Here is a 71393-nt window from a genome sequence, read left to right as displayed (position 1 = left end):
ACACTCCGAACCACTAGCAAATTCACCCAAAGACAAGTAATGAGTGCCTCAGTGCTGCCAAACTAGCAACCAGAGTAGTGCACTCATTCCATTGCTCAGATATATTAAAACAAAACAAAAAAATGAGGGTGAAGCAAACCTAAATATAATCAACAAATTAATAGAATAATACCACAGTGTCTCAGAGACAACAGATAACTTAACATCATATGGGGTGGGGTGGGGAGAGAAGATGGCTCAAACAAGTGACCAAAATACAGAAGAAAATCTTTTGGAGGAAGAAATCCAATTGGAACTACCTGATAAGGAATTCGAAAAAATCATACATAGGTCTCTTCAGCAGATTAAAAAATATCAAAGAAAACAAAGACAATGCCATGGAAATCACAGACAGAATCAAAGAAAACAAGCAAAACTCTAGAAGAAATCAGGAAACCAATGTAAGAACAATTTTTACAAAATAAATGGAAAATCAGAAATCATGCCAAAATAGAAATCCTGAAGATTAATACTAAAATGTGAGAAATAGATAACATATTGGAAGGGCAAAGGAGTAGAAATGAATCAATGACAGACAGAATTAGCAAAATTGAAAATGAATTTCTTAAAACTAATTTGTTATGGATCAAAGACTTAAATGTGAAACCTAGAACTATAGAGTTCCTCAAGGAAAAACTAGGGGCAAATTTAGGGTCCCTAATATATGGTAAGGAGCTCTGGTAGCATAGTGGCTAAGGCACTTGACTGCTAACCAGAAGGCTGGCGGTTCAAACCCACCAGCCACTCCTCAGAAGGAAGATGGGGCAGTCTACTTCCGTAGTGATACTGCCTCGGAAACTCAAGGAGGGGTCACTATGAGTCGGGTCCGGCTCAACGGCACACAACAACAACAACAACAATATATGGTATCTCGGAAGAAAAGTTGGGCGATCTACTTCCATAGTGATACTGCCTCAGAAACCCAAGGAGGGGTCGCTATGAGTCGGGTTTGACTCGACGGCACATAACAACAACAACAACAATATATGGTATCTCGGAAGAAAAGTTGGGCGATCTACTTCCATAGTGATACTGCCTCAGAAACCCAAGGAGGGGTCGCTATGAGTCAGGTCCGACTCGATGGCACATAACAACAATATATGGCATAAATAGACTATCAAGTATAACCCAAAATGCACAAATAGCAGAAGAGAAACTAGATGAATGGGACCTTCTAAAAATTAAACTTTTATGTGCTTCCAAAGATTTCTCCAAAAGAGTCAAAAGAGAACCTACAGATTGGGAAAAAAATAGTTGGTAATGACGTATCTGACAAGGGACTTATCTCCAGAATTTATAGAAAACTCCAACACCTCAATAACACAAAGACAAATAATCCAATTTAAAAATGAGCAGAAGGCATGAATAGACACTTCACAAGGAATATATTCAGGCAACCAACAAACATATGAAGAAATGCTCATGATCATTAGCCATTAGAGAGATGCAAATCAAAACAACGAGATACTATCTTGCGCCAGCATAGTAGCAAAGTTCACAAGACACAAAATAACAAATGCTGGCAAGGATGTGGAGAGATTGAGACTCTCATACACTGCTGGTGGGACTGTAAAATGGTACAACCACTGTGGAAAGCAGTATGGTGTTTCCTTAAAAAGTTGGAATTAAAAATACCATTTGACCCATCCATTCCATTACTAGGTATATATCCTGAAGGAGTGAGAGCCATTACATGTGCATGATTTGAGTGAAAATTTACAAAGCATATTGGTTTTCCATTCAGCAATTCACACACTGTTTTGGTTATCTAGTACTGCTCTGACAAGAATATACCACAAATGGGATGGCTTGAACAAACAGGAGTTTATTCTCTAACAGCTTGGAGGCTTTAAGTCTGAGTTGAAAGTGCCAGGCTCTAGGGGCTGGGTGAAAGCCCTTCAACCTTAGGCTTAGCTCTGCCTCCTGCTCCCAGCCCACTGAAGCTGGAGGCTTTTCTTCTTTCAGCTGCTGGCTGCTGAGGCTGACAAACCCAAGGTTGACAAGTAAAAGGGCACAGTCCTGATGTTACCAAACCACATGGCAGGCCATTAATTCCAGTCCATTGAAAGTCCCAAGGTCAGCAGAACATGGCCAGCTGCTGAACAATGACACGGGTACATGCAGAGTTCAAGTGTGCCCTAAGTTAGAGACCATTCCCAAAGCTGTTTCTTATATACGGGAAGCAGACCACATACCCAAAGCAGCTACTCAGCTGCTCAGAGTAGATTCCACCATGGAGTTGATTACCAGTCTCACCATGAGGAATAACTACATTCAGCTGCCCAGCCACTCAACCAGGCCTAGCCAAGTTGACACACAAACTTAACTACCACATACACATTTTGTTTTGTGATATTTACTGCAATCCCCACAATGTAACAGCAACTCTTCCCACTTCCTTCCTGTGCTTACCATTTCCTTTTGTCCTTCTTTCCGTTCCCTTCCTGCCTTAATTAAGGGCATGTACACAAAATGAATGGCCAATGGTTATTCTCAATGGAGAGAAACAAAAACAGTCACTTACAAATGGAAACCAGACAAGGATGCCCTTTATCAGCGCTCCTATTCAATATTGTATTGGAAGCCCTAGCCAGAGTAATAAGGCAGGAAAGGGACATAAAAGACATACAGATGGGCAAAGAAGAAGTAAAACTATTTCTATTTGCAGATGATATGATCCTACACATAGGAGACCCCAGAAACTCAACAAGAAGGCCACTAGAACTAATAGAAGGATTCAGGAAAGTGGCAGAAAAACTTTACTCACAGAAAGAAGCATCCTTTGAAGATTACCAGGGGTGGAAGGAAAAGGAAGGGTAACTCACTCACTAGCAGGTAGACACATAGTGACTTGGATGAAGGAAAGGCAGTATACAGTCCGGGAAAGGTCAGCACAAAATGGTGAAGGCACTGGGAGAAGCACAGGGGTAAGGGCAGCAAAGGGCCGTATTACTACATACACAACGCTGCGAGGACAGTCAGAACAATCATGTACAAGTGCACACATAGATAGCATGCAAGCTGAACAAGTGTGGGAAAGCAAACGGGCCTGTACTCACACGTAGATATAGAATTGACAGTATTTCTGCATATGCATTTATATGTGCCGTAATGTATTCATGACTATGGTAGAACATTCAGGGGCCAAAGTCATGGAAACTTCTCAGCCATAACAAAACACCTTGAGGGAACAGTCTCAGGGGACCTTGAGGGACCTTGTCTCAGGGGACAATTGACATAACAAAGTCCACAAAGAAAATGTTCTACATGCTACTTTGGTGAGTAGTGAGTGGGGTCTTAATAGTTGGTGAGCAGCCACATAAGGTATAACTATTGCTCTCTTCCAGTCCAGAGCAGAACAGGAAGACTGTCAAAGATGCATGGAGACAATTAGGCCAGAGGACTGATGGACTATGTGAACCCCAGCCTCCCTGACCTGAGACCAGGACTAGAGGGTGCTCACCTACCACTGCCAACTGCTCTGAAAAGGATCACAATAGGAGGCCCTGGATAGAGTGGGAGGAAAATGTGGAATAAAACTCACTATCATCAACAAGACTAGCTTACTGGTCTGATAAATACTGGTGGAACCCCCAAGACTAGGGCCCTTAGACACCCTTCAAGTCTTGAACTGAAATCACCCCCAAGGCTCAACTTTCAGTTAAACAATAATCAGGCCTATAAAGTGACCAGGAACACTAGGGAGGTGCACATTTGCAAAGCAACCAACCACAGAGATCAAAATGGCAGCATTTGCCCAGGGATGAAGCTCTGAGGGTAGGAAGGGATAGGAAAGAAGGACAAAGGGGAAGGGGAAACAGGGAGGAAGGGAAGAGAGTGCTGTTACACTGTGGGGATTGCAGTCAATGTCATGAATGAAATGTTGAATGGAAGACCAATTCGCTCTACCTGAAATCATAATAAAAAGTAAAAAAAAGCCAAAAGATTAGAATAGCCACCAGCCACTTCACAAAAGGCAAAAAAATAGGCAATCGGCACATGAAACTGTTCAATCACTAGTCATCCAGGAATCGCAAATTATAATCACCATGAGATCTCACTGCACATCCACAGAATGGCTAAGATTAAAGATTTATAACATTAGTGCAGGAGCTCTGGTGGCATAGTGCCTAAGGCACTTGACTGCTAACCAGAAGGCTGGCAGTTCAAACTCACCAGCCACTCCTCGGAAGGAAGGTTGGGCAATCTACTTCCGTAGTGATACGGCACTTGACTGCTAACCAGAAGGCTGGTAGTTCAAACTCACCAGCCACTCCTTGGAAGGAAGGTTGGGCAATCTACTTCCATAGTGATACAGCCTCGGAAACCCAAGGAGGGGTTGCTATGAGTCGGATCTGACTCGACGGCAGTGCCTTGCGTTGCAACATTAGTGCTGGTGAGGATGCCGTGGCAACCAGAACTTTCATACGTTGTTGGCAGGAATGTAAAATGTTACAACCACTTTGGGAAAAAATCTGGTGGATTGTTGATAAAGCTAAACGTTAATCTCCACTGGCTCATTAATCTCTAGTGCAAGATATTTATCCAGAAGAAATGGAAATATGTTCATAGAAAGACTTCCGCAAGAATATCCATAGCAGCTTTCTTCATAATAGCCCCATGTTGGAGACGGCCCACGTGTCTGCTAATAGATATACAAATAAAGAAATTTGGTTGATTCATACAATGGAATACTATTCAGCAATAAAAAGGAACTACTGATACCCCCCCCACACACACACACACACAAGAACGATCTACATGGGATCAAATTGACAACAGCAACTCAAAAGATTAGATGGGAACCTTAAGGAAGCAGGGAATTTGTGTTAATGGAGGAGGAACAACTCAAAAAAGGAGAGTAAGAAAGGTTATACAACTCGAGAGATGTAATGAATGCCACTAAATCGTGCATGTAGAAACTTTTGAATCTGTGACTGTTTTGCTATTCTTAACAACAGCAAGAAAAGAAATAGAATTATATAATAATAAGAAGAAGAACTTAAAAGTGAACAACAAAAAATAATAAGACTCAAGTCTCCTAAAACTTTAAGACTTTGGACAAATATTCAAAAGCTGACATTGGAAACACTGGAAGCATTCACATTAAAGTTAAAATAAGACAAAGATGTCCCTGGAAGCTCTACTATTTATTATTGTCCTGAAGGTACAATGCAATTAAACAAGAGAAAGAAGTTACAGGTGTATAGATTGGAAACAAATGAGGAAGATGATCCTACTTGTAGGGGTTATTTATTTGAAAAAGATCTATTACAAGCAATAGACATTCAATAAAGTAACTAGATACAAAAATTAAAATACTGAAACAAATAGCCTTCACATTTATACAAATAGCAACCAGTTAAAAGGCATAACAAAAGACTCCATTTACAACAGCAACAAAAAAATAGGTAAGTGTTTAGGAATTAATTCAATAAAAAATATGCAAAGTCTATATGAAGAAAACTTTAAAATGTTCTCTCTTCTTTCAACATATTATTATGGAAGTTTAAAAACATACAAAAAAGTTGAGATCATTTTACAGAGAACACCAATATGCTCACCACGTAGATTCTACAATGAACATTTTGCTGTATTTCACATCCACCACCCATTTGTCTGTTTGTCATATTGTGGAAGCTTGTATATTACTAGAAACTATGCCGCCAATATTTCAAATACCAGCAGGGTCACCCATGGTGAACAGGTTTCAGCAGAGCTTCCAGAATAAGACAGACTAGGAAGAGAGAGGCCTGGCTATCTGCTTTTGAAAATTAACCAGTGAAAATATAATGGATCAAAATAGGACATTTCCTGACTCGGTGGCTTGGATGCATCATTAGAAGAGATCAGTCACTGGAGAATGACACGTCTGATGAGGTAGTGGGCCAACAAGGGCAAGGGAGATCCTTGGTAAGGTGGATTGGCACAATTGCCATAAAATGATGGATTCAAATATATTGGTGACTGTGATTGTTGGAGCTGTGTGTCAACTTGGCTGGACCACAATTCTGTGTGGTTTAAGCTGTTGTGATGTGGTTATTCCCATGATGGGATCAAATGAATATGTTTTGAACAGCCAATCCATTGAAAGGGAGTTTCTCTAGGGGTGTGGCCTGCTTCAGTATATTTATGGACCTTCTCGGAAAAGAGACATTCCTCTGTGGATTGGGATTCTTTTGTGCTGCCTCTAACTGTCTGTGAGCGAACAATCCACCACTCAGCCTGGAGATCCTGGATTCGTCATTCGTTGGAGTCAACAGCCAGTACACTGCCTGCCAACCTTGAGCTCCTCAGCCCCTGCAGCTGCAAGAGTCAGGAAAAGCCTCCAGCTTGACATTTGATCCAAGAACTTTGGATTTGCCAGCTTCTAAAAGTATGTGAGCCATTTTCCTAAGATAAATTTCTCTCTCTCTATATATATATATATATAAACTCTCTCTAGGAGCTCTGGTAGCATAGTGGCTAAGACACTTGCCTGCTAACCAGACGGCTGGCGGTTCAAACCCACCAGCCACTCCTCGGAAGGAAGGTTGGGCAATCCTACTTCCGTAGTGATACTGCCTCGGAAACCCAAGGAGGGGTCGCTATGAGTCGGGGCCGACTCGACGGCACATAACAACAACAACAACAACAAACTCTCTCTATATAAACTTTACTGGTTTTGTTTCTCCAGAGAACCCAGTCTAACACAGTGACCAGGAGGATGGTGCAGGCAATGTTTCATTCTGTTATACATAAGGTCACCATGAGTCAGACTTGTTTCAATGGCAGCTGTCTATGTCTATCTGCCTCCTATCTATCTATCATCTGTCTATCTAGTTTCATATAGTACCCATATCTATCCATATATCTATCACATGGGAGCTCTGGTAGCATAGTGGCTAAGGCACTTGACTGCTAACCAGAAGGCTGGAGGTTCAAACCCACCAGCCACTCCTTGGAAGGAAGATTGGGCAATCTACTTCCGTAGTGATACTGCCTTGGAAACCCAAGGAGGGGTCGCTATGAGTCGGGTCCTACTCGACAGCACATAACAACAACAACATCTATCACATATCCATCCATATCATTCCAAAACCTCATCTTATTTTTTAAATACTCTTTTGAGAAGCACAAGAAAGGTCTTAAACAAAATAGAGGGCATAACCATGTTCTTGGATAGGAAGACATCATCATTATTATGTAATTTCTCACTGTGTTAACTTATGAACTTACCATGATCCCAACTAAAATAACAATGGATTTTTTTTTTTTTTTTGGATTAGGTGATTCTAAAGTTTTAAGTGATTCTGAAGTTCATATGAAAAGCAAAGAAGAAAGATCCAAACAAGTTCTAGAAACAAAAAGTAAATGGAAAGAGGAATAGAAAATAGTCTTAGAATATATTAAAATGTATTGTAAAACTATAGTAATTAAAATAGTGGTGGTACCAGCCATAAATGAAATCAAAAGAATAAGAAAGTCAAGAACTGGTTCATATATATGTAGAGGTTTGAAATGTGATAGTGATGATATTTCAAATCAGTGAGGGAAATAAATAACATTGAGGTAAGAGATAGACATTTAAAAACATAAAATGAAACTGGAACCCTATCTCAGACTTTAAAGCAATTTAAATTCCCAAAGAACCAAAATATAAATGTGAGAAAGACAACTATAAAAGTTGTTAAGCAAAAATATAAAAGAATTAAAAAATTTAATCTCATAATGGAAAAACCATTTATAGAAATGAAACATAACAGAGAGAATATAAGATAAAATATTAGTAAGTACAAGCTACATAACAATAAAATGTTTTTAACTTGGCATAGAACACCAAAAGCAAAGTCAAAAGGCACCCAGAAGCTTGAGAGAAATATTTGAAATGTCACAAAGGGCTCTTACCAATCAATAAAATGTCAACCAGCAAGCCAATAGAAAAACGAGCAAAGATTATGAAGTCAGCTCACAGTAAAGGGAGTGAAAATGGTTGTTAAACTAGCAAAATGATGCTCAATGCCACTCAGAAGAAGAATGCAAATTGAAATCTCAAAGACATGCCATTTTAACCAATAGATTGACCAAGTTCAAAACGTTTGATAACGGGATTGGAGAGAGTGGAGGAGGTAGGAAGCAGGCACTCTCTCACACACAAAACTTGTAGGAGTATAAAATTGTCCAACTTCTGTGGAGAGCAATCTGGCAATATTTACCAAAATTAAAAGTGCACAAGTTACCAATTCTAACTTCTAAATATTTATCCTACATACATATGTATATACAGATTTATAATCTAGAAAATTTACTACAACATTTTTTCAATAGCACAAGACTGGAAACAACCTAAATGGTCATCACTTGGGGACTGGCTAAGTAAGTCATGGTTCATCTATATAAAGGGATAATCTGCAGGCATTAAAGAACCAATGTGGAATCATCACCAAGATATAAAGCCGGTCCTCATTTATCAACACAGTTGGGTTCCAAAGACCAGGTCAGTCTGCAAAAGTTTGTGTTAGTTGAAAATGGAGGATGGCCACATGAGATCACAAAATGGAGGATGATTACGTCTTACGTCACTGCCAAGATATATCATTACATAACTACCAAGCCACTAAGCATCATGGCCCAGCCAAGTTGACACATAACCTTAACTGTCACAGCTAGCGTTACTCTCATCTAGCACCATGGTGGTCATTACTGCCAAATGTAGGTTGTCAATGTGCACAATGGTCATATTGCAGATTTTTTACTATTATTGTAAATGTGAAATGTCAGATAATGAGATCAGTCAATATGTAAGGAGTAGGTGTATTGTTAAATGGAAAAAGCAAGATGCAGGACAATGTGTATGACATGTTGCCATCTGTGTGTTTAAACACCCAGACACATGCGCACACACTCACTCACACATATGCACACAGGCTATAGCAGGAAGGGGAGTTAAATTAAGAACCTCCTAATGTGGTTTTCTCTGTGGGGAACAGGATGGATGGTAGGATGGTGGAGGTAAAATAGAATTCTTTATATATACTCTTTTGGACTGTCAAAATTCTGTCCATGTGCCCATTTTATTTATTCAAAAAAATATGTTTTAAGGTTTGGGCAGAGCAATTCAATAGAGTAACTCAAAATGAAAGAGTTTATTCATCTATCTGGTGCTGGCAGTTCCATCGTAAAAGATGTCCCACCTTCTCTGAAATACCCAGAGTGCCAAGGTGTCCATAGCGCCCTGCTTGGGGGATCTTTGGATGTAGCAGCAAATCATTAGCTGTAACTTAGATGCCCCTCAGTAGGCAAGTGGGTGGAGTGACTGTGGTTTACTCACGTGTGAGAATGCTCTTCAGTTAGCAGCGAATGAGTTAGATCTGTGAGAACTGGTAAGAAACAGGACCCAACCCGTAGCATGTAGCTAAGTGAAACACTGAAAAAACCAAACTCACTGCCATCAAGTCAGATCCTACTCATAGCAATCCCTCTTTGAGTTTCTGAGGCTGTATCACTACGGAAGTAGATTACCCAACCTTCCTTCCGAGGAGTGGCTGGTGGGTTTGAACCACCAGCCTTCTGGTTACCAGTCAAATGCCTTAGGCACTACACCACCAGAGCTCCTAAGTGAAACACCCATAGCTATTTGTATCTATTTCTTTAAAAGGTTACATATTGCACTATTTCTTGAACTACATTGGTCTCAGGGAGTGCTGGGGGTTCCTGTTGGACATACAGATTCCTGGGCTCCTCTCTAGATCTACTAGGTCAGAATCTCTGGAAATAAAGCCCCAAAGCCTGTTTTGCTCATAAGCTCCCTGTAACTCAGATGCCTGGAGTCAGGGGAGGTGTGGGCCTGGGAGGGTTAGCCAACCTCACCATTTCCAGGGTCCCTGATGGGACTCCCTTCTCTTTTCCCCTGCATCAAGCTTCTGGCATCCCCAGCCCAAAACTGGTTCTTCTGGGATTGAGGAGGTGAGGGCCTGACTTTGCGGATGTCCTCCTCCCTCTAGGGATCTAATCACACAGCCTGTCCCCAGCACTTGCCAGGAACTGGCAGTGTGGTCAGTCCTGCCGTGACCTGGGACACTCTCACCTTCTGAAATGGGACATCTCCAGCATGCACACTGAATCCCGGGGAGAAAGAGCAATAGGGAGCAAAGGCCTTATCCTTGCTGGCAGTGTCCCCCAGCCGGTTGTTGGAATGTGTGTGTTTGCATGGCAGGTGGCAGGCATATCCCATCCACACCCAGCAGGGGACAGGGGAAGGTCAGCTCTGGAACAGAGAATTGGGAGGAGGTTCTGGGAGGAGGTCAAGACAGCCAGGCTGGGTGGGGTTTGGGCCAGAATTTAGGACCTTGGAGACCCCAAGAGAGTAGAGGCACAGGCAGGGGGAGCTGGGGCAAGTCAAGAGTGTGGGAAGCCATCCCTGGGCCAGGTGCCTCTCTCTCCCTCTGGTGAGAACCACCTGAGGGCACCAGCTGACTGTAGATGCTGGCAGTGGGAATCTGGAAGAGGGGGGCAGACATCTGATTTTATAAGAAGCACCCCCATCCAGGTGATTCTCATGTAGGAGCACAAAAGGGACAGTGGCCTGCAACCAGCCTGGGGTGCCTGCTCTCAGCCTTCAGGGCAGGGCTTGGGTTGCTCCCTTTAGGAGCGTCTCATACTCAGGTCTCATGCTTCACTGTCCATGCACAGGCTGCCACCAACCAGCCATGCTCAGAGGTCAACACAACTTGTCTTTGGCTTTCAATAAAATTCACACAACATTAACCAGAGCCAGCATTTCCTGAGCACCTACCATGGGCCTGGTGCTGGGGACACGGACAGCGTTCAGTACTTAAAGCTTCCCGTGGTTTTTTGTTTTTTTGTAATAGATTTGTACAGAGATAATCCACACACCCTAGAATCCACCTATTTAAAGCATACAGTAGATTTGCATAGTTATGCAACCATCCACTCTAATTCCAAAACATTTTCATCATCCCCCAAAAAGCTCCATACCCATTAGCACTCATGCCCCGTCCTCCCCACCTCCCAGCCCCTGGCAACCATCAATCTACTCTCTGCTCTGTATGGACATTTCCTATAAATGGACTCATAGAATGTGCGGCCTTTTGTGTCTGGCTTCTTTCACTCAGCATGATGTTTTCAAGGCTCATCCATATGGTAATGTGTACCAGGACTTCATTCCTTTTATTCCATTATATGGATATACCACATTTTATTATCTGTTAATCAGCTGATGGACATTGAGTTGTTTCCACTTTTTGATCATGAATAATCCTGCTATGGTCACTCATGTGCAGGTTTTCATGAGGACTTAGAGTTGCTGATCATATGTTGCCCTTATGTTAGTTGCTGTGAAGGGGGCCCCAACTCAAGGCGAGCTTATGTACAACAGAACAAGACGCCCCCCTGCCCTGTGCCGTCCCCACGATCTTTGGTCTGTTTGAGTCTATTGTAACTATTGTATGAATCCATCTCTCTGTGGGTCTCTTTCATTTTCACTAACCCTCTACTTTACCAAGCATGATAATAACTCTATGTTAAACCTTTTGAAAAACTACCAGAGTATTTTCCAAAGGAGCTGCCCCATTTTACATCTTCCTGGTGGTGCAGTGGTAAAGTGCTTGGCTGTTAACCTGAAAGTTGGAGGTTCGAACCTACTAGCCACCCTACGGGAGAAAGATCTGGCAGTCTGCTGCCATGTAGTCTCGGAAACCCTATGGGGCAGTTTGTCTTATGGGGGCGCTACGAGTCAGAATCAACTTGATGGCAATGGGTTTTTCCTGCAGTGTTTGAGGTTCTGATCTCTTTGTCCTCAGTACTCATTGTCATTTTGATTGCAGCTATCCTAGCTGTATCTCATCTTGGTTTTAATTTGTTTTTCCCTGGGAGCATCCTATTTTACTAAAAAGGAAACTGGGGCTCAGGGAGATGAAAAGCCTTGCCCAAGGCTCTGTGATGAGACTAGACGGAGGCAGGATTCTAAGCCAGGTCCTTTCCTCTCCTCTAGACTGCCTTCCCAATGGAGCAAGAATTCCTCCAAGGAGACAGGGACCAGCCGCTCAGGTGAAAGACAAGACAGTCTGTTTCCATAAAGATTCACTGCCTGGAAGCCCTGTGGGGCAGTCCTACTCTGCCCTACAGGGTCACTGTGAGTTGGAATCAACTCACTGGCAGGCGTTTTGGTTTTAAGAGGGGAGGAAACACAGGTCTCTATGAGGATGAAATGAGATCCTGTATGGAAAGCCCTTTACTGGTGCTTGACACATAGTAGGCCCTCGGGACCCTTGAGAATTGTTATCACTCAAACTCGAACCTCTACCCTCTAGAATCTCCCAGAGGGACCTGGGTCTTCCAGGACCTGCCTTGTACTTGGACATTTATGGAGGAGACCACATCCTTTGAAAAAAGTCTGGCCACTGGCCCGAGAGGACCATAGGTCACAGACGAATCCAGCCCCAAGACACTTGGATTCTTCAACAGTTCCAGAGCCCTCCTGTGTCGTACCATTTTGTATCTGTGTCCTCATCCATCCACCCCTTCTCCAACCCACCCTTCTCTGAACCTGCTTCCTCGTTTGAAATTGAGTACAGTCCTGCCTTAGGGACTGCTGTGAGGGTCAGCACATGGCCCGGAGCCACAGTGAGTGCCCCACAGATGTCAGTCATCATCTCAACAGTTCCTGGTCCCTGCCCTAGAGAAACCTAGGCTGTAGGGAGGGACCTCGGACAGGTATATGCCCCACGACTGGTGTGACTGGTGCCTGCGATTTCTGCAGGACCAGCCAGCCACACTGACCTAAGAGCTCTGGACTGACATGCCTTCAGGCAGGACCTTGACAGATGGGACTCCTGCACTGGGATGAGCTGAGGAGAGGCCTGAGCCCAGAGCATGACAGAGGAGGTAGGGAGATGCTGAAGAGGTGGGGCTTCAGAGCTGGCAGAGTAGAACACATGGGCTTTGGGGCAAGGGAAATCCAAGTTCAATGCCTGTGTGACCTTGGGCAAGCTCTTTAACCTGTCAGCCTGTTTCTCCATTGTAATACAGGATGGTGAGCCTCCCAGGAGGAAATGAGGTCCCTGGAATAAAGTGGTTAAACCTCCAGCCTGGCAACTCCCCCCCGAGCTGCTCTTGCTTCTGTGCACCAGGAGAGACACGGAATACACAGAGCAGTGTTGTCAGCGGCAGCCCCCAGGCAGGAACACACTCTTGTCAACAGCAGAATGGACAGACTTGTTGATCAGTTGTGGGGTCCTCATACAGTGGAATATTATACAGCAACAAAAAGGAACAGATTACAGACAAATGCAACAACATGGTTGAATCTCACAAATACAATGCTGCATGAAAGGACACAGTGTAAATTCTTGCATATAAAGTTCAAGAAATAGACAAAACACAAATATATTAAGTCTACATATATATGTAGTCAAGCTATAAAAAGAGCATCATGAATGGGATTACCATAAAAGTCATGGTGATGATAGAGGAAGGGGGGTGGCATGATTGGGAAGACATTAGGACTGGGGGTGTTCTGTGCTGTGTTGGATTGGTGGTGGCTACACAGGTATTTGCTTTATAATTAATCACAAACCTGTGTAAACATGTTTGATGTCCTCTTGTATGGCATGATTATCTCAAAATCAAAAGAATAATTCAAGCCCCTGGTAATTGCATTGAAGCTGTACAAAAGCAGGTTTTCTTTTACCCTCTCGCTAGGTTCCCCACTCCTCAGCGCTTGTCTTCTGCACCCCAGAGACAGAGACCAAGAAGCCAGAAGATGCTGTGTGTAGGCTGGACAATCCTCCCTTCCTCTCCCTTCCCCTACCTTGCAACACCACACTTCCAGGCATCATGCCCCAGAAAGACACTGCCCAGAGGACCTTTTAAACTGCTTTATTCAGGTTGGCTGGTAGTCACAGATTGGATCATGTACACAGGGTAAACCAGACACCCCTAGGCAAAGTCCTCGGCCTCTCCCGTATCCCCCACTCCATTGCTGAGGGGTGGCCAGAGGCTTTAGCCAGTTCCAGTGGGGCGCTGGGCCCAATAGAAATATTAACAAATTGCCAGATGGCAGGTGTCCCCGATGGGGAATTGTGAGGAGGGTGGTATGGAGAACCTTGGCTCCCAACGGCCCCAGGCCCTTAGGTGGACTTAGCATAGGCTTCAAGAGGGGGCTGGGGCCTTGGGAACTGACAGAGGGGGGCTCCTAAGAGTCCTTGGAGAGGGGCCTGCTGGTGTCAAACTCTGTCTGGGGTGGTGGGTTCAGAGGGGAAGGGCTCTCCCTTCCAACCTGCTGTGTGCCGACAGTGAGGTTCCTGGTGCCCCATCTCCCCGGAGCCTGGAGCTGTTTCTTAGCTTTGAGGAGACCGAACACGAAGGAGTCACCAAGAGGCAGTGGGGCCCCTCCCCTTCCTCCCAGGGCCCCCGGAAGCGGTCCCACAGCCCCAGAGCAAGGCCCTCCTGGGGATGCTGTGTCCCAGTTTTTCCCAGAGAAGAGGGCCTACTTCTGCTCAAAAGAGTTAAGTCCACATTGGGGAGAAGGTTGCTCTGTCCACACCCTCAGGTCCAAGTGGGAGGTGGTAGGAAGGAGGGAGGTTACAGCTCGGAGGCCCCGGCTCAGGACAGGATAGGAGAGAAAAGCAAGCAAAGCGAGAGACACTGGACGTCACTGAAGCTGGTGACAGAATGGGGGCAGCCGGGCCTCGCACGGTCCCCTGCCCCAGCTTTCAGGGAGGTCACCCCCTTGTTCCCAGGGCCACCTTCTCAGAGCCGGGTCACTGCAAGGGTCTGAAAAGGAAGGGTTGGGAGGCTTACATGCTGAGCAAGGAGATGGGGAGTGGGGGGCAGAGGGCCAACGTGGTGGTCACAGGTGGTCTCGGGGAAGGGGAGGCGGCTGGACCCAGGCAGTCCCATCCCCGGCGGTCCAAAGGCTCCTCATGCACGCTGTACAGTGGGAGGGGCACAGGGCGGGCAGGTGGGCAGGGCGGGGCATCAGTCTAGAGGCTGCAGGCCTCCTCGTCCACAGAGCGCTTCCGCAGCTCCTTGCCAGGCTTCGGGGGCGGCGGGGCGGGTGCAGCAGGCGGGGCTTCTGGCAGGTGCAGGACGGAGTTCTCTCCTGGCTGCACCCGCAAGTAGGCCTTGACCTTGTGGTGCCGGGCCTTGCCGTCACTGAAGTCGATGACGCGGCACTCGTAGGTACCCTCGTCCGTGGGCTTCACCCGGGACAGGCGCAGCTTGTGGGAGATGTTGCTGCCCACCACCTTGACCACCTGGGGGCGACAGAGAGACTGTGACCTGTCCGTGGGGCAGCAGCAGGAAAATGGGGAGTCCCCGTTCGTAGGGCTGGGAGGAAGCTGGCCAGAGTATATAGCATTCTAGGATCTATTTTGCAACTTCCTGTGGATCTTACTTCTAAATTAAAAAAAAAAAAAAAAAATTTAAGGAAGTTGGATTTCTGGAAAATACTATGGTGGTGATGGCAGGATTTCACCTCCCCAACCCCCGGGCCCTTCTTGATTAAAGCTGAAATAAGCCCTGCCTCCCAAAGCCCCCATCCCAATTAGACGACATAGTGGAGATCAGTCCCCAGCTGCCAGCTGGGGACCCCTGGATTTGTTCCCTGACCTGGGCACTCATTGCCACAACAGGCTCCCAGGCCCCACTGGCCCCTCTTGGAGAGAACAGCTGGCCTGTACGTGCCAAGTCCCAATCCTGGAGGGGAAGCCCGCTTTGGCTGGGTCAGGGGTCCAGGAGGAGAAAGAAGACAAGAGGAGCATTCCTTCTGTGTTTCAGGGCCTGAGCTGGGCACCTGCATGTGGGATTTCTAACCACCTTACTACTAACCGGCTCTGGCCTTCCAGGCCTTTTGTGTTTTCTCCCAAATGCCAAGCTCTTTCTGATATCCCGGCCTTTGCGACACTGGTCTGTCTGCCGGGGTGCTGTTCCCCATCCCTGTTCACCTGGTTGCCTCCCCGTCATTGTCAAACACCACTTTCGATCGCCGACCCCGTCACAAATCCCTGTGTATTTCCTTCCTAGCAGTTGTCTCAGTTTGAATCCCTTAATTTAGCTTCTGTTGATTTGATTTTTTGTTTCTCTTCCTGGCTAAACTGTAACTTCCATAAGGATGCCTACTTTATAGATGGCAAAATTGAGGCTTCCAAGGAGTGACTTGATGGAAACACTGAGTCAGAGGGTGGCAGAGCTGGGGACCAAACCCAAGCCTGACTCCTTGCACTCGAACCCTCCACATGGTGTGACAGGCCCACAGAAGGTTGCACAGAGCTGGCAGACCCTTTGCCCCTGCAAACACAAGATGATTCCCCAGGCTTCAGAAGGGAAGAGGGCAGGTGGGCAGCAGCTGGAAGCCTGGCCCACCCTGCCTCACCTTGAGCCTTTCTGGGCTGGACACTATCCCCCACGAAGCAGGAAGACATGGACTTATCATACAGCAGGAGGGACCAAAGTGGGACACAGGCAGGACTTCCCAATAGCAGGCAGTGGGAAGCTCTTCCAGGTGCTTCTCTGGGTATGAAGGTGAGAACTGGGTGTCTTCTCCACCAGGTGCCAGGCCTGGGCCCAGCAGGAGGCCCTCCTGTCCTGCAACTCCATCACCTCAGACCAAGGGCACAGAGAGGTCCTGCCGTCCCACCAGGCTCTCGGGGCAGAGTTGGGAGATGCTGTTCCAAGTGCGCAGCAGGGAGTGAATTACCTTAACATCTGTTTCCCTCACGGATATTAATTATCCTTCATTTGTCAACCCTACAAGGCGCTAATGGAGTAATAATGTGAAGCGCTGGGAGCAGACTGGCTCCCAGGGAGGAAGCACCAGGCACAGTCCGCCCTTCCACCCATGCACCGCGCCCCCCCCCCCGGGCCTAGGGAGGTTGGTACAGGAAGAACCACCCTCCCATTGCCCAGATGGGGTCACAGGCCTGAGCTGCTCTCCCTAGGGACAGTCAGTTCCCCGCCAAGCCCCGTGGACCCCTCTGCCCCCAGGCCAGCCTCTCTACCAGCAAACCAGATGTCTCAGGGGGGAGGGGACAGGGAGAACCCAAGGGGGCATTGGGAGGCTGGGTTCTAACCCTGAAATGTCACCAGCTCCCTGGCCTTGGTGGTTTGGGGCTGGATTCATCCATTTATTCTACAAACATTTAGTGAGCGCCAACCGTAGGCTGGGCACTGGGGATACAGCTCTGAACAAGGGGATCCCATTACTGCCTGCAAAGGCTTACGGTCCAGGGAGAACCCAGACCCGAAACCAATGATCAAGCAACTCAGTGAGCTGCTTTCCAGTGGCAAGAAGGGCACTGATAAACATCAAACATCAGAATGGTGATGACAAACATCAGCTCCAGTGGTCTGTGTGCTAAGGCAAGTAACAAAAGCAGTACCAACAGTAGTAGTGATGCTGTTGGGTGATGTTTAGGGAGTCCAGATCACTGGGCAATACTGTGCAAAACATCACGAGTCTTATTTAAATTTCACACTACCCCACTCTTAAGGTACCCATTGTATGAGGCTCAAAGAAGTGAAGTGATTTGCCTAAGGCTGCCCAGCTGCTGACAGTCTCCCATGACCAGTAAACTAGAGGTCTGTATTCTCACCCCCTCCCACCTCCTTCTCCAGACCTCCAAACCCTGATGCCTTGGAATTACCCAACCTCCCCACCCCAGCTTCTTGGGGGTGGGGAGCAGACTGTTGGATTCCACTATTCACACATTGTGCAAAAAAACCTCTGCAGCCCAGCCCCCAGCTCGAGTGCACAGGCCGCCAAGAGAAGTGACCCCAGGCACGGCCCAGGCTGTAAATCATAATCACCAAGTGCAGGCATCGACAGGGCTTAGCAGTGCAATTAAGCACCTAATTATGCTGAAAGAGACAAGGCCAGTCCACGCCAGGATGAGGCTCGACCCCTCCCCACTCAGCTCCTGGCCCCGGGCAGGGGCACCTCGGCCAGCTGATGGTGGGCAGCCTGGGAACCTTTTCTCCCATTTGCGCCAGAAATAATGAGTGGTGCCAACTGGAACCCATGATGCCAGCCCCTTTCCTATATACGGCCTTGTGGCTGAGGCCTAAGAGTAAGGTGGGTGGCTCCTGGGAAGGGGTGGGGAATGGGGGTCACTCTGAGCTCCACTCTATCTGTGCCTCCATCATCTCCACCCAGCTGCTTCCTCGGCCCCTCACCACGTTCAAAACCCAATTCTAAGTCTCCCCAAATCTGAGCCTCGGAAGCCCTCACCCACTCCAGCAAGATGGCGCCAAGTCACCATCCATGCTGCCTCTTCCATGCTCAACTCCCATTGATTTTCTCCTGAAACATCACTGGACTTCCCCCTCCTGTCTAGAGTCCAGATCCCCAGCACTGGCCGAGACAAGGTCCCAGCTTCTCTCATCTGGATCATCACCCAGTCTCCTCTAAGGTATCCCCTTATCCACTCTACCCCCGCCCAGTTTCTTCTCTCACGACAGCCAGACAGATCTTTTAGAAATGCTGTCTACTTAAAGCTCTTCAGTGGCTGCCCACAGTGACTGACGAGGCCCCGTGTGGTCCAGTCCCCCACTAGACCCTTAGCCACACCAGCCTCTAGCAGTTCCTCCCAACAAACACAGTGATGTACCCTCCATGTGTAACAAGTCAACTCCCAGCCACCTTCAGTGGAAACTTCAATGACACCTCCTCCAGGAAGCCTGCCCAGTTTATAGCTCTCAGAGCCCCTGGCAACCTCCCCCTTGTCACAATTGTGATTTATCACTTGTGATTATTGGATTAATGTCCATCTCCCACACTGGACTAGGAGCACCATGAGAGCAGGGCCTTGGTGTGTGTGATCATGACCTTTAACATGACCCCCAACTACGATCCACCACTCTAAGGATGTTTTAAGGGATTTCAACGGTGATGTTGCCTCCATTGGAATCTCACCTCCCTTGTGGACTCCAGAACTTAATGGCCTACATATATTGTGGATCACTGCTGCAGAAATTTTAAGACAGAAAACTCCCCAGCAGAAGATAAAAATCACAGTACAGTGTGAATCACCACTCAGCTTGTGAATCTTGGGAAGGACACAGACCCCAGGTGTTGCCCTAGTGGGCCCAGCCCTTATTCCCAACCCACTGCCACCCCACCCTCGGCTGATCAGGAAACATTGTTTCCACAAAGATGTGTAAGGCAGCCAGGTGAGGTGGGCAGGAGTTTGACCTGCAAGAGTATCGACCTTTGAGCAATTCACGGAGATTGAGGGGTAGGGGCTGCAAAGTGCTTCCTGGAGACTTCTTCCACTGTCATTGGCTTTTAGGGCTTGGCTAGAAACAGGGCAGGGGCTGGAGTGAATGAATCAGAATACTAGGCTACATGTTTGTTAGGATCAAGGCTGCTCATGACTATTTCAGACTGAAACAGGTTACATAAACTGAACCTACAGCACAAAGAACTTCAGTTAGACCTAAGGAGGGACTTACGGTGGTGAAGGCCATGCAGCACTGAGTTTCCCAGGGAGACAGATGTACAGAATTCCACCTGGTCTTAAAATTAGGAACTTGAGGACTATCTCTACTTGCAAAACTGGTTAAGGGGAAGTTAACTTAAATCTTAGCACTAAGGACTTTAGTTGGATCCAAAGCAAAACCTCCAGAACTCAAAATGGCTAATAAGCAGAAGTCTGCCTGAGGTAGAGGAATGGGGCCCTAACGGTGCACCCCTCAGCATATGCCCCCATCCAGGGGAGATGTTTGTAAGCCAGGGGTCATTCCCCAGGGCCCCAATTAAGTGGGATAATTCATGTAAAGTACTCATCACGGTTCCTGATGTATGCTCAACACTCAATAAATGGTAGCTGTTATTATTTTTACCATCCTCATTATTGTCACTGTTTCACCACAGATGCCTGTCTCCCACATACCCAATACCCCAGGAGATTCTGAGCCCTTCACTCCCTCGCCTGTTTCTACAGAGAAGTCAGACCACCTTCCACTGCTCCAGCCCCTGTGTACTGGGAATCTGTGTCTTATGATTCACAGGTTTGTGTTAACAAGTTTCCACCCTAGTGACCACTGTCATGGTCACTGCTGAATCCGTGGTACTTTATAGCTTCCAAAGTGTTTTCATGTATGTGTTAGATAATAGCTAGTGGCAGGAAGGGAGACTCAGGGAAGTGGCAGAACTGGAACCAAGACTCAGGCTCCTGGGGACACTAAGTGCTTGCCCCACTGTGTCCACATGATGCTTGATGATTCCTTCCTAACCCAGCCCTTAGCATAGCCAAATCGCAGAGTCTAAACCTTTCCAAGGTCAACATGGCGACTCCAGTAGGCCTGAGTCCCCATCCCCACTCCCAATGAACACCTCAGAACGGCCAGCACTTCCTCCCCTAGAACTCCACAGGCTCTGACACTGCCCAGCCTGGGGACATGTGCTGTTTGGCTCACATGCTGTTGTTTGAAAAATCAAATTAGTTCCCAACAGTTGAAAACCAGGAGATATTCCACTGAAATGGGGATTTTAAAAGACATGGGAATATTGGGCTTGAATTCCTGCCTGGCTCAGTTGTCTCTGTAGATATAGGGTGTGGGCTCCCCAGGTTCCCACAGTCCCCATGGGAGCTCCTTCACTCATTCACATCACCTATATACATGCATGTACAGGCGGGGACCCAAATCATGTGAGTTCATGGACAAACATCTGCATATGGGTTTACCAACTCTAGTGATGTCACTAGAAGGGGGTACAGTTAAGCAATAGGAGAGGAGCCCAGGGAACAGGCAGAGCAAGGACACAGAAACTTGGAGGCCACAGAAAAAAGTTTGCACCTTCCAGAACTGCAGGAAACCAGGGCACACATCTGTTTACAGGTGCCAGCTAACTAACCCACTGCCATGGAGTAGATTCTGACTTACAGGGACCCTTTAGGACAGAGTAGAACTGCCCCACAGGGTTTCCAAGGCAATAAATGTTTAGTGAAGCAGACTGCCTCATTTTTCTCCTGCCAAGCGGTTGATGGGTTCAAATAGCTGATCTTTCAGTTAGCAGCTGAATGCTTTAACCACTATGCTACCAGAGCTCCTTGTGCCAGCTAACTTGTTGTTGTTGTTGTTATGTGCCACCAAGTCGGACCTAACTCATAGCGACCCCTCCTTGGGTTCCCAAGGCGGTATCACTATGGAAGTAGATTGCCCAACCTTCCTTCCGAGGAGTGGCTGGTGGGTTTGAACCGCCAGCCTTCTGGTTAGCAGTCAAGTGCCTTAGGCACTACGCTACCAGAGCTAACTTAACTAACTAGGTGCCCATATTTTGTCTCTCATATTTTGTTCTCTTTATCAGGAGGAACCAGTTCTGGAGAAGAATATCATGCTTGGTAAAGTAGAGGGCCATAGTTGGAATGACACTGTCTGCACAAGTAGCTGGCTCTGTGCCTGTCTGTATGTTCCCCAACCAGACCCTCTGTTATGGATTGATTTATGTCCCCCCAAAATATGTGTTGTAAACCTTAACCTCTAGGCCTATTCACTGTGTGGATCATAACAAATTATGGATAATATTGCGAGGAATGGGAATTTCAGAACACTTAATTGTGCTCATGTGGAACCTCTATACAGACCAAGAGGCAGTCATTCGAACAGAACAAGGGAATAATGCATAGTTGAAAATAAGGAAAGTTGTGCGGCAGGGCTATATCCTTTCCCCACACGTATTCAGTCTGTATGCTGAGCAAATAATCCGAGAAGCTGGACTATATTCTGAAGAAGAATGTGGCATCAGGATTGGAGGAAGAATCATTAACAATCTGTGATATGCTGATGACACAATCTTGCTTCCTGAAAGTGAAGAAGTCTTGAAGTAGTTACTCATGTAATCATGCCTTCACTGAAGCATGGATTACAGCTCAACATAACGAAAACAAAAATTCTCACAACTGGACTATTAAGCAACATCATGATAAATGGAGAAAAAGATTGAAGTTGTCAAGGATTTCACTTTACTTTGATCCACAATCAACGCCCACGGAAGCAGCAGTCAAGAAATCAAACAACGTATTGCACTGCATAAATCTGCCGCAAAAGACTTCTTTAAAGTGTTAAAGAGCAAAGATGCCACTTTGAAGACTAAAGTGCGCCTAACCCAAGCCATTGTCTTTTCAATTGTCTCATATGTGTGTGCAAGCTGGACAATGAATAGTGAAGACTGCAGAATCGATGCATTTCAGTTGTGGTGTTGGTGAAAAATACTGAATATACGACGGACTGCCAGAAGAACTGCCAGAAGGACTGCCAGAAGAACCAAAAGGCTAGCAGTTCAAACCCACCAGCTGCTCCGAGGGAGAAAAACAAGGCAGTCTGTTTCCATAAAAATCTGCAGCCTTGGAAACACTGTGGGGCAGTTCTACTCTGTCCTATAGGATTGCTATGAGTCAGAATTTACTCGATAGCAGTGGGTTTAGCCAGAAATGAACAAATCTGTGTTGGAAGAAGTACAGCCAGAATGCTCCTTAGAAGCAAGAATGGCCAGATTTCATCTTTCATATTTTGGTCATGTTATCAGAAGGAACCAGTCCTGGAGAAGAATATCATGCTTGGTAAAGTAGAGGGTCAGCAAAAAAGAGGAAGACCCTCAACGAGATGGGTTGGCACAGTGGCTGCAACAATGGGCTTAAGCATGGAACAGTTGTGAGCATGGCATGGGACTGGGCAGTGTTTTGTGCTGTTGTACACAGGGTCACCAACAACAACAACATGAGTAAGGTTAGAATCTCATTTGCGAATGGGTTGTCTGTGTTATGTTAATGAGGCAGGACTAGTGTCAGGTGTATCTTGAGTCAATCTCTTTTGAGACTTAAAAGAGAGACAGGAGATTAGAAGAGAAAGAGTGTAAAACAGAGGCCAAGCCACACAGAGCTCTTCAAGGATCCAGGAAGCAGAAACTGAAGAAACAAGGGCTTTCCTCCAGAGCCAGCACAGAGCCAAGCTCTGAATTCAGACTTCCAGCCTCCTAAACTGTGAGAAAAGATATTTCTGTTCGTTAAAGCCACGCACTATGGTATCTCTATTACAGCAGCACCAGATACCCGAGACACCCCAGAGTCCAGCTGGTCTAGAAAGTGCAGGGAGACGGGGTGGGGGTGGGTGTGCAATCATACTGGGCACATTTATTTTATTTAACTAACTAGCATCTTCACATGCCCCTCACATGGGGCCCAGCAGCCCTGAATCCTAATCCTCTAAGTCAGATTATTCTTTTGCCTGAGATGCTCCTTAAACCCCAAACGAAATCATAGGAGAGGGAGTTACAATGAACTATTAATATACACACAGATCTCTACCTGCCCAGCTTAACTGATAGGTTTTTGGACAAGAAATGGGGCATTAGATATGGATGTGGCCATGGCAGAGGATGACAGGGTAGCTGAGAAGGGAGGTGCATCAGCAACCAACTGAGCTGGAAATGGCTGCAGTATTCAGACCTCAGCTCAGAAAGGCCCAGGCCACACAGCACAAATGATGCTTTACAGGCCCTTGCTCTCTCATCTGCCCACCTCTTGTCTGAGTGGCTGCAGAAGGCACCTCCCTGCCTCCACGCTGCAGCCTCCACACCCTGACACAGTATCCCCCATGCCTCCTCCCGGTGCCCGCTCTCTACACTGCAACCTCTGGTTTGAGGGTGTAGCTCCTCTGTGGGTCTGCATCTAATTGGCCTTGGGGTCCTGAGCTCCCCTTCAAGTCCTTGAAAAAGTACTGTGGAAGAGCTGAGCAGAAAAAAGTGCATTTGGAGAGACTACATCCACACATACACATTCATACCCCTCCGGTGCCAACACGTCCCGATAGGTTTGCTGGTCCCCTCCCAGGCTGGCCTCATGCCTCCTACACAAACCTAGCCTGGCCCATGGCACATGTGTCCCCAGGCCAGTCCGCTCTACTAAGGTACACTCTGTTGCCTCCTTTCTCCATCCTGCCTTCCTCTTCCAAGCCCAGCATTGAGTGCCCTTCTTCACAAAATCCCTCATTCCCTGAACCTCCTGGGTCTCCTGCCTCACTAGGGCTCCAGCACAGGCCAGAGGCAAGGAGCTCAGGCTTTGAAGTCAAGCGGCTCAGCCCCACCAATCACTCTCAGTGTGGCTTCTAGCAAGAGTTCTACCCCATTGAGCCTCAGTTAGCATGTCTGTCAAATGGGCAAACGCTAGCCTGTTCTCTGCTCAGTTGGTCCAGGGATAAAATGCATCAATGCATACAAAGGCCTGCCTAGTCCTGAAATCTTCAGCTATGGTCCCCCCGTCCCAGGCCTGTCAGAGTGACCATGAGATGTCATAGCAGACAGTCATGATGGGCTGGGGAAAGCCGGCTCAGCCTCATTAGATAGACCCTGTTGGTTCCCCAAGTCAAAACTGCTGCTGAGACAGGCACGTAGCATCAGGGCACACGCAGCCTTGGCCCCGACAGGCTCTGCATCTTCCCTCCTCCTGTCATTTTTTGTGCCTGTCATTCAGTGAACTTGAAAAATCTCTGGCTTTTACAAAACAGAGCAGGGCCATTTTTTTTCCCCCTTCTCTCTTCTCCTCCATCTTCTTTCCCAAGCTCCCTGCTGAACTGGACCAGGAAAAAAAAAAAAAAAAGTTACAGCTGTGTCCTCCATGACGGCCCTTGTGAGAAGTCATTGTCAAAACTCACACTTATTTTGGTCGCATCCTTCCCTGTGTCTTCCTGCTGAGATGCTTGTACCTGTGGGAAGCGAGTGGTGCAGAGAGAGAAAGAGCAGAGACAAGGCGTTAGCGCGGTAAGGGATGGGGGGAAGGAACTGGAGGTGAGGATATTGACAACAGTAATTATCCATGTTACTAGATTACCTGTAGATTCTGGCACATGAAGCTCTGGGGGCTACGGGACCTGGATTGGGGTCTCTCGGCTATCTGTGTCCCCCCAGGGGATGGGGGAGTCAGCAAAGGAAGATGAAACCCAAACAACCAAGCCCACTGCCATCGCGTTGATCCCGACTCATAGCTACCCTACAGGACAGAGCAGAACTGCCCCATAGCGTTTCCAAGGCTGCAAATCTTTATGGAAGCAGACTTTCTCCTGCAGAGCAGCTGGTGGGTTTGAATTCCTGACCTTCTGGACAGCAGCCGAATGTGTGTGTGAAAAAGCACCCTTGCATATGCTGTGCAAAAAACTAAACCGTTGCCATAGTGTCGACTCTGACAGCAACCCTATAGGACAGAGTAGAACTACCCCACAGGATTTCCAAGGCTGAATCTTCACAGAAGCAGACTGCCACATCTTTCTCCCCCAGAGCAGCTGGTGGGTTTCAATCACCGATCTTTCAGTTAGCAGCTGAGTGCCTGACCACTGTGTCACCAGGGCTCCTTGTTTTGTGCCATTGAATCGATTCCAACTCATAGTGACCCCTGGTGACAGAGTAGAAGTACCCCGCAGGGTTTTCTAGGCTGTGGTGTCTACAGAAGCAGGTCACCATGTCTTTCTCCCGCAGAGCAGCTAGCAGGGTTTGGACAGCTAACCTTTCCGTTAGCAGCCGAGGGCTTAACTATTGTGCCACCAGTGCTCCTTGGTATAGGTTAGAAGCTATTTAATGAACATGCAGCGATGTGTGATATGTCAGTGTGTGTCTGTGGAGGTGTATAAATGTATGTGTTCATACGTGATATGTATATGTTTGCTTGTGTATTTGTATAAACACCTGTATAAGAACGCAGGTGGTCTTAGTTCAGTTTTACCCAGAAGACCTTGAGACAAAGATTCAAGTGTGAGTTATTTATTTGGGAGCAGACCCCAAGAAACACCAACAGAGGAGGAGGTGAGTGAGACAAAAAAAAGGAAAGGAGTTAATAATGGGGGTTGTTATTAAGCCATTTAGGAGCTCTGGTGGCCTAGTGCCTAAGGCTAACCAGAAGGCTGGCGGTTCAAACCCACCAGCCACTCCTGGGAAGGAAGATTGGGCAATCTATTTCCATAGTGATACCAGCTCAGAAACCCAAGGAGGGGTCGCTATGAGTCAGATCTGACTCGATGGCACATAACAACAACGGCACATAACAACAACAACATTAAGCCCATTACCATGGTGGGCAGGCTTGCTCCTTACTTGACTTCTACTGAAGCTCCTAGCACAGGCTTTAGTTCCTCCAGCTGAGGGTGCAGGGAGCTGGGCTGGTCATCCTCCACCTCCTGTCAGTCATTGGCTGAGGGCTGCTCCAGTGGCTGTCTCCCCAGTCCCTCCAGCCAGCCTTGCTGACCACAGCTCCATTGTTGAAAGAAAACCCTCAGGTGGAATCGCAGGGGTTGGCTGCTGGGACTTGGGCTGGTGGCCTGGGTGATGGGGCAGTGGGTGGGGCACAACAACATGGGCTAGAACTGTTGTGTACCTCTGAGCATGCATGTGTACAGACGTACGCGTGCAGTGACAGGTATGTTAGGAGTGTACACAGCAGGCAACAATACTGCCCATGTTTACAGAGCCCTTTACAAAACAACTGCTCTGGCCACTCGGAAAGCAAATCAGGAGACCCCCCGTCCCCAAACCAGGACCCAACAGCTACCTCTCTGCACTCGGTTCCCTGCCTGTACATCGAAGGGAGGAACCTGTGGTCTTTTGGGGGCCCTTCTTGTTCCAGCAATGCCAGGTGCTCAGCTGAGCTCTGTCTCCTGTTTCCACAAATAAGCCTCAATTTAGGGATGGTGACCTCAGCTTTCCATCACTTCAATCCCCTACCCCAGGAGGAGGAAGGGCAGGAGACAGCTGGGTGCTAGAGAGACAGACAGAGCTGAAGCCTGGATCCCTCCAAAGAGTGGAGAGATACCCCCACCAAGGGCATTACCTGGTTCGAGGCCCATGCCTGCTTGTCGGTCCAGTCCCTGTGGCTGCGTACGTACCACCACTGGATCTCCAGTGAGTAGGCGGGGGAGCCACTGCCCCGGAAGGAACAGGCCATCTCCACGTCCTCACCCATCCGTGCTGTCATGTCGTGGGGCGTCTCTGTGAACAGGGCTGTGTGGAGAAACGGGGAGGATGCCCAGGGCTTAGGAAACAGCAGGCAACACCAGCAGGAAAAGGACTGACGGGTGAGGAGAGGTAGAGGAAGCAGGAATGGCTGGCCTGCAGGGTGGAGGAGGAAAGGGTGGCCAAAGCAAAGGAGGCAGGGGAGCAAGTCCTGCAGGGGTGAACAGCCTGGCTTTGGGAGGGCACGGGGGAAGCTGGGCGAGGAGGGCGGGGTGGGGGGACAGAGGGTGTGTGCAGCAGCAGCTGACAGGAGAGAGGCGTGAAGAAGTAGACTAAGGCTCTGGGTAGCTTACCAGCGAGCGGGGCCTTTATCCAGGAGCCCATTGGACCAGGGGGGACTCTAGCAAGGGACTGATGGACCAGGGAGCAGGCTGGGACACCAGGGAGCAGGCTGGGACACCAGGGGTAGCAGGCGCCCCTACTCAGACTCCCTCCTGGATTATCCCAACCCCAGTGCACTGCAGTCAATGAGACCTTTGTAAAAACAAATCTGATCCCAACACTCCCCTGCTCAAATATATGGCCCCCCAACACACCTACAATAAAATCCAGACTCCTTTCTCAGGCCCTCGGCCCTGCCCATCTCTGCCTAACTTCTTTGCAGTCTGGGAACTCACTTTCCTACCTCAGTTTTGCCCTGGCTGTTCCCTTTGTCTGGAACTTTTTTTTCCTGTGTCCCCTCTCTGCCTGGTTGGCTCCTTCAAGTCACTCAAAACCCACTGCCAGCAAGTCGATTCTCACTCACGATGACCCCATGTGTTACAGAACAGAACTGCTGTGAAGGGCTTTCTTGGCTGTAACATTTTTTTAAAAAATTTTTATTGTGATTTAGGGTTTACAGAGCCAATTCATTTCCCATACAGCAGTTGATGCACATTTTGTTTCATAACGTTGACTGCAATTCCCCACGGTGTCACGGCTCTCTTCCCACTTCCTCCCTGCAGTTCTTCCTTATATCCACCCTCCCATGCACTGTTGCCCCCCCCCCAGCCGTCTCCCTGTGCAAACACTGCCCTTCTGTCTTCCCACGATTGATCACTCCAAGGAGTGTATCTACCTGATGTAAATGTTTACCCCATATGCCTGTCTATTGTTTGCTGGCAGCCACAGCACTGAGTTCAATTCCAGACCTGAACTGGCTGTAATCTTTATGTAAGTAGATTGCCAGGCCTTTCTGCACCGGTGCCATGGGTGGGTTCAAACCACCAACCTTTAGGTTAGGAGTCAGGTGTGAACAGTTTACACCACCTAACAACAACAAAACTCAGCTCAAACATCTCCCAGCAAAGAGGCCCTCCTTGACTACCCTGAGTAGGGCCTCCCCCATAACCCACATCATTCTGCCATCATTTGTTCATTGTGTTCATTGTCTCAGCCCCGTGGTGGTGGTGGTGGTGGTGGTGGTGGTAGGGTGAAGCACACAGCTCCTGGCGCACAGTAGGTGCTACCTGTGTGTTGAATGCATGGAGGATTCACCTTCCTCTTGGAGGAGGGTGGGTGTGATGGGAGCCACACCTGCTTCCTGTCCCCCCTTGTGGCCCAGTCCTCCTCCCCCCCCCCCCAGAGCAGGCTGAGAACAAGGGTTCCATGAGGGGTTCCCCTTTTCCAGCAAGGCAGTAAGGAGTCCCGCCCCCACCCTGCCGCCTCCCACTACACCACCAGGTAAATGAAAACACAAATCCCCATTTAATATGCCCCCCCACCACCCCTCGCTACCGTATGTTCTGTCTCTAGTCTCTCCAAACAAATATTGTCCTGAGATGTAATTAGAATTCTTTCCTCTTCTCAGGAGAGATTATCTCGCCCTGGAAAGACGCCGGCAACGCGCAGGTCACCGGGGAATGTTTCTCATCTCTCAGCACCGCCCCCCACCCCGCCCATCCTTCCTGTAGCAGCTGGCCCAGGCACCCTCACCCCGCCAGCGGTGAGGGGGGTGGGGCAAAAGACGCTCCACTTTGACCCCCCGCTGGTCCTCCTGTTCCCACTCAGATCCGGGCAGGAGGAAGAGAGAGACCACTGGGCGGGGAGCAGGGTCCTGAATTGAGCCCCTGCTCTGGGCCCACTGGCGCCACGGTACTGAGCGCTTTGGGAGATCAGAGATTGACAAGCCCCTGGGTCCAGAAGCTTCTGCGATTCTTGCTTCACACACCAGGTACCCATGTAGTTTTACTTGAGCATCGGCTTTCTGGGCTAAGAGGAAGTTGGAAACATCCCTCATCCCCAATGTCAAAGGTTTATAAAACGTTTCACGGAGGCTTCCCACATACTCAGACGGTTGGAAGGGACTGACCGCTGTTCAGTAAACAAAGCCTGTTTAATCAGAATGAATAGGCTTTAAGTTTTGATTGCGGGCCGGGTGTGATGTGAGATCTGTTTACCTATAGCCTACCTGAGAGATGGCCAGTGGGGCAGGGTGGGGAGACACAGTTTGGTCTGAGTGCAGAGGGCTGGGCAGGCACAGAAGAGGCATTATACCCAGCCTGAGGCAATTAAGGGAACCTTCCCAGAGAAGACTTGCCTCCTGCCTCAGCCCAGGCTGGGGAAGGCAGTCCTGAAGGGTTCTTCTCATCCTTCTGCCCTGCAAGGGGACAGAGAGCTTCTGGCTTCCAAGGCCTCCTGGGAACTGGGTGAGTTAGTTGTAGGTGTGACCACCGGCACCATCTCCCATAGCCAGACCTTGGCCCCAAGGGTCTCTCTGATCCCCTCAGGCCCTGCCAGGAGTGGACTGAGGGAGGCCTCTCAGAATCCTGGTGGCCCCAACCTCAGTGGCGAATAGGGCAATGTGTCCACAGGACAAGAGGGAAATCCAAGACCCTGGGCATTTGACGGTGGACCTGTCTCCTTGTTCACATCCAGAGACCTGAAGACTTGCCCCAGGCCCTGCCCCCAGGAGCTCCCAGAGGAGAAGCTAGAGTATGCAGGCAAGCACCAGAGGCCTGGACTGGGAGCCAGGGATGGAGGACTGACCTCTTTCTGCCAACTGACTTGCTATGCAACCTTGAGAGACCTTCCATAGTGATACCACCTTGGAAACCCAAGCAGGGGTCATTATGAGTGGGCTCGTTATGAGTCGGGTCCGACTCGACGGCACATAACAACAACAACATCTCTATGGAAGCAGATTGCCCAGTCTTCCTTCCAAGAAGTGGCTGGTGGATTCAAACCACCAGCCTTCTGGTTAGCAGTCAAATGCCTTAGGCACTACACCACCAGAGCTCCCCTAAAGATGGGAAACTCTAATTGGCAAGAGGTTCTTCCTCCTTCTCCTAACTGTGAGTGAGGACATGGCATCAGCACCAGAAACTGGAAGGTGATCCCCATGTATTTCAATAACAATGATGATGATGGTAAAAATAATAATCTCTGAGAAAAATAGAGTGCTTGTTATATGCCAAGAACTGTGCCAAGCACATTACATACATTGTCTTATGCTCCCACCACAATGCTATGGGGTAGGTGTGATCATTATTATCCCTTTTCTCAGATGAGGAAGTTGAGGTTCAGAGAGGTTAAGTGACTTATTCTAGGCCACACAGCAAGTAAGTAGTTGAAACTGAAGCCAGTTCTAGAGAACTGTAGAGTGGGAGTCTGGAATTTCTAGACTGTCCTCCTACAGCCCTTCTGCCTGGTCTCCCACCTGTTCAGCCTTCCCTCCAGCCAACGGACTTCCGGTGTCCATGTTAACATCAACGGTGAGCTGGGGCATAAAGTTCATTTTCTCTTTGACTTCCTCCCGCCCCTGAGCCGTCCCTCCTCACTCAGGTAACTCCACAGGCAGTCTCTGGAGAGGCCAGTATAATTAGAGATTTTTGAGAAAGATGCAATTGTGTTCTCCAGCCCCAGGGCCTGAGCAGGGCTGGGCTCTCTGAGAAAACAATTAAAACGGTGTCCACAAATTAGGATTCTGCATGAGGAGACAGGGGCTTGATTGAATGCCGAATCTTCTTCTTTTCTGCTTTTAATTGGGGGAGCGATGTATTAATTAACCCCAGGGCCGGCTATCAGGGCATCATTGCTGGGAACATCTCTGTGGCCCTGGCCTGAGTGCCTGAGTGTGGTTTCTGAAAAAGGCAGGGGCTGGCCTGGACGACTTGCCTGCCCGTCAAGACCAGAGGCCTGACTTCCTAACCTTCCTGAGCTTTGAAGGTTTTGCCTTCAGGTTTGAGTTTGAATCCTCTTTTCCCTATTCCCTAGCTGTGTGACCTAGGCAAGACTCTTACCAATCTGAGCTTCAGTTTCTTTATCTGAGAAAGGGGGAGAATGAGAGGACCGATGAGAGGATTAACATGGCAGCACACTCCCTGTGCCTGGCACATAATAGCTGCTTAAGAAATGCCACTCTCTTTTCTTACTGTCTAGCTCAAAATGTTTGCCATCCAAGAAAGGTTTTTAGAGATTCTTCTTTGTACTTTCAACAGACTACTGAGTGGGCATTAAAAAAAAAAAAAAGAAACCAAAACTCACTGTCATTGGGTTGGTTCTGACTCATAGCAACCCTTCCTTGGGTTTCCAAGGCGGTATCACCACGGAAGTAGATTGCCCAGTCTTCCTTCTGAGGAGTGGCTGGTGGGTTTGAATCATCAGCCTTCTGGTTAGCAGTCAAATGCCTTGGGCACTGCCACCAGAGCTCCTTAGCATTTGCATTTCACTCATGCCTGGGCTCTGCAACCTCTCATCCATCACCTGTACTCCTCAACAGGCTCACCCCACCCAGCAGCCAGGAGGGCCCAGCAGGTCAGAGAGGCTAGTTCACCAAAGGCAGTCCAGCACCCAGCTCCCTCCAGTTTGAGCTCACATTCCCCATCCCTGACCCACTGGTCCAGCCCCAAATCTCCTCTCTCCTTCAGTACAGCTCCCTCCCTCCCAATCTTCAAATACCTGGTTTGCAGCTGCCTCCTCCAGGTAGCCTGCAGGGATTGGCTCCCAGCCCATTCATGTCTCTCCCAGATAGAGATCAAAGCTCCCCTTAGGTACTGGTGGCAGGGGAAGATCCTAGTCAGGAACACCAAGGCAGACCTGAAGCCATAGGGAGGCCATGGTGGGATGGGCAGTATGGAGCAGAATGCCTAGGGGCTCCAAGACACATTGTTAGGATGTCAGTTGGGAAACTGCCAGGCCTCAGGGTCAAGTTCAGACTCCCAGGCTGGGCATCCAGAGCCTGCAGGCTCTGGCCCTGTCCCTCCTGGTCATTTACATGTGTCCCCTGGGAGCTCTGGTGGTATAGTACCTAAGGTATTTGACTGCTAACCAGAAGGCTGGCAGTTCAATCCCACCAGCCACTCCTCAGAAGGAAGATGGGCAATCTACTTCTGTAGAGCTACCGCCTCAGAAACCCAAGGAGGGGTCGCTATGAGTCAGATTTGACTCAACGGCAGTGAGTTTGGTTTGGTTTCTTGGGTCACAGCCTGCCAGTTCCTAGAATCCCAGCTCACAGGGGGCCCTCTACTTAGGGACACCCTCTTTAGGTTGGAAGTCCTCCTTGATGCCCCCAGTGGTCTCTGAGTCTTTCTCTCACTACCCCCAGGAGTGTGTTAAATGACAGGTATTGGGGTGTCTGTGTCTCCCACAGCTCGGAAGCTCCCCCAGGACAGGGTGCCTGCCTTGCCCAGCGTGGCATAGCACCCAGGGTATGCTATCAGACATGTGCTGAGGGAATGAATGAAGTGAGAAAGAAAGGTCAAAGAAAACCCAGAGGATTTAAGTTAGAAACTGTAAGGAAAAAACGAGAGGCAGAGTGATCATTCATTCATTCATTCAACATTTATAGGCTACCGACCATGTGCCAGATTGGAGGACTGTGCAGTGAGAGCAGGGATGGGAACAGACATATTGACAATATGGACACAGGCAACACGGGAGATCCTAAGTCAGGTGACAGCAGGCCAGCCTCCTCCTCCTGCCTCCTGGCCCTCACAGCCACTGGCCACCTGAGCCCAGCCTGCCCACATAGACCCATGGGGGAACACCCAGCCAGAGTAACAGGCAGCCTGGAGACTCCACAAGATGGCCCATAAAGCCTCTTGTGAAATTCAACCAAGAATGAAACAGGTGATAAATAAAGGCCAGCAATGCCCCCTACCCCCTGCGGCCATGGACCAGCCCCAGCAGCCTGCAGGGTCATCTGATTGGAGGCTCCCAATACTCCAGGAACTTGATGTGCCTGATCCCACAAAACACTCACAGCAACTTTGCAGGGCTCAGATCCTCTTCCCTTTGTTACAAATGGGGAAACTGAGGCTCAGAGGCGTATGGCACAAGGCCACATGGCAAGTCAGAGGCAGGAGCAGGGATTTGAACCCATGCCTTGGAACTCCGTGATCCAAACGTTTCCCCTGTTCTCTGCTGCCGCCACTGCTGCAATAACGAAGACAGGGTCTATGGGGTGTCCACGGCCCTGCATCCCCACCAACACCATGTCCATCCACATTTGAGAAACCGCAGCTCAGAGAACTTGGGGGTTATCAGGGCCAGTCCCCTGCCTTAGGGCCAAAAGAAGGTACTGCACACAGGACCTTACCTTATTCTCCCAAAGACTTGAGGAGGGGGCTTCTGTTTGCACGTGTGCACATGCGCCGCGTGCGTGCCCTCACGCACATACGCACACACGCACACACACACACACCCTCTCACAGAGGGGGTTGCAGGCTCACAGAGGCGGGTGCTTGAGATCACAGTGGGAAGGACTAAGCCAGAAGTCTACCCCAGCACTGACTGCAAAATTGCCCAACCAAAGCCCAAGTCCTCCCTAAAGGTCCCTCCCCTTTAAGCTCTAAAAAGTGTGATTCTATGGGCACTGTTTCCAGAGAACCCCTCTGCCCAGCTCAGCTGGGTGCTGGCACTCCAGGGGCATGGCACGAGGTTGGGGGAAGGCCTGCTGGCTACCCCCTCATCTCCCAGGGAAAGGGCTGCAGAGGAGTGTTTAATGAGGCTCCAGCTCACCTGCCTGTAAATCTCACCTGGCTTCTGAAATCAGAGGATGTAAAACCTCCACAAGGGGAAAATTCAGGTAAAGGGAATGGAAAGGCCTGTGGGCTGAGAGGGCCGGCTGCGGGGAGGGGGCTGGGCAGGACAGAGCCAGGGAGCCTTCTCCCGGGGGTGAGTGCTGCCCAGGGGAGGCACCCAGGGGTTCTCTTTGTTGCCTCCTGGGCAGCCCCTGGCACCTGGCAAGCTGCTTGCAGCAAGAGGGACTGAGGTATGAGTCCATGAAGACTGTTAGATGTGGAAATGAGTGAGCAAAAGTGGACAAGCTCTCCTCCTCTCAGGAAGGAAGGTGTTTTCTAACAACTCGAGGAATTGCAGGATGGCTTAGTGGGAAGAGCGGTCCCCACTGCCGGAAGAACGAAAGAGATCAGCCTTGAGGGAGTCCCTTCCCTGGGCCAGGCCCCCAAGATGTTTCAGACCAGCTCCTGGCCCTTAAGTCCAGCAGAAGGACAGAGACACAGACCTGTGACTGTTGCACAGACATCCAGGACTGAGCTTGGACCCGCCTGCACAGCTGTTCAGGGTGTGCACTATTTATTTATGTGGTGGTAGTGCCCCTTGTACAGAGCACAGCTATTTGCAGAAGCTCCGGACAGAGGTGTGAACCGTGGGAGACCCTGTGGAAGGGCAGGCACACATCCACCTAGAGAGTCAGGGAGGGCTTCTAGGAAGAGGGGATAAACTTGGACTTGAGTGTGCAGTCAGGGGAACTCAGAGCAGGATGACACATCCCAGAGAGAGGGTTTCCCAAGGCCAACCTTTTGGGGACTACCTTCCCCATTTCTGCAGAATCCTCATACCACCTGTACTATTATTTACTTAATATTTATTTTCAAAGCATCTTTCCCTTTTTACTTTAATAAATTCAGCTTAAAAAGGAGACTTTTATTACTGCCATAAACGGAAAATCAGCATCACTTGCCATAAATAGAGGGTAACTGTAAAAATAAACACTATGAAAACCAAACAGCGTCTGTAAATTCTAGCCAGGGAAGGTTGCCTGCTGAAGGGGCCGAGTTTCAGTCTCCATTTTCTCTCGTTAACCAGGGCCACTGGAGAGGGTTAGGCGTTAAATCCAGACCAGCACCCAGCTGAAACTTCCCTCTTGACCGGAAGAGGCTGGGGGCGCCGATCCTCCTGAAGGATGGGAGCCAGTGGGCAGCCACCTCCACCACCGCCACCGGCCCACATGGCTGGCTTCCTGTGCCCATGAACACAATCCTAGATCTCCCCTTCTAGGCCCCACCCCCAAGACTTTGCTCGTGCTCGACCTTCTACTCGGAAGCCTTTGCTGGCACTCACCCATCAGAATCCTACTAATTCTCTAGTCCAGCTCACGGGGCAGCATCCTGTCTGATTCTCCTTAAGATTCCCTGGGCCTTGCACATGGGGAACTCGCCAGTTGCCATTGAGCCAGTTCCTATTCACGGTGACCCTATGTGTGTCAGAGTAGAACTGTGCTCCAGACGGTTTCCAGTGGCCGGTTTTCTGGCAATGGATCACCAGGTCTTTCTTCCCAGGCGCCTCCAGCTGGTCCAGAACCTCCAAACTTTCGATTAAGCAGCCGACTGTGTTAACAATTGGCACCACCCAGGGACTCCATAGGAAACTTCATTTAAATTGCCTGCTTGTAGAATGAATGAACAAAGACATGAACAGAGGACTCCCTTCTGGTCTGTGTTGCTCAAACCGGGGAAACAACTTCCTAAGGCATTGGATTCACTCAAAAAAAAAAAAAAAAAAATTGGGAAAGAAGATTATTTTTGTATAAAAACAAACATGAATATATTATGGCGTAGAATACAGAATTCATGAATTTTGGATAAATAGGAGACATCAAAGAAGTAGTGCCTCTGGTAGGGAGCTATTTATGCTCCTGCGTGGGGGACCGCCCCAGTCAAGGGCCTCCTGTCCCATCCCATCCCACGCTTTGCTCCACCTGTGCTCTGGAGGCAGCTGGTGTTGGTCCCTGGGCTAAAGAAGGGCAGAGGCCAAGAGGAAGAAGAGAGGTTGGGTCTGGGGAGAGAGGGAAGAGTCAGGGCACCAAAACCACAGGTCTGGGATTTACAAGTACGCATTTAAGTCCTGGTGGTGCACTGGTTAGGTGCTCGGCTGCAAATCAAACCCCCCAGCCACTCTGCAGGAAAAAAAAGGTGGTAGTTTGCTTTTGTAAAGATGCCAGTCTTGGAAACCCTATGGGGCAGTTCTGCCCTGTCCCATAGTGTCGCTATGAGTTGGAATAGACTCAATGGCAGTGGGCAACGGATGTAAGTCGAGGCTCGTCCTGAGCTGCTGTGTGGCTTCGTATAAGTTACTTCACTTCTCTGAGCTTTAGTTCCCACATGTGTCATTGTTTAAAGGTTTATTTTGAGCATTAAGTAAATTAATGTGTGTGTAGAGCCTTGAAACGTTGAGGCACAGCAGGGCCTCAACACCTGCTGTTGCCTGGTGGAACCCACTCATTCCCGAGTTTTAGACACACACACGCACATTCCTCCAGTACGGGGTCCCCTGCCAGCCCTGACTTGGGAGGGCACTCTCACGTCCAGTAGAAGTTAGTTAGCTGACTTTTTTGAGCACTTACTATGCTCAGTGCCTGGTGACTCTTTTCCTCGCTTTCCTTGTCTATAAAATGAGGATAACAATAGAACAGCAACTACCCCATAGGGTTATTGTAAGGATTTGTTGTTGCTGTTTGGTGCCGCTGAGTCGGTTCCAACTCATACAACCTGTGTACAACAGAATGTTGCCTGGTCCTGCACTAGCTCACAGTCCTTGCTACGCTTGAGCCCATCGTTACAGCCACTGTTGTCAATCTGTCTTGAGGAGGGTCTTCTTTTTTGCTGACCACTATTTTACTAAGCATGATATCTCTCTCCAGGAACTAGTTTCTCCTGATAACATGACCAAAGTACAAGAGACGAAGTCTGGCCATTCTCACTTCTAAGGAACATTCTGGCTGTACTTCTTCTAAGACAGATTTGTTCTTCTGGCAGTTCATGGTACATTCAATATTCTTCACCCACACCACAATTCAAATGCATCAATTCTTCTGTGGTCTTCCTTAGTCATTGCCTAGCTCTCACGTGCATATAAGATGATTGAAAAGACAATGGCTTGGATCAGATGTACCTTGGTCTTCAGAGTGACATCTTTGCTATTTAACACTCTAAGGAGATCTTTTGCAGCAGATGTGCCCAGTGCAAAACATCATTTGATTTCTTGACTGCTGCTTCCTTGGGCGTTGATCGTGGACCCAAGTAAAAGGAAATCCTTGAGAATTTCAATCTTTTCTCCATTCATCATGATGTTGCTGACTGGTCCAGTTGCAAGGATTTTTGTTTTCTTTATGTTTGATCTTCATTAGTAAGTGCTTCAAGTCTTCTTGGCTTTCAGCAAGTGAGGTCATGTCATCTGCATATTGCAGGTTGTTAATGAGTCTTCCTCCAATCCTGATTCCATGTTCTTCTTGTAGGATTAAATGTATGAACGTGTCTAAGTACAAGTGGACTGCCTGGCACAGAGCACGTGGTGAGGAGGTGTTTCTTTATCAGAATAGAATCTGTTACTTGATCCCCAAAACAACCTGGGAAGTGGCCGCTATCATTTTCCTCTTCTTACAGATAAGGAAATCGAGGCTCCGAGAGAATGGAAGACTTGCCCAGGTACCCTGCTGGGCAGCCCAGACACAGCTGGGTGGGCAGTGCTGGCACCTGCAGTGGGGAACAGGGTGCTTCCCAAGGCCAGCGGCATATATTGAGGGAGACAGCAGTGGAATTACAAATCTGGGGAGATTTAAAGAGAGTGAAAGTATTCTGGCACTTGCAGGACTGTGAGAGTGGAGCAGGCTTCCCAGTGGAATTCCCCCCTCCTCTCTCCACATGTCTGGGCCACAGCGAGCGAGAGGGTGGGGAAGGGAGAGAGACAGGTGTGGGGATGTGGGGGAGCCAGGGCCAGGCAGGGACCAGGGTCAGGGAGGCACGGGTGGGGAGAAGGCAGAGCCGTGTGCTGGTCGTGTGGGTGCAGCTGTGGTTTCTTTCCATTGTCAGCCACACGGCCTGCAGAGCCAGGAGGCCGAGCCCACTGCACCGATGGCTACAGAGAGGTGGAGTGGGGGCCAGGCTTGGCTGACCTCAAAGCCCAAGCACGCGCCCCTCCCTGCTTCTGCTTATAAGGTAGTGAATGGAAGAAGCCCAGGGAGGATGCACCAGCCACAGAGATGAGTGGTTGCCCCACGGCCCCAGGTAGGAGCAGTTCCAGAATCATCCTAAAGAAGAAGAAAGGAGAGGAGGGGGTGGGGAGGGGCAAGGAGAGGCCCAGTGGATCCTGAGAGGGCCTGGGACTTGGAGGGGAGACACAAAGATGAGTGGACCAGAGAGCCCTACAGGAGGGGCAAGACTGAGGCAGACACTGGGATGCTCAATGGCAGAGCTTCTGAGGGTGCCCAGTGGGCAGGGGCCGAAGGGAGGGTGGCCTCAGCCCCACTCCTCCCAGGACCTGGGCCGGGGCCAAACCTGGCCTCCTCCATGGACCTAGTGCCTCCCTGCCCCAGCCCCTGCCACCCTGCCCAGTTGTTTAGGAAAAATCCAAGATTGTGGCAGTAAATATGTGAGTTCTAGAGTCAGCCGGACCTGGATTTGAAACCCCACTGCACTTACTCATGGGTAGGATCTTCGGCAAACCTCTCAGCCTGTTTCCTCATCTGTAAAATGGGTATAGTGAGGCTTCAGTGGGATCGTATATACCTGTCAATGTCTGGCACACAGTGGGGCTCCATGGGGCGTTATTAAGATAATGGTGATGAAGCTGGGGTTCCTTCTTCCTCTCACAGGGTGGTCTTGCTCCAGCCCCTTGCCAAGACACACACACACACACACACCCTTTTCCCTGTGAGAAGACTGGCCTGTGCTGTGTCTTTAAAACACGAGGACCATTCCAGAACCAGATAATCCCTAAACTGAAGGGGTTCTGCCCTACCCAGGGCCTTTGCAGTGAGCTGTTCCCTTTGCCTGGGGCAGGATTTCACCTGCCCAAAGCCACAGGGCCAGAGCAGCAGAGACAGGATGGGGTCTGGAGGCTCCCAGGGCCCAGCTGGAACTCAGAGACCTGCTGGGCTCCCTGCGGGGCATAAGGAGGACCCTCCCACCTACCCCTGGCTTCCCAGCAGCCAGCCTCCCTGCCCCCGCCCCCACTGGGAGGCCGTTAGTGCAGCTGTGTTTTGAGCGCTGTTTCCACTACCAAGCGCTCTGGCCACCAGGCCTCCATTAGGGACCCTTTCCCGAGGCCGATGACAGGCGGCAAACAGCTCCCCAGCGAGCCGGCTGTAATTGCTGCCGCCTCCGAGGCCGGAAATGATTTTTTTAAAACCTCACAAAGCAAAACAGACACCCTGCCGTCTGCTCTCTGCCTTCCCCCGCTCAGCCTCAGCCGGGAACTAGGCCCGAGGGTTCCGGGAAAGGGGGATTCAACCCACACCCCAGACCCTAGATGACACCTTTCAAATGCCGGGCTGGAGGAAAACAAAGTGTGGGTTCTGCTCCTTTGCTTTGAGCCAGCTGTGGGCCCTAGGCCCACAGTGGCACTCCAGGGAGGCCTCCGTTTCCTCCTCTGCCAGATGGGCATATCGTTGGGGGCCAGGATGCCTCTGGGTGGCTGTCAAAAGGCTCTGCCAGGAGAGCATGGGCCTCTCTGGGGAGGGATGTGAACAAGAAGGACAGCACCAGGAGGCAGGAGAGGTAGGAAAAGAGCATGCCAGGCAATCTGGTGGAAGGACTCCTTTAGAAAGGTCCAGAGAAGGGAAGGAGCTGAGTGTGTCCAAGGACTAGAAGGGAGGCCAGGGGAGCTGGAAAGGGGAGCGAGGTAAGAGAAGCCAGGCAGGCCGTGGGGCGAGCAGGCAGGTCTTTGTGGTCTGGGGCTAGTACCAGACGTACAACACATGCACACACACACATGCACACACACACAATTCCCATCTCTTTCTGATCCCACTTTGCACCATCCCCTGGACACCGACTGCAGCCAGCCCCAGCATTCCAGGAGTCACAAATTCAGCAAAGATCAACAACAAAATGGGTACTTTCCTTGCAAACCAGCTTCTCCTACTCCATTCCTATTCTCCAAGTCCTGATTCAGCCTCCCTTTCTCCTTCCCACGGCCATACCACCCAAACACCAGCCTGACCACATGCTTTCCTCACTCAGGAAACTTCTAGGCTGCCCACTGCCAAGGACTGAGACCAAACCCTACAGCCCACCCTTGGAGGCTCCAGCAGCAACCTGCTTTTCCAGATACCCACACTCTCGACTCCCAAATGAAGACACCTGCCAGGCTCAGGCAGCCTGGAGGAGGCTCCCGGACTGGCCTCTGGAGTCCCCTCAATCAGCTCTGGCATGCCTGTCTTCCCCAGGAAGTCTTCCATGACTTCACACCTCACTGGGACCCTCCAGAGTCCTGCCACTGGGCATTCACCTGTCTCTGTCCTGTTTCCTGTGGCTCTTGTCTCAGTTTTACTGTCCTCTACCACTTCCCCCTCCCCCCAGCCCCTAACCCCTGCAGATGCTCTCAAGGACTAGGTGGGAAAAGTGAACAAAGGTTTATTCCAGGTTGGGTGAGATGGGTGGCGAGGGAGGCAAAAGACACAGGGATCCGAGCCCTGTGATCTCTCAAGCCCCAGATCTGCCCTGTGTCCTGCACCCAGCTCTGGCTCCTCTCTGGGCCTCAGTCTCCTCCCTGGTGAAGAAATCTGGGTCCCCTGGGGGCCAGGAGATGGGTTTGGGGACCTCAACGAACCTCTGGAACTATGGGCAAAACTACAAGGCATGTTTCTAAGGAAACAATCCACAGTTGTCATCAGATTCTCAAAGAGAACTGTGACCTCCTGAAAAATTAGAAACCAGTGGTTTAGACAAGACATCCTTGGATGGTGCAATGGTTAGGTAACATGCCCGGCTGGAACTGAAAGGTCAAGGGTTCAGTTCCACTTAGAGGTGCCCCAGAAGGAAAGCCTAGGATCTACTTCTGAAAAAGCAGCTACTGAGAACCCAGGGGAGCACAGTTCCACTGTGACACACCTGAGGTCACCATGAGTCAGGGGCAGCTTGACAGCAACTGGTTTGATTTTTTTGCCTAAAGCATCTTCAGTGTCCCTTCCAGCTTCACCTCTGGTCATTCATTCATTCATTCATTCATTCACTTTGTTCACTCCACTGACATTTAGTGAGTGTCTGCTCTGTCTGGGTGTCACTATGCTACACAAAAGGTGTATGTGTGTGATCGTAAGAGATGTCATCTGAGGGGGGGGCTGTGATGCCACAGAGAGAAAGGGAGGAACAGGGTGGGGAAGATGAGGGGAGAAACGGACACAGCAGACACAGAGAAAGGGACAGAGAGAGGTTTGAAAGCAGAGATAGACAGCAAACGAAAAAGAGACAGAGGCCTTGAGTGAGAGACCCAGAGGCAGAGGCAGAGAGACAAGAGACAGGCCCAGGGAGAGAAATCCTGAGAGACGACCATCCAGGGGGCAGAGGCAGGCAAAGCACTAACACAGATGTGCACTGCGGCCCCTAGGAGATCAGAGCAGGACCCCCTCCCGGTTCCAGCTCTGTCCTCCCAGCTGTCCCACACCCTCTATGTCACCTGCTTGGAGGAGGCGGGGATGCTGGCATTAAAGGAAAAGCTACCGGGTGGAGGTACCAGCCTGGCTTCCTGAGGCCTGGGAAGCTAAAGGACCCCCAGGCTCCCTCCCAAGTGGCCGTAGCCCCTGAAGCCACACACAATTGCCACCCAAACACACTCACTCCAGATAAGCCCTCAGACCAAAACACCACCCCCTCTGCTAGAAACCTCAGACAGGTCCACGCAGGGTCAGGCACATGCCCCAGCCCCCACTGCTCTCTCTGACCTGGGAGCCTTGGCTCTCAGACCAGCGCTCCTGCAGCCAGACCCAGGCATTCTCCTGCCCTGTAGCATTGTTATCCCCTGTGAAGGAGCTCTGGTGGCACAACGGTTAAAGCACTTGGCTGCTAACTGAAAGGTCAGTGGTTTGAACCCACCAGCCACTCCTCGGGAGAAAGATCTGGCAGTCTGCTTCCATAAAGATTTACATCCTTGGAAATCCTATGGGGCAGTTCAACTCTGTGACTACACATCAGATTCGACTTGATGGCCGTTCCCTGGAACACAGTGCCCTGCTTCCCACACACCACCAGCGTGGTGGCCAGAGGCCAGACACGAGCATGTTAAGAACTGCAGCTCTGGAGCCCCACAGCAGGGTTCCAGCCTGGCCTTGCCATCCATCCTCACCTCCCTAAGCCTCAGTGTCCTTGTCTGTACAATGGGAGTGGCGGCAGTGCTCTTCTCAGCAGGCCTGTGAAGCAGGAATGAGAGGAAGAAGGGAAGCGAAGTGATACTGCCTCGGAAACCCAAGGAGGGGTCGCTATGAGTCGGGCCGACTTGACGGCACAAACAACAACAACAGGGAAGCGATGGGCACAGAGGACATGCTGGCAGGGCTTTGGGCCACAAGACTCCTACAAGCCACTGGGAACTAAGCCCCAAATGCTGGGTGGATTTTACATTCCACCAGTTCCACCCTTGCTGCCCATTGTAGGACAGATGGAAAAATTCTCAGGGCTCACCTAGCATTGTTCAGATGGGGAAACTGAGGCCCAGAGAGGAGTAGAGACCTACCAAACAACCCAGAAAGTCAGAGGGAGGATGGCAAAAATCCAGGGACACCCCCTCACCCAAGCACTCACAAAGGAGCCACTAAAGGCCCTTACCCCTCACATCTCCTGTGTGAGGCAGGCATCCTCAGAACTGGGGGCTCAGCCCACCAGGCCCTTGTCCCGTCACCATCACTAGTGTTGTGTGACAGCTCTTTAATAACACCCACTGTGGTCTGGCTTCTCTGCCTGCCTCACCCAGTCCTCCAGGCTCTGCTCCTTCAGGAAATAAGGCAGAAGTCCCCTCTGTAACATCCCCAGCTAATACTTACAAGGTCCAGCTTACATACCTTCTGTGACAGGGAGCTCACTACCAGGTACCCTTAACTGCCCCAATGGTGGAATGCTCTTATCTGAGTTGAACATCATCACTGCTTCTTAACTCCTACCATGATTTATACTTTTATCTTCATTATGGGTTTGGTTTCCTGTCTTCCCGTAGACTGAGAGCTCCAAGAGAGCAAGAACCTTGTCTGTCTCCTTCCCCAATATGTCTGACACACAGTAGGTGCTCACTTGATATTTGTTGAATGAATGAAGTGGTGCATGACAGCACCTCATTATGCCAGGAGTTCCTAGTGGTTGGAGCAGGAGTATGTGTGGGGGGCAGGTAGGTGAAGGAGTCAGGACTTAACCCAGTGAGTGGTGTGATCCCAAGTCCAATCGTTCCCACATGCCAGATGCCCACACACATGCCTAGTACCCCTGTATTGTGTTTGACTATAAACTAACCCTGTTTTTTTTTTAAGACCCCCGTTAGTCTCATCCTAAGCAATTGTATCTGTGAATTCACCATTTTGATGGGTTGGTTATATTTTTCCAATCCACATTAAAATAAATGCATAACTATTAAAATGTAAGAGGTTTGTCTAAGTTCTACCTAAAATCATCTCTCGGGTAGGACTCAATCTTGCTGAGGGCCCGGGGGTCCTGAAGAAGGGTTTAAACTGGGGGTGGGGGGACTGAGTCCCAGAAACTCCCCTGATGGCTTCAAGGAAGGGAAGGAAGGTGGTAGAGGGCACAGCTGTGGTCAGGGGGCCTGGAGGAGCAGTGCTCCCTTTGACCTTCCCATCCTCACCTTCTCCACGGCAGCGGGTACCAGAAGGAATCATTTGGGCAGCACTGGATCCCAGGGTCACCAGCTGGGAGAGGATTTCTTCCCCCATTAGTCCACTGACCTTTTTTGGGGGGATGGAAAAGACTCTTTGGAAGCTGATAGGGATCTCAGGGTAGGGGAAGGGAGGTAGACATAATCCCTCAGCCCTCATTGTCCTCATGACTACAGCATCTCATATGCACCCCAAGGGGCTGGGCTTGGGTTCATCTGCTGCAAGGTGAAGTCAGCCTTAATCACCCCAGGATGCCCTTGGCTGTGGACAGTAACAGTGACAAGGAGCTCCAACTTTGCAATTTTGCTACCACAAGGATTCCTTAAGAAATAAACATTTGAGAATGTTTAAAAATACATCAGTGGTCAAAATGGCACGCTTTGCTATATATTTTTAAATAAATAAATTTTAATTTAAATCAATCCATTGAACTTGGCCCTCAGTCCTCTGCCTTGTCCTACCTGCCATCCATCCATCCATTCATTCCCTGCCACCTGGGAATGAATGGATGGATGTGGGGAATTGTGGTAGGTACCAAGACCCAAGGGACTTGGACCATTCCTGCCCTAGAGCCCCTAGTCATTACAGTGTGGGGGGGGTGACAGTACCAGAATGTGGGCCCTGTCAGCCCAGCTGGCTCCAAACTCCCTTCAGAGCTGAGAAACTCTTCCCACAATGAATCAACAGCTGGTTTGGTCCCCAAGTCCAAGGCAACGGCCAAGTACTTGGAGGCAGACTTGCTTCACACTCCCTTATCCCTCCACCTTCTGACGCCTGTGCCTCACGTGGGCACCAATGTCACCATTCACACTATGCACCCCCGCTCACCACTCACCGTCTTCTAGGGAGGCTGGAAGGTCACAAAGGCAGGACTCTGGCTGTGAAAGTTGCCACATCTACTGCTGCATACCCCCTGGGTGTAAAACATGGAAGTCACTATGTTCCTTTCACCATGGGGCCAAGCTTCCTGTTGTGGGCTTGAGGTCCAGCCCTGCCCTTCCTCCCTGTGGGACCTCAGCTCCCGTCCTATCTCTGAGACTCAACAGCATTATGAGCATGGGCCCTGGAGATCAAATCTGGGCTAGGTGTATGACCTTGGTAAGTCAGCTGACCTCACTGCACCTCCGTTTCCTCATCTGTACCTCGGACCAGGGCAGTGCTCCGCTCTTAGGGCTCTCGTGAGGATCAGATGACACAGCGTTTAAGGCTCTGGGACAACCTCAGTAGACACATGCTTCTAAATACTTATCTCTGTATAGAGTTGGGGTTGTTGTTAGGTGCCACTGAGTCAGTTCTCACCCACAGTGACCCCTACGTGCAACCGAACGAAACACTGCCCGGTCCTGTGCCAGCCTCACAATCTTTGCTGTGCTTGAGCCCACTGTCGCTGCCACTGTGTTAATCCACCTTGTTGGGGGTCTTCCTCTTTTGCCCTGACCCTCTGCTTTACCAAGCATGACATCTGTCTCCAGGAACTGGTCCCTCCTGATACCATGTCCAAAGTACCAAAAGCCAAGCCAATTTTGGAGAAATGCCCCCTTGACCATGGGCCTTGACCTTCCCATCTCTAAGAGAGGGGTCTTGAGGAAGCTGGTCTAAGGGGCCTATCTGGCTCAGCCTGAGCCTCTCAATTCATTCCAAACACTTCATCTCCTGCCCCAGTGGCAGGTGGGTCAGAAGGGACCTCTTGACCCTGCCCATTTGTTTGTGACGGGTGTCTTTCCTCCACTCCTGCCATCACCGTGGCAATGAGCCGAATACCCCTAGTTCTGCTGGCCGCCTGCGGCTCCCCTTCTTTGGGGAAGAGGCCGCTGGAGGCGCTGATGGGCAAGGTGTCAGAAGCAATTGGTGTGAAGGACCTGGGAAAACCGCTTGTGAGGGCCAATTCCCTGCAGGAGGCTGGGAAACCCTCAGCCCAAGGCGAAGTATTTACGGGCGTAATTGATAGAATAATCACCAAGGCCTGAGACAAAGGCAAACACATTTTTAACATCATAACCTTCGGAAGACAGGACTCAATTTTCTCCATCTCCCAGCCACCGAACTAACCAGCTTATTGATGGTGAGATACCTCCAGGTTGGTAAGGGACGCAAGAAAGCCACAGTCATTTTTCAGTGCACAGATTGCCAAATGGCCTGGCAGCCCCCGCCCCCTCCCCAGCCCACGCTTCTCCCTCCTGGTAACAGAACCTCAGGACTGCGAATCACTCAGTGGACAAAGGGCCAGGTCAAGCCCGATCTTTGTCTGCACTGGGGTGTATTAATAATTGAAGGTGCTGGCCTAGGGTGTGTGTGTGTGTGTGTGTGTGTGAGATGGGGCTAGGGTGGGAGGATGGATCTTTGCTGCAGTGCGAGGCTTTCTTGGACTCCTTTAAGGATCCACATACCTGCCCAGCCTGGACTTCCCAGTCTCCTGCAAACCAAACCAAGCCAGCCACAAGCACCAGACAATTCCCCATCGCTGCATCTCCTGTCAGTACTAGTGAATACTTCGGGTGCTTCCGTTTAAACTCCAAGCTGCATGAGGATCATCTAGGGAGCTTATTGAAATGCAGATCCCAAGGCCTCATCAATAAATATCTTGACTCAGTAAGTCTGGGCGGGCGCCTTGGCATCTTCATTTTAACTAACTTTCTGGGTGATTCCAAGGCAGGAAGTCTGCAGCCCTCACAAAGATCATACCCTCTAGACTCTGTCCTGGACAAGATTTGGAAAGAGCACTGGATAAGGAGTCCATTCCAGCTGCATGTTTCTAATTTGCCTGTGGCCTCAGGAAGATACTGTCACCTTTCTGAGACGCTGGGAGGAAGCACAGTTGGGGTAGGGCTATGCAGAGGAAGAGGTCTCGTCCCAGGACTGGGCCAGGCCTGCTTCAAGGCTGCCCTGGAGAAGGCAGGCCCAGAACTGGCAGATACACCTCTATTTTAGACACAGCTCTCCAGCTGTCTGCCTTGTTGACCTTGAGCAAGTCATTGGCCCTCTTTGAACCTCAGTTTTCACCCCTGCCTACTACCAGCCTTGCATGAATGATGCCAGCCTCAGTGCACTAACACTGGCAAAAGGTTCAGTAGTGCCTAGCACATAGTAGAGGGTTCATTGTATTGGCTCCCTTTCCACCCGTCCCTGCTTTCTGTGTGGCCAGCAATCAGCCAACCCTTTCTGAGAAAAAAAAAAACACCAAAATTGCTGCCATTCTTCGAGCACCTCTGGGTGCTGATACCAGCCACCACCACCCCAGACTCCTAGAGGCACGTCCTATTCAGTCCCCATTCATCCCTCATGCCTTTAGAACGCTCTCTGCAAAGTGGGTTGAGAGGAGGTAGGAGGCAAACGAGAAGCAAGACAGATGCCCCCGCAGATCCACCTGACCACGGGCTTTCCCCATGACAAGCCCCAGGGTAGGCAGGTGGAAGGCTTTAGCTGGCGGCTGGGCTGGGCTTGGAGAGGTGAGCATGCACCAGGCGGTTGAGGTCAGCGGGGCCCTCCCCAGGAGCCCCGACTCCTGCCATGCACCCAGACACCTCGCCGACCTGGCCACATTTCCTGAATCAGCTGAGGACACACGGAGCCCAGGAATAATGAAACGATCAGGCGCCAATCTGCTAAACAGCAATTTCTGGGCTTTTCAGCACACACAGCTTTTATCAAATTGGTATTCTCCTCCTGAACACAAATGGCTTATTAGACATGACCCACTTATTCGCCGTGTCTCACTATCATTAATAACAGTTTCTTTTTGTGATTAAGTGAGTGGCTCCAAACCCTTTCTGTGGTGGCGGCCACTTGGTCCAGCAGAGGGGCAGCCTGTGGGGGCTCCATAGCAGCACTACTTGGTGTCTTTGAACCTGGCAGGGTTAGGGGAAGGCAGCCTGGCTCCTGCGGTCTACCCTGGCCTCTTCACTTCTTAAGGGACAGAGGGAGGTCTGCAGAGGTGGACTCACTTAGCCAGAGCCACGCAGAGGGTCAGTGAGAGAGGCCAGCTCCCCCAGCAGCCAGTGGTGTCTCTCCTCCGCCCAGCCCCTCCTCCGGTCCTTAGCCGGACCTCTCCAGGGTGTGGAGGGGAGATGACGGCTGGCAGGACAGAGCTGTGCCCCTCCTAATGCCTGGCAGCAGGGGGCAGGTGGAGACTGACAGAAAGGGCAAAGCCTGCTTTCCTGTGGGGGCCCACTGGGGCTTCGGGAACGACAGAGTGGCACCCAAGTCCCTGGGGTCTGGTGCTCCCTAGATGAGGTGACTGTCAACCTCAGAGCCCCAGTGCTCATTCCTCTTAGGACCACAAACTCAGGGAAGCCTTTCCTTGGAAAACCCTCCTAGTGTAAGTTCTAGCCATGCCAAGGAACCGAGCCGAGTGAGGAGAGGAAAGCAGAGGAGGGAGGAATTCCCAGTTTCCCTTGAATGGGAGGGAATCTGACAGGGAGATGAATGTCTTAGAAAAAGGGATGTTCTGTCTTTGCCCAACAGAACCTGGGGCCAGTCCCAGCTCAGCTACCCACTCCCTGCGTGACCTTGGTCAAGTTCTACCACCTCTCTGAGCCTTGTTTTCCCCGTCCGGGTACTGAGGATATAATAACCCTTCCCCTACTTCCTACCACTTCAGCCTGTGTTGTTGTTATTTGCCGTCGAGTCGGCCCTGACTCATAGCGACCCCTCCTTGGGTTTCCGAGGCAGTATCACTACGGAAGTAGGATTGCCTAACCTTCCTTCCGAGGAGTGGCCGGTGGGTTTGAACCGCCAGCCTTCTGGTTAGCAGTCAAGTGCCTTAGGCACTATGCTACCAGAACTTCAGCCTGGCTGGTAGCAATTAGATGAAGGATATGAAGGTGCATAAATGATACACAGAGAGGTTACTATCAAACATGTTGAGGCAGAAGGGTGCAGGGAGTCATGGTCCCCCAAAACCAGAGACCTCAAGAATGGCCCTGAGGCCCCTGGAGCCATCCCACTCACTTGTCATTCCCCAAAGAGCCTTCCCCCATTATCCAGCCCTACCCTGTCCCCACATACACCCCTCACTCATTTCCATCAGAATGCATCACCCACATCGCTGCCATTGGTGCAAGCCTCCCCCTAGCCCTGGGCACACAGTGCCCAGCATTGGTGCTGCAGCCTCCCCCACCAGCTGGGGAGTCCCCAGAGGGAGGGGATGGATGGAGCAAGGGTCTCCTCAGTTTTCATCTCTGCCCTGGCCCCCATACTGAAGCCCAGCTTACAGCGGGCACAGCTACCAGCCTCAGACAATCCAACTCTGCTGCCAACTTGGGCTCCTCGGAGGCTAGAAGGAGCTTCTGACACTCAGGCAGTCAGTGCTGGTGACGCCTGCTGGCTCCCTGGTTCCCACAGTGGCTGGAGTTGAGATCTCCCACATTTTGGTCTCCCAGAGCCAAGGATGAGGATGAGGATGAGGATGAAGGGGAGGGTCCTCTGTGGAAGGATGGCAGGGGCTTCCTGCCCACCCCCAGAGGCAGACAAAAGCGCCTGGCATCCCTCTCTCTCGCTCATGCCTCTGGCTGGAAGCTGCAACCCCAACTATTTCAGTGTCTTCCAGGGGCTCCCACAGGCTTCGTCCCTCCCTGAGATGCTACCCTCCCCAGAGGGAATGCTGCAGCCTAGAGGCTAGTCGTTCCCAACAGGCAGGCAGGCCTCTGCCCCCAAGACCTTTCCCAGTGCCCTAAGGGGCAGGTGTGGAGAGTGGAGGACAAGGGCAGCTGTGGGGTAAAACCTACAAAGGGGGAAAGGCAGATGGGCAGCGAGGAGCAGGCAAGCAAAGCATGCTCACAAGTGGGGTGTGTGAGTGTGTGAGTGTGCCCGTGTGCGTGCGTGCCAGCGTGTCTGCAGGCGGACAGGCAAGAGTTGTGGCAGAGTGGGTGCGTCTGGGCGCCAGCTGGCAGGGTGGGAGCCCACCAGCGGCCCAAGCTGTGTAGTGGGCATAAGTGTGAGTGTTTATGAGCGAGAAGTGTGTGTGGGAAGGAGTCTGGAGATGTGTGAGGGCAGGAGTTATGAGTGTGAGAAAGCAGCTGAGTGTGGATCTTAGTGCGTCCGTGGTTGTGAATAGCTGTGTGGTCGTGGAAGTGTGTGTATCCACACGAGTGTGTGTGTGTGTGTAGGGGGTAGTCCGCGAGAGAGAAACGGTAGTGCGCTCTGGGTACCCTTTTTCCCTCTCGTTGGATGGCCAGGGAGCTAGGACGGGACCACGGCCCCGGCAGGGGGCGCCCCGGGACTCCCACCACGGTCAGCGCGGGTTCGAGCCCCTAGGTGGCCAAGTTGGAGGAGCGCAGCCCCGGGTGGGGGCCTGGTAGGGAAGTCCGCGGGGGCGGCGACAGAACTCACCGTGGCCGGAGACGTGGTTGTCCCAGGGCGCGTGGCCGGCGGGCCGCGTGGCGCCGCCGAGTTGCAGGAAAAGTGCCAGGTAGTGCAGGGCGCCTAGCGCCACTGCGAACGGGGCCCCCATGGTGCGCGCTCGGGCCGGGGGCGCCGCCGCCTCACATCGGGGCTCGGGAGACCGCAGACCCCGCGCCCGCCGGCCCCTGCCCTGTGCGGCCTGGCTGCCTGGCTCCGGCCGCTGCTCTTCGCCCGCTGGCTCCGGCGCGGCCCCGGCTCCAGCCCTCGCCCGGCTCCGGCTCGGCCCCGGCTGCGGGTAGCGAGCGCACGCCCAGCCGGCCGCCTCCGACTGCGGGACTCTTCCCTTCCGCGGAAGGCCACTCCGCGCGGCGCCTCCGCCGCCGCACCCCCTCCCTCCCACTCCCTCCCGCCCGCCCAGAGGAGGCGGCGGCGGAGGGATCTGCCACTTGATTTATCATCAAAGTTTTGCCCAGGCTGAGATTTTTAAAGCGGTACCCGCAACTTTCCCTGCCGGAGAACCGGGGCGGTGGCGACCCGGGGTGGACGAAGCCACCCCGGGTACCTGGTGCTTCTAGAGCAAAACAATACAACTGGCTTCAGAAGCAGAGATGATATCCAGCGGCATAAGGGGAAAAGCCAGTCTGCCTGTCTGCAGACCCAGAGCGCTCAAGGGACTCTTCAACTTTGCTAGTAGGGAGGTGCCGGGGCGAGGGAGGCAGCAGGGGTGCAGGTGAGGGTGGGATAGGGAAGGACCCTAGGCTGAGACGCAGGAGACCTGGTTATAGTTGTGCTGCAGTCTTTGGCTCCCAGTGTGATTCTCACCGGACACTGCTCCTGGCTAAGCCTCAAGATCTTCATCTGAGAAATGGGGATAAAAATACTGTAGCTTCCTCAGGGGCAGTGGTGAGGATTTGGGGAAATCGTGTATGCGTGCCCTTAGCATAATGCTCCCCTCAAGGTATGAGCTCAACAGTTACTGTTTTCGCTGCCCTTTCTGGGCCTGCCTTCACGTTTGTGCACTGAGAGTGAAGCAGGCCCATCGCTGGGGTTCCTTCTGCTTTAAGACGCAGGGGTCTATGCAGTGCATAGGAAGCCTGTGGCACAGTAGTTAAGTGCTTGTCAGCTAACCAAAAGGTTAGTGGTTCAAACCACCAGCCCCTCTATTGGAGAAAGATGTGGCAGTCTGCTTGCATAAAGATTTACAGCCTTGGAAACCCTATGGGACAGTTCTACTCTGTCCTATAGAGCTGCTGTATAGTCAGAATCCATCAGATCGCCACCTTCTGGACTGTCAAGATCTGTTCCTTCGATGGAATGTGTGGGGGGTGGGGGGTGGGGGGAGGAGCATGAAGTCTCTCCCATTCCCAAGAGCAGGAACCCAACAGGATTTTCTGGTTTCTTCCCTGACCCGTTTTCCTGAGCTATCGGGTCAGATCGTCAGCACAGACAAGAAGGCAGACCTTATAGTGACCCTTCCTTGGGTTTCCAAGGTGGTATCACTACAGAACTGGATTGCCCAATCTTCCTTCGAAGGAGTGGCTGGTGGGTTTGAACCGCCAGCCTTCTGCTTAGCAGCCAAATGCCTTAGGCACTCTGCCACCAGAGCTCCTTTTTTTTTTTTCTTTTGGTTTTCCCTGACCCGTTTTCCTGAGCTATCAGGTCCGATCCTCAGTACAGACAAGAAGGCAGACCTGTAGTCACGTTTAAAGATGAATAGGCACATCAAACTAGAGAAGTGGAGTCCATGAGGTCCCACAGAGAGTCCGGGGGGAAGGCCCCTGAATCCCGGGCAGAGTTCTTCCCGCTCTCATCCTTCGCCCTTGCCTGAGGTCTCCTTCCCGACACGGCCCTGTCTCTATTGTGTCAGCACCACGGAGCAGGACAGCACCAATCCTGACATTTTTCAGCACCTCTGACGGCTCTTCATTGGCTCTTAGAGACCCGAAGGTTAAGCACCATGGACAGACCTTTTGACTCCCTCCCCTACTGCCCCCAAATGGGGGTCAGCACATCAGGTGGCCCATTCCCCACTCCAGGCCCAAGGCGGATCCAGCACTACTGAGAGTGCAAGTTTGAGATCCTGATTAGAGCCATAGGGACAGCCTCACCTTGCTATCTTTACTCTGTCTTCGCATCCTGTTTTCCCTCCCCTCTTCCAATATTATGGTGGGCAGCTCACTATATGGGGCCCGTGGTTACCAGCAACAATCCTGTTCCTTCAAAACTAAAGTTGTTGTTGTTGTTGTTGTTGTTGTTGTTATGTGCCGTCGAGTCGGCCCCGACTCATAGCGACCCCTCCTTGGGTTTCCGAGGCAGTATCACTACGGAAGTAGGATTGCCCAACCTTCCTTCCGAGGAGTGGCTGGTGGGTTTGAACCGCCAGCCATCTGGTTAGCAGGCAAGTGACTTAGCTGCTCCCAAATGCTGCTCACGGTGTATTTCAGCACCACAGACAGCCCCTCTCTGGAAGTGAGGCGCTGAGTGGCCTTCAGCACCGCGGACAGATCCCGGTTTTCTCCCGGCTAGTCTTGGACTCTGGTGGCATATAGTGCCTAAGGCATTTGACTGCTAACCAGAAGGCTGGCAGTTCAAACCCACCAGCCACTCCTCGGAAAGAAGGTTGGGCAATCTACTTCCGTAGTGATACCGGCTTGAAAACCCGAGGAGGGGTCGCTATGAGTCGGATCTGACTGAAAGGCAGTGAGTGAGTCTTGGACGACTCTCTGGAAGGAAGGGGCAGTTTTGCCCGACTCACTCACTTCTTGTCACTTTCTTACCACATAGAGGTGGAATTTACGCGAATTTAGGCTATCCAAGGATTGCTAGGAGCCTTGGACTTTACAAAAGCTTCATTTATTAACTCCCTTGAGCTCACTGACAAGAGAGGTATTATTGCTCCCATTATAAAGATCTTGGGGCTCACATAGTAGCATCAAGACTGAAACCCAAGAGTTTTTTAACCCCAGTCTGAGGCCTCTCCAGCAGAGTGTGGTGGCAGAACTGGGGCTCAAACCCAGGGCTTTCTCCTTTTAGACCACATGTTGGTGGGAGGGGGCACAGACAAGGGACAGAGGGAGGAGATTAGAAGAGAAAGGAGTAAACAGGAGACTCTGCTTGGGGGTTGCAGAGGAATGAGGTCTGGCTGGGATGGCGGCACGCTGGGCTCCATGCCCTGCTCGGCCACTGCCCACCATCTAACCTTCAGGAATACTTTCTCCTTGGGGACTTCAGTCGAGAACAGGGTTAAACCCAGTAACCTCTAAGGTTCCTTCAAGGACAAACCTCCAGGGACTTTATGGCTTTGAGAAGGCTCATGATGTAATAGCTCTGCTCAAAATTCTCCAGTGGCCGTGTTTATTAGAGAAACCCTGACCTCTCTAGTTTTGCATTCAAGGTCCCAGCCTCACTTCCAGCTATGCCCTCTGCCCCAGCCTCTTCCCTGCCTGAGCATGCCTTCCCTCCATCCTATCTTTACCTTGCTTGGTGCTTCTTTCTCCCCTGTATGCCTTCCCTCCCAGCTAGCTGAGTCTCCCATTGGCCAAGGTCCAGCCTGAGTGTCCTGCTGCCTTCTCCTTTCCCCTTGGTTGACCCATCACTGTACCCAGCACTGTGCTAACAGCTGTACATTATCTCATGCATTCTTCAGAATAACCAGGTGATATGGGATAGGATAGCGTAATTTAAAATGTGGGCTCTAGAGTTATACTCTCTGAGTCTCAAATCCTTGTTATCCATGTGACCTTGGAAAAGTTACTTACTTTCTGTACCTTAATTTACTCATCTGCACAATAAGGATAATAATAATAATACTGCCCTCACAAGATTGTGGTGAAGATTGAGTTGCTACATGGAAAGCACTTAGAACATTGCCTGGTGCACAGTAAACACATGACACATGTTAGCTATTATTATTATATAAGGAAACAGAGGCTCAGAAAAGTTAATTATCTTGCCTAAAAAAAAAAAAAAAAAAAAAAAAACTCACTGCCGTTGAGTTAGATCCGACTCATAGCAACCCTTCCTTGGGTTTCCAAGGCAGTATCACTATGGAAGTAGATTGCCCAACCTTCCTTCTAAGGAGTGGCTGGTGGGTTTCAACTGCCAGCCTTCTGGTTAGCAGTCAAATGCCTTAGGCACTATGCCACCAGAGCTCCCTAAAGTCATATACAAGGCAGAAGTAGAACTGTGATATATTTGAGTCCAAAGCCCATGCTTTCAGACATAATGCCTGAGTTCATCTGGTTTAAATCCTTCTCTTAGCAGTTTAGGAAACTAAGGCTCAGAGTGACTTCCTCTGAGTCATACAAACAACCGCAACAGAACTCTGTCTCCTAGCTCATGGCTTTCCCACTATACCATACTGTCCTATTTGTTTTTCCTACAGCACCTACACTGCACTTTACAGTTTACAAATCACACTTATGTCCAAGATCTCACATAATTTCCCCAACAATCCCTGAGGCCACTATTATTACCACCCTCATTTTACAGATGAGGAAACTGAAGCCCAGGAGCCTGTGGTGAGTGGGGCAGAGCCTGGATGGAATGGACACGTTCCCGGTCCATGCTCCATCCCTGGGTTATTCTGCTTGTCTGCCTCGCTGATCCAAGTGCAAAGCACAGGCCCTGTGGGAGCTAAGAGCCTAGCAGAAGTCAATGACTATCCCAGGAAATAATCTAGAGATTCACTAGGGTGGGTGACTCTTGCCACTCATTTCACTCTGGGAATGCCCTGAGAGATAGGGAGCCATCTCCTATCTCTGGAGGCAATTAAACCAGTACCTGGGGGTCACTTGGAGGGGATGCCATGAAGCAAATATCACTGCTGTTAGGCAAATATCATGCCACATTATACAAATGAGGCTCAGAAGGTGAATATCATGTCAAGTATTTCCACTGAGTAAGATGACCTCTTTAAAGTTCCTTGCAGGCAGGGGGTCTTGCACTGCCCCTCACCTCTGACCCAGGTTCCCTGGAGAGGCTCCACCCTCCCCTTCACTTGGGATGGCCACCCTCCCTCCTCTCCTTGAGAGGTGTCACTTGAGCACTGTGGCTCTGTCAGTGGTAACAGCTGTAAGATTTGTCCTTTTAATCCAGAATCAATAACAAATTTCATTTAAAAATAAATTAAACCAGGCATTGGAAATCATTCACCGTGTGGGCCAGGGCCCTATATAGCGCCGTCTAAATGGCTTCCTTTCGCTCATCTATCAATGCCAAGAGGGGGAAAATACCTAAGCTGCGTGATTCATGGAGAAACTACTTAAATGTATCAGCTCCTAACAATGAGCAATGCCAGCCTGGAGTTGCACCTTTTAACATACCAATAACATGTGGAGTGAGGCTTCATGAGAGCTTATCGGAGACCCCACGGCCACTGGCTTCGAGGGAGTCCATTTATAAGGGGAACAATGGCTTCAGAATGTAGCCGCCTAATTTCTAGAATGCATTACTGAGCTCCGAGGAGCAATGGAATTCTATTAGAGTCTTATCTGCCAAGGGAGGGTATGAAACTGGCAGGGGAAACTAGACTTGGCACAGACATGCCCAGAGAGCACCCAGGCTGACCCTAGGAGGTGGGTGAGCAAGCCCAGAGGGAGGGGGGCCGGGCGGGACTCTGGATGTGTGAAAATATGTGTGTTAATAGAGCTCTGGTTTCCAGCGATTACGTTTACATCAGCGAATAAAACTTGGCAATAAAACATCGGGGCTGCGTCTCAGACAGCATTTCCTTTTACAGCTCGGTGTATTTCACTCATTATAACAGGAGGCAGGGAGCTCAAGATGTCCCCATTTCTCCCCCTTTAATTAAATTTCCCAAATTACTACCTAAGATTTGGATAAAGTGAAAGACTTACAGCTCTGCTAATCGCCACTGTGGCTTTTGCCCTATCACTGTAGTGGCCCTGACTGTACCAGGCCCCAGCATTATTAAAGTGAAATACTGTGGGCATTGCCTGCCCTGGCTCTAGTTTGAAAGAGATGTGGCCTCAGAAAAGAAAGGGGGCTCAGGGTCAGGGAAGAGGCTTGGGTTCTAGGACTGCCGTTGCCACTGCCTCACTGTGTGACCTTGGACAAGTTACTTACCCTTTCTGAGCCTCAAACTTTTCCTTTTTTCCCCAGGAATTCATCTTGAGGCTGTTAGAATTGATCTGGGACTGGGGCATCCCTTGGATGTACACTAGGATAAGTTAACTAATTCATTGCCGTCAAGTCAGATCTGACTCACAGTGACCCCTCCTTGGGTTTCCTTGGGGGAGCTTTAAAAGGTATAATGACCAGGCCACACCCCAGAGGCTCTTCCATAGTTGGTCTGGGCTAAGGTTTGGGTATCTGGCTTTTTAAAAGTCTCCAAGCAGTCAGTACACAGCCAAGGTTGAGCTCCACTAACTCTGCCAAGACACAGAGTTCTTTGATGTCAGTGTGGATCTGAGTCTCTGGGGAGGCTGGTTGTGCTCACAGATGCTCAGGCCCTTCCTCTGAAGGTTCTCTTCCAGTGTGGATGGGATGCATCTGGGAATCTGCCCACTCACCAACACCCCAAACCAAACCAAACTCACTGCAGTTGAGTCGATTCAACTCACAGCGGCCTCTCCTTGGGTTTCCAAGGTGGTATCTCTATGGGAGTAGATTGCCCAATCTTCCTTCCAAGGAGTGGCTGGTGGGTTTGACCCACCAGTCTTCTGGTTAGCAGTCAAATGCCTTAGGCACTATGCCACCAGAGCTCCCACCAAGTACTCCAGGGACATCTAATGCCAGGGTCCAGTGGGCCACAACAAAGAATCTAACAGAGCTGGGAGGCAACAGATCCATGTCTTCTGTCTCTTTAACTGGGTCCAGTCAACCTCTTGGGATGAGAGAGACACCCCACCTCAGCTCTCATCTGGAGAGAGGCCCAGCTGGCCGATCTGTGACCTCAAACCCACTCCTGGGACCCTCCCTTCTTCTGATGGCTGACTTCTTTGTCTGCACTCCCTTCAAGCTGGGCAGGTTGTTGTTGTTGTTGTTATGTGCTGTTGAGTCAGATCCTGGGTAGAAGCCCTGAGTAACCGCTACAGTCAGACCACACACCTGTCACATGAGCCTACAGGTTCTGACCCTTCTACCCACGTGGTCCACCACTCATGAAGAGCCAGGTCGTCTGTCTGAAAGGACTCTGATCCTCATCTACCCCTTGCTCCCAGAGCTCAAAGGCCCCTGGGAAGCCCCTGTCCAGACTGAGGGCCGTGGCTGGCCAGGAGGGGGTCATTCAGCCTGGCATTTGCCCCCTGCCAGACTGAGCAGCCCTGAAAAGATCCAAGGAGCCTCCCTGAGGTTTTCCATCATAATTCCAGCCTTGAACTAGAACAGAGAAGCCACACATAGTGAAGATATCTCTGAAATAGCTCTAGATTGTAACTGGGAAGGGTTATCAGCCTCCATCACCCTCATTGCATAGACAGGGGAACTGAGGCCTGGAGAAGGGTGGCAACTAGCCTGGGATCTACAATGGAGGGGATGGCAAGTCAGGCTGAGGATCCAGATCTCCTTACTCCAGGCTGAAGTCTTCCTCCACACAGCACTGCCTGCGGAGGGCAGCCAGGGTCCGTCAGCTAGGGTCTGTTGTCAACTCTGCAGCTGCGCAGCTCCTCACAAAGATATACAACTTGGCTGCTTCCCAACGGGGTCCCCGCACCAAGGTCCAAAGAGCCCCTCTAGGCCTCGGCCCTTGAATTTGAACCCAAGCCCATAAATTGATCTCCACCAGTGCCAACAGACACGCACGTGGCTTGTATCTGCGTTGTCCCAGCAAGGGGCCTAATGATAATCTCCATCAAAGGCAATTAATTGCATCCCAGAGGCGGGGTTCTGAGGGCCCTTTCCCAAGCTGGGTGCTTATTAAACATGGCGGGACAGCAGAGTCCCTGCCAATTGCCAGGCTCTGCTTGTAGGAGTGTTTCTGAAATCCTAAAATGACTTTAGTGGCATGGTGAATGCCAGTCTAAATATTCCACGGCTGTGAGTAATTAGCTAGAACACCACCGTCCAATAGACGCACAATGAAAGCCACCTGTGTAATTAAAATTTTCCAATGGCCACATTGAAAACGTAAAAAGAAGCAGGTGATATTAATTTTAATAATACACTTTATGTAACCCAATGCATCAAAAATATTATCATTTCAACATGTAATCAATATACAACACTACTGATGAGGTATTTTATAGTCCTTTTTATATGCCAAATCATCAAAATCCAGTGTGTGTGTATTGTGTACTTAGGCAGTATCAACTCAAACTAGTCATATTTCAGGCACTCAGTAGCCACGCATGGCTACTATATTGGACAGTGAAGAGCTAGACCACGTGAAGGGAGGCCTGGGGTTGGTATCACCATGGACCCCACACAGGGGAAGGAGTTGAGCACTTACCATGTGCCAGGCACCAGGCTTTTTCTCACTTAAGCTTCACTGCATTGTCCAGGTGAGACAACCAAGGTTCAGAGAGGTGACGTGTGACTGGGCTGATGTCTCGCAGTGGTATGAGTAAGGTCCGTGCTCTCCCACTGCCCATCCTGCTGCAGATGGACATTTCAGGTAGAGGATGACAGGAGACAGGGCCCCAGACCTCAGGAGCAGCCAAGGTGGAAGCTGATCCCATGAGTCTGCAACCTCAGGATCACTGTTCCCTTGTTTTCCTCCTAGAGTTCCTGGTGGTGCAAATGGTTAACATGTTTGGCTGCTAACTGAAAGGGGGGCAGTTCGAATCCATCCAGAGGCATCTCAAAAGAAGGACCTGGTGACCTACTTCTGGAAAACCAGCCATGGAAAACTCCATGGAATGCAATTCTGCTCTGACACACACGGGGTCTCCACAAGTCAGAGTCAACTTGACAGGAACATGCTTTTTGTTACTGGCTTTCCTCTCTGTGTTGCAAGTCTTTTGGAGATGTTCTGATGCAGAGTAAAGACAGCCTGTGGCAGGGCGTGGCCCAGCCTCTTTCTGAACTTCAAAGACGGAGCAGGGTCCCTGTGTGTGGGTGGCAGTAATAACAGAAGTGACACACACACACACACACACACACACACACACACACACACCAGCTCCACTAGCTGCACCTTGCAGACTCTGGACTGGCCTCTTGGAGAACTCCTCCAACCACTGGGAGCCCGTTAACTCCATGGGCAGCCCCTTTTATCCCTGAAGAGCACTGTCAGAAAGGGCCATGGGGAAGGGCAGCCCCAGGCTGGGGTCGAAACCTAGCTCTGCCATTTACTTACCATATGACCTTGGACAACTCACTTCTTCCAAGTCACATCCACCCTTACGCATCTCAGTTTTCTCATCTATAAAATGGGGACAAAAGAACCAATCTCATGAGGCTGTTTGAGGATCAAGGGAAGACCCATGTGAAATGCATTGTCCTCCGCCGTATGCGTGTTGTCGGTGCTGGGGCCACTGGGCTGACTCTGACTCCAGGTGACCTTGTGTGTTAGAGGAGCAGGGCGTCAGAGGGCTTTCTTGTCTGTAGTCTGAATGGAAGCAGATCCAGGACCCAGTTCAGACCTTCCTGACGCTAATAGTTAATAACTTACTGAGTGGACTCCATGCTGGTTATAGAGCTGAACGCTTTGTAATGATCTTCCTCCTTGATGCCTCAAAGGGACCCAGTGAGGTTCCACCACTAATAGCCCCATTTTGGAGATGTGAAGCCCGAGGCTCTGAGGGGCACAGAGGCACACTGAAAAGGCCAGGCCTTTTCTTCCACAGAGCTGCTGGCTGGATTCTAACTGCCAACCTTTTGGTTACCAGTGGAGCACAAACTCTGGGTATCAACCAGGGGCCTTTGTATCTGTGTTAGTGACCACCATTATGGGAGCTCTGGTAGCGTAGTGCCTAAGGCACTTGACTGCTAACCAGAAGGCTGGCGGTTCAAACTCACCAGTCACTCGTTGGAAGGAAGGTTGGGCAATCTACTTCCATAGTGATATTGCCTCGGAAACCCAAGGAGGGGTCGCTATGAGTCAGATCTGAGTCGATGGCACATAACAACAACAACAGCAACAACAATTACTGTTATCATTATCATTCCTAAGCTGGAATCTCCTTCCATGCGATAACCACACACTGGTGCCGGCTGGAAACTCGGGGCCAGAAGACTCCGCTTGTGCCTCCGGGATGTTTGAAGACAGGTACCAAAGCCCTCACATGTGTTCACGTGTACTGTGGTCATCTCCAGCCCCTTCTACCACCAAGTGCCTTTGCCTGTTTTCTTCCTTTCTTTCTTCCCAAGTGTGTCATGAGTGCCTGCTGCACACTGCACAGGGGAGCTGGAGCCCGGGAACTGAGGCAGAGAGGAAGCTCCAGGTGGGCTCCCGTCCCAGTGACCCTTCACAGAGCTCATCTCCAGCCCGTTCACTGCCCCTCTCAGGACCCTGGGTTCCTCGCAGTTCCCCGGCCCTTGTCCCTCCTCATGCCCCTGCTCTGGTGACTCTGGCCTCTTTGCTGCTCCTCAAATCCCAGTGAGGCTCCTGCCTTGAGGTTCCTGTTGCTCATGTTCTCTGGAACACGGTTATTTTAGGTCTTTGGGTCCTGATCAATTGCCTCCCTGACCATACCAAAACCAAACTCACTGCCATCGCGTTAATTCTGACTCTTAGCGACCCCCACTGGGTTTCCGAGGCAATAATTTTTACAGAAGTAGACTGCCCAGTTTTCCTTCCATGGAGTGGCTGGCAGGTTTGAACCGCCAACGTTCTGGCTAGTGGTCAAATGCCTTAGGCACTGCGCCACCAGAGCTCCTTGCTCCCCTGACCATCTTATCCAAATTGCAGCCCCATCCCTCTGAAACCCCTCCCCCTTCTGTATTGTTCTTCTTAGCACTTACCACCATCTGCACATTACACGTCTATTTCTTCACTTTCTGTCTCTCTCCACTACAATGCAGATTCCATGACAACAAAGGCTCTGTCTTGTTCTTGGCTGTATGCCTAATGCCTCGCATAGGTCCTGGCACACAGTGGGCGCTCAGTAACTACCTATTCAATGGATACATGAACGTGATTTTTGAAACGTGTTTGTGTTGGTCTCTCCCACCACACGGAGAGGTCTATGAGGGAGGGACCAAGTTGGTTTGCTCACTGCTGTGCTTACTGGAGTCTGACACAGAGTAGGCCTGCAGCAACTACTGACTGAGTAAAGCTGGACGTGCCAGACCTTGGGGAGGGTCATTGTTTGGTACTGATGTGACCAGCAGTCACCATTTGTTGAGGGCCTGGAACGTGTCAGACCACACACCAACAGCTAACCATGTTTCTCAAAATCCTCACAACCCTGAAAGGTAGTATTTTCATCTTACTTAATAGATGAGGAAACTAAGGTTCAGAGAGGTACCTAAGGTCTTGCAGGTGGCAAGTGGCAGATCCAGGACCCAGTTCAAACCTTCCTGACTCTAATAGTTAATAACTTATTGAGTGGACTCCATGCCGGTCATAGAGCACAATGCTTTGTAATGATCTTCCTCCTTGATGCCTCAAAGGGACCTAGGGAGGTTCCACCACTAACAGCCCCATTTTAGAGATGTGAAGCCCGAGCCTCTGAGGGGCACAGAGGCACACTGAAGGTGACTCAGCTGGTGGCCACTGGGCAGCCTCTGTAGGGCCTGAGCTCTGACCTCAACAAGCAGGTCTTTTCAGTTCCAGGGTGTCATTTGGAGATGGTCCCAGCTGGGTGGAGGGGAGAGGACCAGCCTGCTTGACCCCTCTGATGTTGGGATCCAGCTCCCTGTCTTGGATGGACTTGGGAGTCAGGCATGCTGAGCCCTCTTATCTTCTCTCCCTTTGAGTCCCAGTCCCCTCTGGTGCCATCCTATCTCCACCTCAGCTTTACCCATTTCTGGAATGGGAGGGTGCAACTGGAGCATCACAGAAGGACCCTTCTAGCTCCATGGTCTGAAGTGCAAGAAAAGATGGGCATTGTGACTTGACCAAGGTACTCAAGGTTTCCACCAAGGATCTGCAGAGACTCAGGCTGGTGTTCTTCCACTAAAGCAAAGTCTCCTTTGAAACTAGGGACAGATCCTCAAGCCAAAGGAGTGAAATCATGCAAGGCTGGGGGGACAAGGCTTGGCCCACTTGACATGGGCTGCTGGACATGGGTGGGGCAGAGCCATCCTCTGAGGGGTCTCTGCTGATGTGGAGGCATTATCAGCACCCAGGACCCCTTGGATCAGTAATCTATCAGTGGGATCCGAATGGAGGTGCTCGGTAAATAAATTTAAGTGGTTGGAGCCTGCTCCAGTCTCCTGTGCACTGGCCAAGGCCTGTAAATCACTCCACGGCAGTTCAAGGAGGGATAAATTTCCCTTCGAATCTAAGAACATCTCCAGCTGTGAAGCTGAATGAAGAGCAGCATCCGGGAGCTTTCTGAGCCTCCTCACCCCCAGGGGAAGGGGGGGGGGCGTGGAGACAGCAGCGGCTGACCATGACTCTCCAGAGCTAAGACCGTTGCCCTGATGAGAAGCCAGGTTAAGAACACCGAGGCCACTGGAGGGAGGAGAGTCCTCAGGACTGCATTCATCTTTTCATTTTTCTCATCTGTCTGTCCATCCAGCCATCTATCCATCCACCCAGTATCGATCAGCCTCTGCTCTTTGCTAGGCTGGTGTAGTGGTGAGATCTCACTCACCAGGTTCAAATGCTAACTTGGTGTAACCCTAGGAAGTCTCTTCATCTCTCTGAGCCTTGGTTTCCTTGACTGAGAGATGTGCACTCCCCGCTTCATCTGTGAAGAGCAGATGAGAGCCTCTAGGTACCCACTCACTTAACAAAGGGCATTGTGTCTGCTTTCGATACACTGTCTCATTTAAACTGCTGTGGGGAGGCCCACAATCATCCCCATTTTACTGATGAATAAACTGAGACTCCAGGGGTACAGTGACTTGACCAGGATCACAAACCTGCTTATTCTCCACATGTTTCCTCCATACTCCACCCACCCCATTCTCCAGACCTCCACCTGCTCACATACTCCAGGGGAGTGCACTCTAATTGGGCGCACATGCATATACACACACTCACGTACACAAGCATACATGCATGCACATATGCATAGACACATGCACATGCGTGTGCGTGCACACACACGTTCCAGTGAGCATCTTCACGGGAAGTATCTGTGATGAACAGTGGCACACAGCCCTCACTGCTTTGCAATGGGTGTAGCAGAAAGAGCACTGGCCTCATTTGAAGCTGGGTAGATGTGGGCTCCAGGCCAGTCTCACACATCCCTGCTGTGTGATCCTGAGAAAGCTACTCAACCTTTCTGAGTCTCAATTTCCTGTATCTAAAGTGGAGAGTGTGATGCCTTTATCGCTGGGCTTTGCAAGAATTAGACAAGCTCTGCATGAGAGGCCCTTATCCATGCCTGGCGCACAGTCGGGGCTCAGTGAATGTTGGCTATGGGTTTATTTGTCCCTACTCTCTCTAGGATAATTTCTAGCCATCAAGGACTCTGGGCATCATCTTGTTGCACTACTTCATTGTCCAGGTGGGGAAACTGAGGCCCAGGAATGACATGACTTCTGAGGCCACACGTCCCGTGGACAGGCAGGGACAGGCCTGGAACCCTGGGCTATACCTCCATCACAGACCTCCACCCTGTGCCCCACTGTCCGGTGTAGCCAGAGGAACCGGAAGGCCAGTTCTGACCAGGAAGCAGGCTGGACTGCCTATGTCCCCAAGGAGGCCACCTCTGGCCAAAGGTCAGTGTGGTTCCTGTGAGCACAGCTCAGCCTTGACCTCCGCTTCCCCTGCACCCAGTCTCCAGTCACTGTCCCTGTGCTTCCCTGGTCCCTGGGGCACTGAAGGCAGGAACCAGCTGGGCTGTTTCTAAGGCTTGCCATTGCTTCATTCTGTGCTCCTGTCCCCTCAAACGGGCAGGGGTGCTAGGCCCCACTGTCCCTGGGGCAGGCGCTCACTCTCCCCACCTCGGTGAGGCTGCTCAAGAGGCAGTTGGTGGACTGTCCCCTTTCCATACTGTGGCCTGCATCTGGATCCTGAGAGACTGCCTCTTGCTGTCTGTGTGGCTGTGTGACTTTGGGCAAGCCCCTTTCCCTCTCTGAGCCTCTGTTTCCTCATCTGTAAAATGGGAATAATAACAGTATTTATTGCAGAGGGTTGGTAGATGGATTAAATGTCAGTCACTTACTCTGGTGCCTGTTCTGTGGTAAACAGTGGCTCATGGATGGTAGCAATGAATTGTCCATGGATATTTGCCAGCCCCTGGCCAAAGCTGATCAGAGCCTGACTTCCTGTATCACTGGTCTGAGTTAGCAGCCATTCTCCAGGTGGGCTCCAGCTCGGGATCTGGGGGAGTCTGAGGAGTGAGGGAAGCTGACAGTCAGGCTAGGCCTCAAGGCTCCACCAAAGCCCAGTAATGAGGCTGCATATGGGCATATGGCCACTGGTAGCATCTAAAGGAGCATACAGCCCAGAACAAAGGAGGGGAATGTCTGCTCCACTCTGTCTTCCTAGCCTTGGGATGACCTCTGGATAAGAGTTCTGTTTGCTCATTCCCAGGGTCCAGCAAGGACTTGGCCCCCAATTCCAAGATCTCATGGACTGCTTCCCCAGGACCTCAGACCTGGCCTTGACACTGGCGCCTAGGAGAAAGGGCTGTCTTGAACTAGCCACTCGCAATGCTGGCCCCCAGGCCCCTAGCCTGTGAGTTCTTTCCCAACCCTCTCTTCTCCCTCTTCTCCCTACAGGGGCCCCATCCTTTCCATGCCTCCCAATCACGCAAACTGCCTCATCAATCATGTTCTCTCTAATTAACTTCTAATTTACCTCTTTAGTCAAATCTGTTTACAATCAGAGACAAGAAAACACGCAGCAGCACGAGCTGTAGACGCAGGGACCGGCTCTGGGAAGCATGGAGGATCAATGAGGCCCTGGCCGAGTGGGAGCCCTGGAGCGCTGCACCCCCAAACTGAGGTGAGGGTGCTACAGGCAGGGCCAGGGTGCCATCTGGCCCAGCGCCCTGGCCCCCAGAGACCTCGTTCCCAGCACCCTGGCCTGCCCCCAGAGGCCTTTTCTGTCTCCAACCCCCTGTTCTCCAGATCTGGCCTGTGCCTCTCTGTCTTTTCAGCTCACTAGGTGGGGAACTCTTCAAGGCTGCCATCTGCTCCTGACCAGCTGTGTGGCTTCCAAAAAAACCTGGACAACTCTGAGCTTCACTCTTCTCGGCTGCAAAGTGAGGAGTAATAACACTGCCCGCTATGCAGGGCACAGTGAGTGTCAGATACGTCGTAGCAGCATCAGCAACAGGGCCAGTCCCACACCTGGCATCAGACGCCCAGTCCAGCGTGGGAGGAGCACAGGCCATAGCAGTCGGAGGGCCTCGGTCTTGCTTGTTTTCATTATTTTAGATATTTTAATTTTTTTCCCCATTTATTTATTTATTTATTCTTATCTAAATTCTTCAGGAGAATTTTTACTCTCTCTCTTTTCTTTAAAACTTTTTATTGTGATTTCGGTGAAAATTTACAGGGCAGATTTGTTTTCCATCCAACAATTCATATACATTCTGTTTCATGACACTGATTGCAATCCCCACAAAGTAACAGCTCTCTTCCCACCTCCTCCCTGTGGTTACCCTCCCCTGGGTCCTTCTTACCTATGCGCTCCCGCCTTCCAAGCTTTATCCCTGAGCACTTACTGCCCTTCTGATCTCCTGTGCTTGACTGTTCGAGAGAGTGCGTCTCCCTGGTGTAATAGTTCACCTCATAGACCTGTCCAGTTTTTGTCTGAGAGGTAAGCCACAGGAGTGAGTCCAAGTCCAGGACCAAAGGGTGGCTAGGGGCCATTGTCTCAGGGGTTTCACCAGTCTCTATCTGACTAGTAATCCTAGTCTTTTGTATATTTTTGTCCCACATTTTTCTCCAACTCTATCCAGGATCTCCAGTTTTGATCCCTTTCTGAGTTATTGGCACCAACTAATTCCTTTTTTTTTTTTTCTTCCACTTTTATGGTAAAAATATACACGACAAGACATTCACCAGCATGACAATTTTCACATTTACAGCTCAGAGACATTGATGACATTTTTCATGTTGTGACACCATTATTGCTATCCTTTCCCGAAATATTCCACCACCATTAGCATAAACTCAATGCCCTGCAAACAAAAGCTTCCCTTTTCCCCTTCCCTCCTTACCCCTGGTAACCACTAATAATGTTTGGTTTCTCTTTCTCAAAAAAAACTCACTGCTGTCAAGTTGGATCTGTCTCATAGCAACCCCTCCTTGGGTTTCCAGGATGGTATCACTATGGACGTGGATTGCCCAACCTTCCTTCCGAGGAGTGGCTGGGGGGTTTGAACCACCAGCCTTTTGGTAACCAGTCAAATGCCTTAGGCACTACGCTACCAGAGCTCCTCTCCCTCTCACTCTCTCTATTTAACCTATTTAGAAAATTTCCCTGATTTCTGGTTTCAGGGTTGTAATAGATTAAGGTCCCTTGGTCCACTAGTCCCTTAGACTGTTTCCATGTGTTTTTTATTTTCTTCACTCTTCTTTGCCCTGGATGAGGAGAGACCAATAATTGCATGTTAGATGGCCACTCCCAAGCTTTTAAGACCCCAGTCGCTACTCACTGAAGCAGGACGTAGCACAATGTTTCTGTGTACTATGTTATGCCAGTTGAACTAGGGGTCCCCTGCAACCATGGTCCTGAACCTGCAGGCCTAGTGACTCGCTTTCTCAAGGTTGTGGCTATGAAGTTATCCTGATTTTGTCTCATTAGCTCTATAACACATGTGGACATATTTATAGCATATACAAATACGTATGTAGGAATATCACCTGCCAAACCTGTATACGGTTATAGGTAGCTTCCCACTCACCTACCCATACCAGATCTTGTCTGTCTTCCCATGTATCCACCTGCAGATTAGAAAAGAAGTGCAGCCAGAAAACTCCTGGAAGTGAGAATGGCCAGACTTCGTCTCACCTACTTTGGTCATGTTGTCAGAAGGGACCGTTCCCTGGAGAAGGATGTCATGCTTGGCAAAGTGGAGGGTCAACAAAAAAGAGGAAGGCCCTCAATGAGATGGATTGACACAGTGGCTGCGACAACGGGCTCAGATATAGCAAGGATCGTGGGGCTGGCACAGGACTGGGCAGTATTTTGTTCTGTTGTACATAGGGTCATTATGCGTCAGAGACAACTCGACGACACCTAACAAATAAAACAAAACATTACTGATAATGCAGTATTGTGTATGTAGAAGTCTGTACCTCTTATGGACCTCTCCATGTCTTCCTTTTCCTTAGTGTATTGTGCTGGTTACATGCTTTTGTATATTACCTCTTCCTGCACCCAGATTAACACCTGTCTCTTAACTAGACAGCAATTTCCCTTCGCATCCTGTCCCTGGTAACCAACAAAGAAAATTTCCTTCCCTATGTAAACCTTTCCTTGACTTTTTATAATAATGGGCTCATACACTATTTGTCCTTCTGTGATTGACTTACTGCACTCAGCAAAATGTCCTTCAAGTTCATCCATATTATGAGGTGATTCAGTGATTGTTTATTCTTTAGTGTTGCATAGTATTCCATTTTGTGTATGTACCATACTTTGGTAATCCATTCCTCTGTTGATGGGCACCTAGGCTGCTTCCATGTCTTTGTTATTGTGAATAGTACTGTGATGAACGTGGGTGTGCACATATCACCTCTTAAGGACATATTCCTCATAGTGGGATTGCTCGATCAAATGGTACTTCTATTTCCTGCTTTTTAAGGACGTGCCATACAATTTTCAGTGGTTGCACCATTTCACTGTCCCACCAGTGCATGAGAGTCCCAGTGTCTCCACACCCTCACCACGTTTGTTGTTTTCTGTCTTGTTGCACTTTGTTATTATTGCTGGGTTGGATATTTTAATTTGGAAATAATTTCAAACTTACAGAAAAGTTGCAAGTACCGTGTGTAATACCCTACCATCCTCTGAATAGTTGGCATGTGCTTTCTAAACAAAGACGTAGTCTTACATAACCACCATACAAGCACCGTAAGTGGGAAATGGTGCAGATACATCCTCAGTGTGGGCCTGCGTTCTAGCTCCACTACTTGCTGGTGGTGTGATCTTGACCAAGCCACACCCTCTCGCCTAGCCCTAGTTTCCACATCTGTAGCATCTGTAAAGGGGATGGCTGAGGTAGCAATCCTTTCTCACAGGGTTGCTGAGGCTTAGGGACCAACGTGGTGGTTGAGGGGGTCCAACTACTATTTCGGTTTTGAAAGAGGAAATGGAGGCTCAGGGAGATCAAGACACTTGTTCCACATCACACAGCACGAAGGCCTTGAAGAGGCAAACCCTGAGTGAGTACTTGCACTTTCCATCCAGAGACCAGGAACCAAGGCTCAGAAAGCCCAGGGATATTCTTCTTAAGCTCCTTGACCTACGTTGACAGAGCAAAGCGGTGAGACTCGTAGAACAATGTGAGGAATAATGATTATTGATGACACACCAACAACACTAACAATAAAGGATGAGCAAAGTCACCTAGAGGAGGCCACTCATGGCGGGAAGCCATGGGGGGAAGCGCAGGAGGAGAGGAGGGGGAGGGAGGGGCCTGCAGGGCTGAGGGAGGACGCTCCCCATGCTGGGAGCACAGGTGAGTGGGATTCTCAGAGCGGCCTGGGACCCATCTGGGATAAGAACCCTGCAGAGGAGAGCGAGGGGCCGGCAACACTTTGCCTGGGCTCCAGGCCTGCCTTTTCATGAGCCAACCGCACCTCTGCTTATTTTTCCGTTTGTCTATTCCCTAGTTTACATATCTACCATTGGTGCTTTCATCTTGCACTCGCTGGCCCTCTGCCTGCTCCTCCCACGGTCGGCTCCTGCTCACCGTTCAGTCTCAGCTCAAACAACCCCTCCTCAGAGAACCTTCCAGAACCATCTTAAGTCAACCTCTCCCCCACATACTCACTCTAAATCGCTCTTCATCTCATTCCCTTGTTTTATTTTCTTCGTATTACTTTTTTTTTCAATTGTGATTTGGGTGAAAGTTTACAGAGCAAATTCATTTTCCACACAGTAGTTCATACACATTTTGTTTCATGACATGGATTGCAATTCCCTACAATGTAACAGTCTCTCTTCCCACTTCCTTCCTGTGTCCTTCTTTCCCATGCATTCCTACCCTTCTGTTCTCCCATGATTGATCATTCTAAGGAGTGTATCTACCTGGTGTAGATGTCCACTTTATATGCTTGTCCATTGTTAGGCTGGAAGCCACAGGAGTGAGTTCAATTCCAGGCCTGAAAGGCAGCTAGGGGCCATAGCTTGGTTTCACCAAGCTCTATCAGACCAGTAAGCCTGGTCTTTTTCACATATCATTTACTTCTACCTGGAAGTATATATATTTACTTGTGTGTTAGCTTGTTTCATGTCTGTCTCCCCCTCACTAGGCCCTGAGTGCTCTGGGAGCAGGAGCTCTGTTTTGTTCACTGGCGTCTCCCAGAGCCTAGCATCGTGCCTGGCACACAGTTGCTGTTGTTAGTTGCTGTTGCGTTGGCTTTGACCCATGGTGGCCTCAGATGTAACACAGAGAAATGCTGGCCAGCCCTGCGGCATCTTCAGGATCAGTGATGGGTTTGAGCCCATCATTGTGGTGGTTGTGTCAATCCACATCATTACGGGTTTTCCTTGTGTTCACCGACCCACTGAGTTACCGAACATGACGTCCTTTCCTAGTGCTTGACCTTTCCAAGGTGAGCAAGATGAAGTTCGGCCATCCTTGCTTCTAAGGAACATAGCAGATGGTCAGTAAACATTGTGGGATGGATTCTGAGCTCACCGTTCACTAGTGTCTGTCCTGTTGCTAGTTAATGTGGGGGCCACGCAAATGGAAGGAGACAGGGGCCCTGGCCTCACTAGCTCCCAATTCTGCCCAAGCTATGGTCCTAGAGTCTCTTTGTGGGCAAACGTCCAGCTTCCTGGATGAAATCTACCTAATGGGCAAAACCTTCCTGGGACAAGCCTCCAGGTGGGCTGGCCAGAGAGAGGAGGTACCCACGGGGTCCTCCAGACAGAGCTCTGTCCTCAGAATCAGCCAAGTGTGGGTTCATGCCAGCCCTCCTGCTGGGGCCCTAGAGCAAGTGACTCAGCTCACCGGCCTCGACTGCCCGGGCCGTAAAGCTGACCCAACACCTGCTTTGCACAGAATGCACTGTGAGAGGACACTGCTTCTGTGTGGGCCCTGATGTTGGCATCCACGATCTCCCCGTCGGGCCTCTTGGCACCCTGGCTGCTTGCCGTTGGGCGGTTCAGCCAGGTTCACCACAGCTGGCCAGCCTCCCCCTGGGAAGTGGGGCTCTTAAGGGCAGGTGACACATCTTGTCTGGGGGGCTGCAGGGAGATGACAGCTTCTGGCGACGGGAAGGCTCTTCTGCTGCCTCGGCCACACTGGCGTTTGTTCATATTTCTATCTCCTGCCCGTGTTTCTCGTTCCAGGCTGTGTAATTAGGTGTCCAGGGGTGTCTCCAGGTCTGTTACGATGGAATTTGCCTTGTTTAATCGGTAACAGGACGGCTGCCTCTGACAGCTGTTTTTTCTTGGGGAGAAAAGGCTGTTTGTGGAAATGGGCTTTTTCTGGAAGTTGATTGGGACGGTGAGGTTGGGGTGGGGTGGACTAGGAGGCAGCGGGCGTTTATGCGGATTTACCTTCACCCGGAGTTTTGCACCTCGTGCTTCCACACACCTTGCACCTGTCACTCCCCCTGCCTGGGCCTCTGTTTACCCATCGGTAAACCAAGGAGCTGGACTGTGTGATTCGCTCACTTGTGACTTTGAAACTCAAGAGCCGGCCATGCACCTACTTTGTGCACAGTACTGCAGCGAGAGGTGGGGCGCGTGAGCGCGTGGAAACTCACTCAGATGCCAGAAGAAAAGAGGCATTTAAATCCAAGGTGGCATTTTTATTGCTGTGTTCTTAATTGTGATTGCCATTTAATTAGATTAATGCTAATTAATAACACTAATAATGTACTGTCCTTCGTCTGGGTTGGTGACATTGCAGACCCACCGTCCTGCACTGGAGTTGTGCGGCGCTCAGCCCCCTCCTTCTCCGGTCTCCCTCTACGCTCGCCCCGCCCTGACTCTGTCTCCCTCGTCACAGGCCCACATCATAATGGATGTGTTCTCGCCTTTTCACCATGGTC

At 50.3% G+C, this 71393-nt stretch overlaps 1 protein-coding gene across 1 annotated transcript; it reads right to left on the bottom strand.

Moving 5' to 3' along the window:
• Positions 1–15023: 15023 nt before the first annotated feature.
• Positions 15024–50295, bottom strand: VSTM2L (V-set and transmembrane domain containing 2 like). Its single transcript, XM_007934655.2, has 4 exons — positions 50175–50295; positions 26853–27022; positions 24691–24741; positions 15024–15296 (listed from the first exon to the last, which is right to left on the bottom strand). The coding sequence occupies exons 1-4, from the start codon at positions 50293–50295 to the stop codon at positions 15024–15026; spliced, it is 615 nt and encodes a 204-aa protein (XP_007932846.1).
• Positions 50296–71393: the final 21098 nt, after the last annotated feature.

This window comes from Orycteropus afer, unplaced genomic scaffold (assembly GCF_000298275.1).
Source record: "Orycteropus afer afer isolate SDZICR_OR568_19922 unplaced genomic scaffold, OryAfe1.0 scaffold00020, whole genome shotgun sequence".
In the NCBI taxonomy this organism is placed as follows: Eukaryota; Metazoa; Chordata; class Mammalia; order Tubulidentata; family Orycteropodidae; genus Orycteropus; species Orycteropus afer.
The sequence above is the reverse complement of the archived record's forward strand: the minus strand, read 5'-3'. Positions and strand labels throughout refer to the sequence as shown.

Bases quoted from the DNA above. Each gene is read 5' to 3' on its own strand.
- VSTM2L (XM_007934655.2), bottom strand. From the start codon at position 50,295: ATGGGGGCCCCGTTCGCAGTGGCGCTAGGCGCCCTGCACTACCTGGCA. The intron at 27,023-50,174 runs GTGAGTTCTGTC...TTCTCCACACAG, and splicing joins CAACCACGTCTCCGGCCACG to CCCTGTTCACAGAGACGCCC. The intron at 24,742-26,852 runs GTAATGCCCTTG...CGCTTCCCACAG, and splicing joins AGGCATGGGCCTCGAACCAG to GTACAAGCATCTCAGCAGGA.